This window comes from Triturus cristatus, chromosome 4_2, assembly GCF_964204655.1.
Source record: "Triturus cristatus chromosome 4_2, aTriCri1.1, whole genome shotgun sequence".
NCBI lineage: Eukaryota > Metazoa > Chordata > Amphibia > Caudata > Salamandridae > Triturus > Triturus cristatus.
In genome coordinates this window covers 464,600,385-464,672,473 of record NC_140586.1, presented here as the reverse complement: position 1 = coordinate 464,672,473, position 72,089 = coordinate 464,600,385, and positions in this window count along the sequence as shown.

Genomic DNA, 72,089 nt, shown 5'->3' with positions numbered 1-72,089 from the left:
TAAAGGTTCTGATACATGTTAGATCAGAAGCTACAGCAGTACTACCAACAACTTCTACAATGATAGCATTCCTCTTTTTTACATTGGAATTTGATGTTCACGACCCCCAAAAAATCCATGTACATATTTCTAGCTAATAATCTATAAGAAATTAAACATAGCATTGCAGAGATTAGGAATTAATCAGCCTCCGAAGGAGAACAAATTGGGATGATCTAATTGACAACAGCAGGGAATCCTCATTTCATTTAATCTCTTTTACACTGGAGATTAGTTCAGCAATTTTTCATGGGCCTTGAACTTGAATGAATTAAGATAGACAGGATGGAATATTAATTCAAGTATTCCATTCATTACTTTTTTGCATACTTTAGTGTATCACCCTAAGTGGGATGGGTATGCCGAGACATGGTTTCTGCGCAATCTGAGTCAATGAAACCAAGCTATCCCTTGCTGATGAGCCTCAACTAGGGAGAACCCGATCCTAGGTTGCTTGTGCTCTAAATCAAGGAGGTCCTGGCCTAGCAGTTTGGTTGGCGCTGTTCCCATTGGACCAGGCTAAAGACTGACTTGCACATGACTTGTCAAAACTGCGTTGGCATGGTGTGCAAATAATGGTGCATCAGGATGGGGCCCCAAGTAATGACCAGCAGCTGAGACCTATTAAACATTTCATCCACATTTTTTTGTATACTTTAGGTTGGGCATGTAGTGACAAAATGACCTTTCGTTCCACAAAAAATACAAATTCCAAACTTCTTCCTTCTAGTCTCATCTTTCGCAGCTAAGGGTCCTAATAGTATTCCTATTTTAATAGGCTATTCTTATAGCTTGAACTTTAATCACTAGTTTGAAAAATGGCTTGTGAGTAGGTATGAGAGTAACTTCTTTTGAACACTCTAATGTGATTTTCTGAAAATAAATGACCATGTATTTGATCGTGAACTTAGTGAGTTCCTGTAGTGATTCTGGTCTCACTACTCAGGCTAATTCATCCTTCAACTCCCCCTTCATACCTTCCTGAAATAATGCGAATCTTGTAGAGTCAGGGCAATCCACCTCTTTAGCAAGGTTCTGCACAAAGAAATATAGATGTGAAGGTAAAGAATACCTTACTGTAATTCCCGAATTTTCTCATGAGCAGAATACTTTTCATCTTGTTGATCAGACATATTTTTTAACTCCGAGAGAAAGGAAATACAATTATTAGGCAACAAACTTTCCTGGTTAACCACCAGTTTCTAGAAATTCTTTCAACTTGTTAAGGTTTTCATCAAATGTTTGTTCGGCAAAACCAGCTAAGGGTGGATCCAAGGTATCTTGCAGTAAATCTGCTGCGGACTGTGAAGGGCATTTGTAATGCTGTGTTCTGAATAGTTAAGGGCCTGATTACAATGCCAGTTGGACTCTCGTCTGTCCGGCACTGTAGCAGAAGCAGGACCGCCCGACTAGAAGTTGTCGGTCTTATTGCCCTGATTATGATGCTACTGCCTTCATGCCGGTTGCAATGTGCATATTTTCTACTGTGGCATGTGCTGTGGGCTGCAGCACACGCCCCAATAGAAAATAATCACAAAACATCCCTGCACTATGTGGCAGGCACCATGCACTGCCTGCCACATGGTGCAGGGATGTTTAGGGGGGTCATCATAGCCCCCAGGCCTCATAAGGGAGGGCCAGGGAAGAATGGGCCCTTCTAGGTGTCCACAAAGTCACTTTATGCATGCCTTTTCATGACGGGTGAACCGTCATGAAAGGTCAGTAGGAATAGGACATTGTAATCCCTACAGCAGTGCTTGATCAGGCACCGCCCACATTGTAGGGGTTACTGACCCTCTGATGCACTGAAGGGCTCCTTGAGTCTGACGGAAATGCAGCGGACGGTCCCTGCACCAGATGCCTCCACACACCGCATCGTAATGTGGTGGGTGGACCGCAGGACCAGATGTCGGTGGGTTCGACACAAACAAGCCGTTGGTGTTGGACCCACCGACATCATAATCAGACCCAAAATTCTGAACTTGGATAAAGACATTATTTAAGGCACTCAGCAATTACTGGACTCAATCCATCTTCTAAATCTTTTGGCATCACAATCTGTCAGGGGGATATATTCTTAGCCATTGATTCAAGACTTTCATGGTTAGGGGTTGTGTTCTTCAATCATCAACGCAAAAATAACAATTGATGGACAGAATGAAGAACAATGTCATACGTTCACCCCAGTACAGAGATCTGGGCCTAAATCAATCGTTATTTTGCTCACCATGCCATTCCAGTTTGGACCCAACCATATGCAAATCAGTCTTGACCCTGCGCCCAATGGGAACAGTCCAGCCCGAACTGCCCGGCCAGGTCCTCCCTGGACTAGAGCCAAGCATCTTAGGACCAGTTTCTGGGTTTTTAAGCCCTCATCAGCTAGGATAGTTTGACTCCAGTGGCATGGAGAGCATGGGACCCACGTCTGGGCATACCCGTCCCACTCGGGGTGACAAATGTTTGCGTAGCACTTCAATCAACAACAGCAACCTCAGGTGCCATGATTTCACAGACTGGCTTCCGACCTCTTCAAGGTACTGAAAAGGCCCTACTATCTGTTGTCCAAGAGTATAGACAAATCTTTGATGCTGAAGGTACTACAGTCATCATCCTTTTAGACCTCAGTGCCACCTTCGACACGGTCAATCATTAAATCTTGGTCCACAGAATCACAAGACTGGGGGTGACCAGGGTCGCGCTGACATGGCTGTAGACCTTCCTGGAGGGTAGACTCTTCCAGGTTTTCAAAGCAGATGTGATCTCAAAACAGTTGCCTCTCCGCTGCGAAGTGTCTCAGGGGTCTTCCCTGAGCCCCACCTTATTTAACATTTATTTGAGACCTTTAGCGGAAATCGTACTGCCTTTCAGGGTACACATAGTGACATATGCAGATGATACGCAACTGGTGGTGGGACTAACTTTTGAGGCTCAGGCTCATTACGTGGCGACCTCATGTCGTCATCCTAAAGATGCTCAGCAAAGTACTCCCACTCCTCCCCTTCCAGGCAAGGAAGATCATGGTTCAGGCACTCATTCTATCAGGCCTGGACTACGGGAATGCCCTTAATCTTGGGGCCCCAGGCACTACCCTCAAAGAGCTTCAGACAGTCCAAAATTGGGCAGCCAGAATCCTTTTGGATATCCCGAGGTGCCAATCGGCTAAATCTGCCCTGAAATCTCTCCACTGGCTACCTCTCACAGAGAGAGAGTTCATTGCAGGACTATGTGCATTGTACTCAAGTCGCTAGCCGGAAAGGGCCCTCCTATTAATCTTTCTATTATATGGCCGTACCGTGCAAACAGATGCCTGCGCTCAGATGATCTTCATCTTGTTGTAGTTCCTAGGATTCCGAAAACCAGAAGTGGGGCACAGTGGTTCTCATACAATGCCGCCAAATACTGGAACTCCCTCCCTCTCTACTTGTGCAAGGAACCCAACCATCTAGCCTTTTGAAAGTCGCTAAAACACGGCTATTCCCTAGTTGATGGCTCTGTTGCCTGCCGCTATCAGCGCTGGGATGCCCTCGGGTAGCCATGCGCTATATAAAGGTACTTTTCATTTCATTTCATTCATTTCAAAAGGAAGCCAGAAAGTTACTCAGCAACTTGATTTGAGTTGGAAGGTAAGACTCTGAAGGTCAGAAAATTTCTTCTAGGTGTCTCAGGCCAACAAACAATACAAAAGTCTATAAAAAAGAACAGGGGCAATTTTAGTGAGGATTTCAGACCTGTGCAGATAGTGAGCAATAAGCCAAACAAGTGAGATTGGGAACACTGTGACGCAGTTGATTCTCCTTATATACTATTCTTGAGTAAGTGAAATCTTGAAGGAAGCAAGAAGTAGTTTCCAATCATGATAAAATTGGAAATACTTAATTTAATCTAGAAAGGAAAATGTCTCTGTCAAAAAAGCGTAAAATCCCCACATATGACACAAAAATAATAAAATAACTGATAATAACAAGAAACAAGGCTTTGGCACCAGCAGGGTTATAGAAACACCACAGATACCTTATTCCCATGTCTTTATATGCACACAATGTTACATAGATGCCATGCACATGAAACTAGAATCGCTCCATAATGTTGTGAGTGGGTCTTTACAGAGGATGCAAGAGGTGCACTAGAAAGGAAATGTATGAACACTCCAAATGAACCCCGTACCCATCTGTTTGACATTCCTGAACCGGCAATTTAGACTGAATGCTTGCAGAGTCAGTCTGTGCCTTGCGTCAACACGGGCCAGTAAAACAAAAAAAAAAACAAGTATCACAGTTCTTCAGCAACAAAAGCACTGCCATTTAAAGCAACTTCAGACAGAAAACAGACCGTACAGACCTTGGCAAACACCTCCTGATCTTGTCCGAAAAAAACAATGTTAACCACATGCCCATCATCACCCCAGAAGAAACTGCTGCCACTATGAAATTCATCAACTCAAGGGCCTCTTCGGATCACTGCCACCACCGTGCCTACTCCAAAGACCACAACTTATCGCTGCAGTGCTCACACCCATTCTGAATGCCTCCACCTTTTCAATGACCTTCCCAGATGCTTGATAACATGCACCTTTCCTTCTATTGCTGAGGAAACTCTCTGTGGTCCCTGCAACACTCGCCAACTACAGACCAATCTCCCTACTAGCATTCCTGGCCATAGTCATAGGGAAAATCATTAACAGGCACCTTACTGAATACCTCAACAACCATCAACTCTTGTTCCTACTCATTCTGTTCTCAGAACCAACTACAGCACAGAAACTGCCCCCATTGCCACCACCGATGATATCCACATGACTCTGGATGGAGGAGACAATATGTTGTTATTCTCCTGGACATCTCCTCACTATTTGACACAGTCTCCCACCCCATCCTCATCTAATGCCTACATTACATTGGAAACCCGTTATAGGCATTCCATGGATCTGCTTGTTCCTGACTGAATAAGCCCAGTCAGTCAGCCTGGCACCGCACACCTCGAACGCCAGCAACCTCATCTGCTGAGTTCCTCCTTGAGTCCAACCCTCTTCCATACATACACAATCTCTCTAGCCAGCATCATCTGCCCTCACAACATCAACGTCCTCTCCTACACAGATGACATGCAACTCATTCTCTACATCACCAACAAGACCCAATAACCGGATCAAGCTCAATGCCTGCATTACTGAAATCATCCACTAGATGACATCCAACTGTCTAATGCTGAACACAGAGATTGGAGCTAAGACCAACACCTATCTACACCATCCTTTGCCAAGAACCTCAGGCTCAACATTAACAGTAAACTCAACATGAGTGCCCAAGTTTATGCTGTCTTTCGCCTCATGCTTTCATACCCGCAAGACGCTGAGGAAGATTTCCAAATGGCTCCCGATCAGCAACCTTAAAACCATCATGCACACACTCGCCACAATCCGGGATCAACAAAAAACTCACTAGAAGGCTGCAGACCATTCTGAACTCGGCAGCCAGAATCACGCTCAACATCGCTTCGCGCACTTGAAGTACTGGGAATTTTAAGCCCAGCGGTGCAGGGGAACACACCCTATGACTTCGGGTTCTTCCTGTTTCAGACCTACAGAAACACAGAGTCTTCTGGGTGAAGTCAAAGATCAGTTTATTGGCTGCAGACCAATTACAGGTATCCTAGAAGTACAACAGCGTGTATGTTCTCAGGAGACATCTAAAAGTTACAGAAACGGGCTTCTCCTTAAATACAAAATATCCTGCTTCAGGCACACATTCCTTGGTTTACGATATGGCCATATACATGTATACATTTCAAACGAAAAGGCAGAGTCATGATGACCATCCCACATTCCAGTTAAGCCAGCCCGCAATTATTTACCCAGCAAGGCTCAGATCCCACATCAGATATCGATAGGCCCCAATAAACATGAGCATCTCCTGTTTGGAAAACAAGCCATAAAGCAGGAACAGTCAGGTGCGAAAGAGATTAGCTGGAGGCCCGTGTTTAATGTAAAGGCTTTATGGTGTGTCAAGCCCTGATGCTAATCACAGGTGGCCAGAGGACAGGGAACTCGTAAGACCGGAATAACCTGGGGCAGCGGAGCCAAGCTGCCCAGGTCACAGAAAAGTCAAAGAAAAGCACATGTGCTCCAAAAGGCCCGTATTTGCTTCATGATATGTAGCCTATGTGAGGGCAACCATAAGATGGCCACTGCTCTAAGATGGAACCCACGTAGTGATGTATAATAACGTATACACAGTGCATTCATAGCTAAAACGTTACACAAAGCACTTGTACATACCGCATTGACCATTCGCGGTTCGCTAATACCGGGATAGACAGGGGTAGGGCCCTGCCTCCTACGTGGTCCCAAATTCTAAAGTACGACAGACCCTCCGTTTGCCCTTACATAGGCAATAACTATGCTCACATCAATCCGAGTCCAGGTCAATATTCACGAAGTCATGGAGATGTTGCTGTAGCATCATCCTATTACTTAGCTCGTCCCTCGATACAGGTTTCCTTACACATAATGTAGCACAGAGGCCACATATCACAGGAGCACACTGTATGCACAGACAGAACAGGAAAAGGATGGCTAAGATCATTCCAATGACCATCAGAACTTTCCAACCCCAGGCAGATATCAGTTCCCAGAACCACCCCACCAGTGTCCAATCTCCTTTATCCACGTGTATGGACTCAGATATTTTATGTAATTTGGAGATGGCTTGATAAACTGTTGGAGCGTTATCTGGTATGAAAATGCAACAACTAGATTGGATAACCTTACATACCCCACCGCGGTCTGCAAGTATGATGTCTAGAACCATGCGGTTCTGCAAAGTCATGAGGCGATCCGCTTGGAGCTCAGCTGTCAAATTACCAAGGGCACCAGCCGTAACATTAACACTGGATTCAACCACACGAGTCAGTTGTCTCAGGTTCCTACTATTGACCATAGGTCCCCAAAACGGCAGGAAACCCAAAAAGAAATCTCCCGCTTCCTGACCGGCAGTATCCTCCTTACTAATCACGCCTCTCACAACTCTGGTCTTGTGATAGTCAGAGGCGGCAGTAAATGTTGGCGGTAGCAGATTTGCAATATAACATGTGCCCGAAAAGTCAGGGGGCAACCATGTATATGCTCGGTCATTGCAGATAAAATATGTACCCTTGGCAGCCAAAAACGCAGGGGAAAACTGTGACGGAAAAGTGTACGTTTTAGTACAGTCACTTCTTCCCAGTTGAGCTCTAGGATTCTGACCATTACCTTGCAAACAGAACCGACCTATGTGGGGTACGACCCAGATTGGGGATGAGATTTTTTGCTGTTTTTTACCCAGACTAATACTATACCCCATCGCGTTCCACCCTACATAAGCTCTCAATTCTTCTTTGGGAATAGATGAGTATGCGTCGATATCTCTGTTCATATCGGCAACTCCTTTCATTAAAGCTTTGTTATTGGTGCTAGGTCTGATGGAACGCGGTTGTCGCGGGGAGTAGGCATCTAGAGCAAAGAGAAACATGGTCTGGAATGCCCATGATGATCCATTGTAACTAAACGGCAGCACTAGATAAGGAATACCCTTATTAATGGTATGTGGCATTAAACCACACACCCAGCAATTCGTTGTATTCATGACTAGTTGGTGCTGGTGCAGGAGCTGAATAAACGAGTTGTTTACAAACTCAGACCGTCTAGCTTGTTCATGTTCAGGCAGAGGGTGAAAAGAGTGTGAGGAGACAGTAGGAGGAGGTATAGGCTGTACAGTGGGTTCAATGGGCTCTTGAGAGGAGAAGAATACAAATCCTACAGTAAACACTACCATACTACATAATACAAACAGGCATAAAAATACAAAACCTTTGCTCTTCATTATTTTACACATTCGTGCTTTAAAGTTCATTTCCTCAGTGAGTCTCTCCATCTTGAAAACTCCATCCTCTAATCGTGCCGCTCGCGGCGGGTGAGTATCTTCTGCTAAGGAGTACGCCTGTCAGTCCAGGGAACGCCCTAGACCAACCAGAACCGTTGACCTAACGTCTTCGGCCTGTACCCCAAAGTCTTGGCACCGCGACCCTGCGGCTGAACCCGGATGGTGGTTCGAAAAACAAAAATCAAGAAAGTCCTTCAGATGGGAGAGCTCTGGTTATCAAAAAATAAAAAGGTAAAAGAAAAAGAATATTTATTTGTCCATAGGCCTTGGTCTTAGATTAGAATGAAAACGGCCAGGTACTGTCTGATCTTGAAACAAGAGTTCAGGCTCTGTGGTGTCCAATCGAATTGACGGTGGCACAGCTTCTTGCAAAATATCGTCACTCTGTTGTGCTGAAGTTGTGCCTTTTATGCGTGCATCACTGAATGGCACAAAACGAGGTACAGTGTCTGTTTCAGAGTCAGCGATACCCTCCTGGACCCACTGGTCATACGGCAGAGGCAAAGGGATCCTTTTAACATGGGCGCCGTGGATCCAGTTCTTCTTCCCCTTTACTCGAAAAGCTGATCTTGTAGACAGAAGTACGAGATGAGGGCCGATCCAACGAGGCTCATCGTTGCTCTTGCGCTGGAAATTTTTCACCAAAACCCACGTGCCAGGGTCGATAGGGTGTCCTGGAGCCTCAGAGGCCTGGGGGAGAGTATCGTGCACCTGTTGGTGTAAAACACGCAATTTTGCCGTCAATTCGTACAAGTAATCAAGCAGTACTGGATGTTCGATTTCGCTGAATTTTGTCGGTCTTGGCACACTTCATACATTGGCCGGGCGGCCAAAAACGACCTCATAGGGACTAAGTCCCACTCGTGAATGCACAGTCATTCTAGTGGACAGGAGTGCTAGAGGCAGAGCGTCAGGCCATTTAAGACCTGAGCTCGCCTGGATTTTGGCCAGCTTGAGTTTTAGAGCGCCATTGTAGCGCTCTACTAATCCAGCTGATTGGGGGTGATTTGCAGCGTGGAATTTCTGCTTTATCCCCAACCCCTCACACACATTCTTCATCACTTGACCCACAAACTCACTCCCATTATCACTCCACACCATTCTTGGCATTCCAAACCTAGGAAAAAATTCCTTCACAAGGGCTTTGGCTGTGGATAGAGCAGTGTTGTCTTTTAGGGGATACGCCTCTATCCATTTTGAAAAAGCGCAGACAACCACCAATACATATTTCAGGTTGTTGCACCTTTCCATGTGGAAAAAATCTAGCTGCAAAACTTCAAATGGATATGATGGAGGCGCAAAATGACCAGCTGGAGTTGGGGTTCCCCTACCAGGGTTGTACTTCAAGCATACCATACAATTCTTGACCACATTCTCTGCACACTTAGGAATTCCAGCATTCTGCCACACTGGAGCCAACAACTTACAGATTCCTTTCGTACTGATATGTGCCATTCCATGTGCCATAGTAACCACTGGAAGCACATATGCATCAGGTAACAACCATCGCCTATGTTCTGACAAATCAATCCAACAACCATTCTCATCCAACTTACCCATACTTTCTCTCCACTTGCTCAACTCTTTCTCTGTGGCTTCAGCTTGAAGGGACTTCACACTCTCTATTGTGTTTTCACACATTCCAACATCACCAACCCATCTTGCAGGGCCTGCAACATACATTCGAGTCTTTATATCTTTTGCTGTTTCTTTCGGGACTTCATCAGCAAACGCATTACCACGACCAACATCATCAGTGATTTTCTTGTGCGCACTGCATTTCATAATCGCAACTTGCAACGGTAGGGTCAGCGACTCAAGGAGATCATTCACCAACTTGCCATTCTGCTTTCCACAATCGCCCAAAACTATGAGCCACTCCAAAGGCGTATTGGCTATCCGTATATATGTTCACTCTCATTCCTTCAGACAGTACGCATGCTCTCGTAAGGGCAATCAATTCTGCTGCTTGAGCCGAATTTTGTGGCACACGCGCAGTTTCCACAATCGTGTGCAAAGTCGTGATAGCATATGCAGCAGTCGTATCACCATTTGGAAGCTTGAAACACGAACCATCCACCCATAAAGTACCATCACACTCAGTCAGGGGAGTATCTTTAAGATCTACTCTTCCTTTCGTCTCTTCTTCTGTTCTGAACAGGCAATCATGTTGCTCAATTCTCATCTAGGTCTGCTGGAATTGGTAATAGTGTAGCTGGATTCAATGTGTTGCATCTCTTTATGTGTATATGGTTTGCTAACAGTGTCAGCTCAGAACCAGATAATCGCGCACTAGTTAAGTGTTGTGTCTTGGTCCTGTTTAACAATGTGTCCACAGCATGTGGAACCATAACAATCAATGTATTATCCATTACTAGTCCAGCAGACTGTCGAATAGACATAGCTGCGGCGGCTGTGGCTCTCAGACAACTTGGCAATGCCCTCGCTACCGGGTCCAAGGTTGACGAAAAATATGCGCATGGACGCGGTCTATCGCCAAAAGGCTGTGTTAACACTGATAATGCGCAACCATCTTTTTCATGAACATACAATGTAAAAGGCTTGCTGTAGTCAAGGGTACCCAACACAGGAGCTGAACACAATGCATTACGCAATTCCAAAAAACTTTTCTGACACTCTTCAGACCATGGGATAGGATTTGGTGTGTCTTTGCATGTTAATGCTAACAAAGGTTTTGCCAACAAGGAAAAATTGGGAATCCAATGCCTACAGTATGAAGTAATGCCCAAGAAAGCACGCACTTCTCTCTGTGTTCTTGGCACACTCAACTGTGCAATGGCTTGAATTCGTTCTGGGGTCAGTTTCCTTCCCTCCTTCGATAAGAGATGACCTAAGTAGGTCACTTCTTGTCGACAATATTGCAGCTTTGAGAGAGACACTTTGTGATGAAAGGCAGACAAATGATGCAACAATGACAAGGTAGCATTTTTGCAAATCTTTTCAGTATCCGCGGCGATTAGTAAATCGTCAACATACTGAATAAGGATAGCGACACTGGGTAAAACCAGTGCATCAAGCTGCGCTTTTAAAGCCTGACTGTATATTGATGGACTCTCACAGTAGCCCTGGGGAGCGCGTTTAAAGCGGAAGCTGCGACCTCCTAAACTAAAGCCAAAAATGTCTCTGCTCTCCTCTGCAATTGGGATGCTAAAGAAAGCATTCTTTAGATCGATCACTGAGAACCATGCAGCGGAGGCTGGAATCATGGTTAACAAGGCAGTTATATCAGGGACAACTGGAAACTGTGGCAAAACAATCTTATTAACCTCTCTAAGATCAATCACAAATCTGTAAACAGGTGGCTGTGAAGGGTCCGTTCGTTTTAAGACAGGTAAAACAGGACTATTGCAAACGTTGCCTCTTGTCTCTTCAATTACACCCTTTTTAATCAAATCACTGACAATTGCTAACAATGCTTTCTGACCTTCATTGGAGATCTTGTACTGGGGAATACGTGGCAATCTGACATTGGCTTTTAAAGTGACCACATATGGCGGTATTTCCAAAAGACCCACATCATTGGGACCAGTAGCCCAAAGGACATCCGGAAGGGATGACAATTCAGGTGGCATTGCATTTTTAGACAAATACATCGGGGAAATCACTTTCTTGCCTAATGTAAGTTGTACTCCTGAGGGAGAACAATATAGCGTTGCATGCAATCTTTTTAGCAAATCTAATCCTAGCAGATTTTCACCACATCCTGTCGTTAGGATGAGGGGTGCTTTTAGCTTACAAGGTCCAACAGAAAGTGACATAGGACTAGAAATCGGGTTCCTAACTAGGGCGCCAGAAAAACCTACTGAAACATTCATTTCGCCAGACAAAGGCGCGCCAGGGAGTTTTGAATGCATGATTGAACTCTTTGCAGCACCAGTATCCAGCAAAAAGGGCTCCGTTACATTTGCTGTAGTTACTTTAACATAGGGTCCACTCTAATCCACTGGCACTGAAACAACTCCCTCTCTCTGTCTACGGCTGTCCTAGTAATCATTATCTTCTACATTGTCATCTTCTGCATAATAATCATTATTGTAGTACTGAGCTGTATTGCCAGTTGCATTGGCTTGCTGATCAAAGCTATTTATGGTATTTTGAGGCGGAAGAGGACGCGCGTTCTGGGGAACATTTCCATGCCCTCTGCCTCTAGGAGCTTGCTGACCACCTCTACCTCTTGCGCCATACGCATTACTGTTACGCTGCATTAATTTAGGGCAACTATATTTAAAATGACCTTCCTCTTTGCAATATGAACATTGGTTGGGACCTACAGGGATTCGTGGTTGATAATACCCATTTATTTGCTGATTACTCTGAAACTGTTGGGGCTGCTGATAGATACCTTGTGTTTGCCTATAATTACTCTGTCCTCCACATGGCGGATAGGCCTGCTGTAAAAGGACCTTTGTTTTCAGTTCTTTCGTTTTCTTATCTGTTCTATCCTTCTCATCTTTGTCTCTATTCTCATAATACTGTGCAGTAGCCAGTATTTGCGCTGAAGAGGAAACAGCCCAGGAACTTTCTGAGTCTTTTAATTTTTTACACAACTCGGGAAGTAGATTTTGCACAAATTTATCAACAAATAACCGTTGGCCACCTTCAGTGCTCATGTCTTGACCACTGTGATCGATAAACGTTTCTTCAAACCTGGTGAAGAAATCAGACACTGTCTCATCTTTCTTCTGCTTACATGCGGATAGTTTATCCCAATTTACGCGCATCGCAGGCATTATAGTTTTCATGTAGGTAATAATTCGACCAGGGAGTTCTGCTACCAAAGGATCAGGTTTCGCGCCACCAACTTGGCCAGCATCTGCAGCAATGATATTAGCCCATGTGTTACCCAATTCTGCAGCGTGATCTACATTACGAATGGATCCCCATAAAGGCTGTGGAACAACATTCCCAAACAACATATCTATGTCAGCCAAATTCATTACACATGATTCTGCAGTTTGTGATAACTCCTTATAATAACCGGTAGGGTTTTTACGGGGGTCAGGCAATGTCTGCTTAAGCGCTAAGACCTCAGAACGCTTCCAAGGGACATGCACCCAAACACGCTGAAAATATTCCTGAACAGGTGGGTTAGCAGCTAAATCACCAGGTCTCCAAACTGGAGGAACCTCAAGCATTGGATATTGGCGTGCTTTTACCTTCTTCCCCACAGGGAAATCCTGCTCAAACAACGATTGCTGACAATCACCATTTCTGAAGGACAGTAAAATTGCAACTGCTTTATCTACATTGGGGCCCACAATTATACCTGTTTCAAAATCAAATCGCACTCGACACAATTCCTGTGGGTTTGGGTTTGCACCATTATCCTCCAATTCCTCACAGAGGAATTCACACATTTTGTCAAAGACATACCTCTGTGTTGGGGCATCCCATTGGTGAAAAACGGTAACAACTGATTCCACATTACAGAGTAAAAGGAAACCAATCCACCTACGCGCCAGATGATCTAACACCTCCTTCTCGTCAGGACCAGGCAGCTGACTGCGCAATTGCTTACGCTGTAAGCCAGGAGTCGCACTCGATGACCCAAAGAGAGGCGACATTAAACTAGTAACTACATTAGCTAGTCGTTTTCGTGCCGAAGGAGAAGTTGAGGCGAGAACGGGGGGATAAACAGAGGGAAGAAAAGCGGAGTCAGATACAGGTACCTGGGTAGTGTAAGAAGGAGCGCCAGGGGAAGCCGCTGGCGTGCTAGGCAAAGTCGCAGGAGGCGCGGGGGTAACAGGTAACAAAGCTGGCGGCCCTTGAGAGGGCTGCACTGCAGGGATAGGAGCCAGCTGAAGAGGAGCTGGCGGCTGTGGGAAGGCTTGCGGCATATTTACTGGAGGCTGCGCATTTACAAGCTGTGGAGGCGCAGTGGCATTTTGCGCATACGGGGGTGGCGAACTTAGCAAATGGGACATTAGGGAATCTTTCTCTTTCTCTTTTGTCTCATCTTGCACAAGGGGTGACAAAACAGTGTAACATTTATCGATCCCTAGTTTGCGCTGTCTGTGCAATTGCTCATTCATTTGTTCCTCCTCATTATCTTTAAATTGCACAGCTGCTTGCATCACTGACATACCTCTTTCTCTCTTATTTCTTTTCGCTAGCTTATTTTCCTTCTGTTTGGCTTCCTTTCGCCATAGGCGGAAAGAATCAAACATCGTCGGCCGGGCTTTCTTTTTAAACAATTTAACTTCCAAATTATCTAAGATATCTGTATTCGAAACTACCATTTTGGGGCAATTTTAAAACACCGTCCTTTCTGGTGTATCGGATCCATACTTCATTATATGCAATGGGGCCCACGCCATGTTTTACATAAAGCTCATAAGTTGGAGTTCCAATTGGAGGAACCGGACATGAATCCTCTAACTGGAAATCCATTCCACAACTAAAACAAAATAATCTTCCAAATACACTAGCACCAGGCATCTTCGCTCACTAGTCTAGTTCCAAACTTCAAAGGATTATCGATTACGATAGTCTCGTGAATACACGAGTCCTCTGGCTTTGGGGTTTGCAAACTCCAAATCAAAATAATCCCGAAGGATACCAAATTCAAACTGGGAGACGCTCCACTTATACTTAACTGAATATCGATGATCAATGGCGTCACCAGAAGACTCTCTCGATTGTTTTGCTCTACCAAAATCGTCAAGGGTCCAAAACAGGGCGATTAATCAGGGTAGCAGTCCTTCGTAGCTGTTGGGACGCGGAGAACCTCGCAGAAAAGACTTTCGGACCACGTCGACATGCAGGGGTCGATGAAGTGGCGGCCTTCCTCCAGAATTTCCACACGAAGCTCCTCACGAACCTCTGGCTTGGACCGGTACCGCTGAAATCGCCCCACGTTGGGCGCCAAGTGAAGTACTGGGAATTTTAAGCCCAGCGGTGCAGGGGAACACACCCTATGACTTCGGGTTCTTCCTGTTTCAGACCTACAGAAACACAGAGTCTTCTGGGTGAAGTCAAAGATCAGTTTATTGGCTGCAGACCAATTACAGGTATCCTAGAAGTACAACAGCATGTATGTTCTCAGGAGACTGCTAAAAGTTACAGAAACGGGCTTCTCCTTAAATTCAAAATATCCTGCTTCAGGCACACATTCCTTGGGTAACGATATGGCCATATACATGTATACATTTCAAACGAAAAGGCAGAGTCATGATGACCATCCCACATTCCTGTTAAGCCAGCCCGCGATTATTTACCCAGCAAGGCTCAGATCCCACATCAGATATCGATAGGCCCCAATAAACATGAGCATCTCCTGTTTGGAAAACAAGCCATAAAGCAGGAACAGTCAGGTGCGAAAGAGATTAGCTGGAGGCCCGTGTTTAATGTAAAGGCTTTATGGTGTGTCAAGCCCTGATGCTAATCACAGGTGGCCAGAGGACGGGGAGCTCGTGAGACCGGAATGACCTGGGGCAGCGGAGCCAAGCTGCCCAGGTCACAGAAAAGTCAAAGGAAAGCACATGTGCTCCAAAAGGCCCGTATTTGCTTCATGATATGTAGCCTATGTGAGGGCAACCATAAGATGGCCACTGCTCTAAGATGGAACCCACGTAGTGATGTATAATAACGTAAACATAGTGCATTCATAGCTAAAACGTTACACAAAGCACTTGTACATACCGCATTGACCATTCGCGGTTCGCTAATACCGGGATAGACAGGGGTAGGGCCCTGCCTCCTACGTGGTCCCAAATTCTAAAGTACGACACACTCACATCACACCACACCTTAATGCCCTCCACTGGCTCTCCATTCACAAATAAGCACAATTCAAATACATCACCCACACTTTCAAGACACTGCAGTATACTGGCCCATCATTTCTTAAAACTTGCATCTGCTTTCACAAAACCTCCAGACAACCCTGGTTGTCTGGGCTTCTGCTTGCACAAATCCCATGTATATGATACCAGAACCAGAATTCAAGCCTTCTCCCACATTGCTCCTAAAGCATAGAATGACCTGCTGTTCCATATTAGAGCCCCCTCCTCACTTCTTGAATTCCACTAGAAGCTGAAAAATGTGCTTTTTGAGTAGTCTCACTAGGCCCTAGGTGTGGCTAGATACACACCTGCTCAGTGCCAGTATACCCCCTCCAGTCATAGTAAAATCTAAAAGTATGCATGATGTAACATAACATTTATAAGATTTGTTGATTGTCAATCAAACTGTCTAAGCATTTTGGGCCAAGAAGCCATTTCAAGTACAATAAATTCTTACTGTCCCTTACTCATGTTGTGCTCTATAATATTGAATATCAGAATATAGTGGCACTCTAATATCATGGACAAAATATCGAAGGACAAAATATTGAAAGGTTAGTAATACAGGGAAGTATATATTTATTATTCTTAAATCCATAAATATGTACTTTGGAGATATACATATATATGATCAAGATACATATATATAGAGAGAGAGTTGGATGTAGAAAATCTATAAATACTAGCCTTTTGCTATTTTGCCCCTCGGTATTCTGTTTACGATATTATTGTCCCATGATTTTCTGTGGTCGATGTTCAAGATCCCCACCTAAAATAAAAAAATATCAATAATTACAACTGAGGATTAGTAACTTCAGATGTTGTTTGCCATCAACAGTCAACACATTTTTCGTCCACATGTTGGCACTTTTTCAAGGCCGCAAACTCACATCAGTACAAATATTATGGCAATGTTTATGAAAATATAGTTGAATTGGTTCAATATAAATGAGAGTCAAAATTCCTCATTGACATTTAGGTGACTGACCAAATTAACATAAGCCATGGTGAGAGGCGCAACACATTTTCATTTCTCTGTCCGAATTCATCAAAGAAGTATGTAGGCATGCAACGTTAGAACAAATGAGAAATCAATACGGTTCTATTAATTCTAGTAAGTGGATGAGAGCCGGTTGAAGGCGTTTATGTACTCAATATCATGCAAAATGAGTAAAGGGTAAAAGTTAAAATTTTACATAATATAGCCTAAAGATAAAATATAGAGTACCAAACGTGACCACAACAAGCAGAAGAGAGTTGTAATGTTGTCTGTCTGCATGATCTGTGCCAGTAACAAGTGGCTGCGAAGCAGGGCAAGTCCAATGAGCACACATACTATAAACGTGTTTGCCAAATTAGTAGTGAAACACCTGAGTACTTGCTAAGTGGGTGATACAAGTAATATCAGTAGATATTTTGCTCCATGATAGATATCTGCCACTTGTAGTGGTGTTGCTTCTCCTAAGAGGAGGGGGATGCTCCTGAGTGAAGATTGTACAATCGTCAATATACTCTATGTCATAATAGGGAATATAGAACATCATGCCATTACCTAGATCAGGAGGCTGTACTAATGGTTCCCTGATATTAGCAAAAGCCTCAGCATGAAACTGGTTTTAAAGGCAATGCTTCCATTGAGCTTCACTACCCCTTTGGTTGCAATGGTTCTTGTTAGCATCTTTGATCAACAGGGTTCCTAAATAGGTTATATGTGAAATGGATAAGAGTGTTGGGGAGCATATAGGATCTCCAGTTATTTTTCCTACAGATACATTGATTTGCTGAAACTTGCAACAGAATTTGAATTTGCATTGTGTGCAACCTGGAAAGAACCCTTCTAAGTGAGTAAAAAAGATCCACAATGATTAGTTTTCATACAGAGTCATGTAATAGAAAGGAATGTGGGTCAGTCCCTCCGAAACTCTGTACCGATGTCCTGTAAAAGCCCACATTGTGTTTATTAAATATTAAAGAGAGCATAACTTCCATCAGCCCCAAGGCCATGTGGTGAACAATGTGCTAAACATCAGATCCAGGATGGGTAGTACATGGAAAAGTCTTACAAATGTCTTGAACCTGCTCTGGAACTGATTAAGCAGTTCGATGATCAGGGACCAGCCCTTTCTGAGTGCTGATTATGCAAGGAGGCTTTCAGTGTTCAGTCTATATAGTCCCAGACCCTTTCCCAGAAGTCAAATAGCCTTTAGAGGTAAAACAACACCTCTAGTGATACAAAAACCCATGGTCAGCCCAAAAGTATCTTACAAGTTGTTAGACCTAGCAGCCTTAGGGGGGCCTTCTTCCAAACTTTTTGCCTACCTCCTCGACTTTCTCTGTCTCATGTTTGATGATATTAGCACTCTGCTCAATTTGCCACTGCTAACCAGTGCTAAAGTACTTTTGCTCTCTCCTCTAAACATGGTAATTAATATTGGTTCATCCCCAACTGGCATATTTAGTTGACTTATAAGCCTCTAGTAATGTGCACTACATGTGCCCAGTGCAATGTAAATTTAATGTTACTAGTGTGCCAACAGCACTTATAGAGTCACCCCCTTATGTAGCCCTCAAGCCATGGCTCAGGCTTGTCATTTCAGAGCCTGTGTCTGCAGTTACACTGCCAGTTTGGCCTGTCAAAATAAACATTTTGCCAGGCCAAAACCGTCCCTTTTTAAACATATAAGTCACCCTAAGGTAGGCCCTGGACAAACCAGAGGGCAGGGTGCAATGTATTTAAAAGTCAGGACATGTACTTTTAAGTTTTACATGTCATAGTAGTGAACAACTCTCAAATTCGTTTTTCACTACTGCAAGGCCTATCTCTCCAATAGGACAGCATTGGGATTACTTTATTCTATTTTATAGGAAGAGATAAACCCTTCATGTATGGTTCCTTTGGATTCAAAACTTCAAGGTCAAGCTTATTTGGGAGTCTTATATTAAATTGCAACTCTGAAAATGCCATTTTTAGAAAGTTGATATGTTTCCACCTTAGCCATTTGGTGCCTGCTGCTAGTCTGGTCACATGTCTGTGGTGGGTGACAGCTGGGCTTTGGGTATTCCCCCAGACAGCTACACACAATGGGAAGTTAGTTGTGACCTGATGGGCCACCGCAGTAGAATGGGCGGGAGCTGGACATAGCCTCACTTATGCCTGAAAAGGCTGTGTCCTGCCCCCACACAAAGGACTGTATACTCCCTGTAGTGAGAGTAAACCCAGGGTTATAAGGGAGGACTTCTGTGCACTTTAAAGGACTCTGTTTGAAGTCTCTCTCACTTAAAAGGCACCACTGGATATAAGTACTGAGCCTCAGAGACCATATTTCAGTACACTTCTGGACCTGTGGATACTCTGCCAAGAAGGACTGCTGGGCTGCTGACTGACTGCTACTCTGATGGACTGCTGTTTTGTTAGACTTCTGCTTTGCTGTGTTAATCTGCTGGCCTGCTTCCCTCCTGCCTGGGTGAGATGGATGTGACCTGCATCACTTGTCCACAGAACCCAAAAGTGACTACCACCAGACCTAGCTGGCTGGCCTCCTGATCTGAAATCTCATGGTCTTGCAACAAATCTGATTCTGCACCTCCACTCTGCCATCTGTGAGTCTGGCCTGCCAAGTGGTGTCACCCCAGGCCTAGACCCTTGGAAGTGAGCCTGAGGTGTATCCCCAGCGGAACAGATGCATCCTCTGCTGAGCAACACAGCTCTGGGTAGAACCAATGCATCTCCTTTGCTGAGTGGCACATCCTTGAGCAGAACTGACGCATTGCTTGCTTTGCATGGATTAGACCCGCTGCAAATGACTTGCAAGACCGCATCCCCAGACATCTGGGACACATTGCTTTCGGGACCACAACTGAGAAACCCTCTACCCTGTGCAAGATCCCTGCATCCCTCACTGATGACAACCTCGACGACGCTGCCGGATCTCCGCATCACAGCTACATTGCTCATTGGAAAAGATGCCTCGCCTCTCCAGAGTTCGCATCGTAAGCACCGTCAATAGGATCCTTCATGGCAACACATCAGAACCTCACACCGCAGCCTCGCCGCATCTCGGAACTGATGCATCACTTCAACAACGGCCAACGCATCTTCGGTTCAGATCCACGTATGTGCTCCACAACCAGGATTCGGGTACTTTGGTTCAGTGGGCCTAACTGGGTCCCTGTATATGGCCAGTGCTCCATCACGGTCACCTGATCCTTTGACTTTCTGCCGGCTAGGCCCGATCAGATATCCCCAATAGCGCTTTTTGCTTCTAAGCACAATTTTTTTCTACAAATTTTGAAATTCAATCTCTCAAGTTCTACTTTTGTCATCTGGTCTTGATTTATTTATTAAATTAGGCTTGATTATTCTATCCCAGTGTGTAATCTTTTTGTGTTTTCACTGTTTAACTATTTGAAGTGTTGCACACATACTTCGCAGATTACCTCTAAATTAAGTCTGAGTGCTCTATGTCAAGTTACCGGAGGGTCAGCATGTGTTAATTTAGGGCCTGCCTTCTTCTTACCCTGTTTTGGATTGTGCTGGCTGCTTCACTTGGGCTCATACCCCAGTAAACCTACAACCCAATTTCTAAAACAAAACAACACTTACTAACGCTTCCCTTGCCAACATGCAATCGGTCCTTCGGAAAGCGAATGAATAATAAACATAAGGGGTAAGGGAAGCCTCTCCTATGATTTGTTGCATGGAAGAAAGAAGCAGGGTCGGACTGGCGTATAGGTCCATTAGACAGTGCCTGATGTGCTGCTGTGACAGGTTAGTGTGTGGGCTATTCTTTTTGGCTGGGAGTGGGCAAGTTTTATGGTCTGATGGGCCGTTTTTTTCTGTTTCCCTGATAGTAATACAAACATTGCCTACAGCAAGCTCAAATCCATTCCGTCTACCATATCTTGCAAAACACCTATACAGCGTGCATTTATAAGTTCAAAACTGCCTCCATTTGCAAACCTCACTTTTATAGCTTTCTAATTCACTAATGGGACCTCTTTCATTTTGGAACCCGGGCCTATTTTGTGTCCCAGTCCGATGCTAGACAGAAGACTGGCTTGAGGTAACAATATAGTTTAACCTAAATGATATTCAAAGAATAGTTTTCCTGCACATATTGCAACAGTTTACCCCTATTTACAGCAGGTGTAGACATTAGCTATTAAAAGTGGGTGGAAGTCATGGAATTTGACTGTGCGAAATTCACTGAAGTACCATGAATCTCTGTAAGATTCTGCGAAATTCTGCTAATGGGTTGAAATAGGCATGTTGCACTGCTTCCGCTCTGCACATTCCACTCTGAAAAATCAGTGCAAACTTCACCACACGGCATGCCAGAAGATGTAATTACTTGGGTTTATTTGCTGCCACTTGAGTAGATTTTGTAGTCGAATGGGAGCCTTCTGACCCTGAATGGTCGCAACCACCCACATTACTAAAATCTTTTGCAGGATGTCCTCCTAGCGACCCAAAATTGCACTAGGGGACACCAAATATCTCTCAGACTCACCAACTTACTGTTCTGGAGCCATGCAGCAGAACCAATTCTGCCACACAGAATTTGGCGGAATTTAGCTGGATACAATAGTAACGTGGATTTGCCAAAATTCGGCCAATTCAACCAATGGAATGAAATATTTTACCCATTCCTTTTAGCTATCAGAGCTGAGGAGAGCAAGAGAGACAGAAATAAAATATGACAAACAAAATACAATAAAAAGTCCTTGGTCCATCTTGGTGACCCACTAAATTTGGCAGGATTGAATTGACGATCCTGGTGTTCTATAAAGATTTTTATTCTATTCTTAAAATAGATACTAATTCCATAATTTGTTCAGATATTCCTTTCTAAGTGTAGCAATGGCCATTTACCTCCCTAATGATCTGAGTAGCAGGTACTGTCAGGTTTCCCTGCCTGATGATGGAAAAGAATGGTTAGCATTATGAAAACTCGAGGATCACTTTCTGTGGAAAATTATACAATTACACCTAAAAAATAAACCTCCTGCCATTTTTATGTTGGCTAACCAGGTTTTGCTTGATGCAAGAATTTTGATTGGTGTACTTGATTGATATTAGTGTCTTCACTAGCACCTCGGAAAGCCTTTGATACTCCTCAGGTCCAGATAAGCAATACTGTTGACCAGATTTTCACAAAACATCACACATAGCATGAGATGTCAACATTAATTTAATTCTGTGTTACAAGGAGACATGAGGTCATTGCAACTCAACCTGAATTCACAATGTATTGGATGTTAATAATACATTATACATTAAGGCTTTGATGAAGAGTGACATGAGGCCATTTAAACTCAGCTGCTGTTTTTTGGGCCTCATCTCTAAACATTGGTTGTGTTGGAGTGGGCAATAATAGTCTAACAGCCTGATCCTATTGGCCTTGAATCTAGGTAACAATATACACCTCCTCTTTCACAGGTGACATCTTGTTTCTTTACAATTCACACATTACTTTAATGATAAACTGTGCATTCAAATATGCTTGTAATTTAGCTGACCATAATGTGTACATAGGCCAGATTGGCCAACACTTTCCACGTGGTATCCCTAGGGAGGCCATGGTAATTAAGACTAGGTGGTGTAGTACATGTCTCCTGTCCTCCACCACTCTCTGCTTTTCCATGGAGGTTGCACAAAATTGTATAAAACCCTTCTCAAGCTGCAACCACAGTTCTCCTCAGGGTTAAGTCACAATCAAATCCTAAATTAACCCATGCTCAACCCTCGGCTAGCTTGGCACAGATCTGTCAGACTTAACTCAGAGGCAATGTGTAAAATATATATGCAATACTTCAAACAGTAACACAGTGAAAACACACCACAAAAGGAGCCACAACAGAGTTAGAAAACTAGAGTAATTTTTTAAAAATAAAACAAGACCAAAACAACAAAACTCCGATCATCAGGTCCAGAGATATTCAATGTTAAAAATGTTATTAGGAATAGCACCAAAAGGTGAGTGCAGATTCTCATTGTTCAGTGAACTTGCAATCTGGAAGAGTAAGCACTCAGTGAAATAAAAATACAAATTGCTACAATGTCTTTTGAAGAAAAAATAGGTATTTGTAGTGCAGATGTTTACCAGGGCTTATTTTCTGTTGCGTGTGTCCCAAGACTACACCACTTGTGATTGTGTCTGAGACCCTGAGCTGTTCTGCAAAGATACTCCAACAGCAAAGAAAGTTGGTGCAGTTGCATTAGTGTCTTTTTATAGTGGAGATTGTTGTCAAATTGTTTTATGGAGTTTGGATCTCTAGAGTCACAGAAGCAGCAACAGCATTTGTGCACTTATGTTGCAGATACTTGGGTATCATACAGTGACCCCTAGGCCTTAATCCTGGACTTGCAACACTTTCTGACACTAGGATAGTCACCTTTATAACCGGTGTAAATTAGTTATTGCATGATGGGGGGATGAGCACACCCAGAAGACTGTGCTTAAGCCAAGGCATTACAAAAACTCAGCAATATGTCAAAACCTGAAAGTGGGTGCTTGGTGTTGAGGTGCTGAGCAATCTGGACAATGGGTGCAAACAGAATTATAACAACAGTTCTGTATGTGCTTGGGACATTGTTTAAACTGGAAAACATGTGCTTGGAAGCAAACCAAGAACGATATGCTTATGGCATTATTCATAATTCTGGTTTAAAAGTGCAAAGAGCATAATGCAACATGTATAATCATTTTCAAGTTTTAGTGTAAACTAAGCTGTCTGTGCTTGTGACATGTGCACACTTGGAAATGGATTTTCTTAATGCATTTTATATTCTAGATAGCGGAAGTGTGGGGCAGTCTGCAAACTGGGACATGCTTATAAGTGGTAGTGTTCAAATTGGGCATTACGTGAGTGGGCCATTTTCAAAACTGAACAGTATGTACTTGGAGGTTGTAGAAATTGAGCTTTATACAGAATGAGTTAGGAGTACCCGAAATATGAAATCTTTCTTAGGTTTTCTGTGTATACCATTATGCTGCACAAGCAGTATAGGTAGTTTATTCTCTGAATATACATGGAGCATGACTGTTTATTACAACATCTTCAGGAAGACAAAATTTTCATTTTGTGGATAATCAGTAAATGAAGAGAGATTGATCAGACACGGACAAGAATTTCAGTTTTATGTGAAGCGAGTGCCCATCAATGACCAGCCAGAGGTAAACGGTATAAATTGATATTAGAACAAGGAATGTGGACCCTAATAGATTTTTACATTTTATCTATTACCTCTAGTTACACCTTTTGGCTGTATGTTCTTGGAATGTGGAATATGCTTTTGTCAGATGTTAGAAATGGGGTCTCTAGTTGTTAGTTGTACACACCCTGTCTAAGTAGGGACCATCACTATAGTCAGGATAAGTTAGATACAGACTAAAAGATAATCTGTGCCTACCTTCTTGTAGGTTGGCACAGAGCAGTCAGGCTTATCCAAAGAGTCAAATTGTGATGCATTTTTGCAACACACACTCACACAGTAACACAATGAAAACATCACAAAAATACTCCACACATGGTAAGAAAAATCAATAACGAGTAAATCAAGACCAACATGATAAAAAACTATAAAGTAGAACCGGAGTTATGAATTTGTAACGATTATTTGAAAATATAGTGCTTAGTGTCTTAAAGTGCCAACCTGGGATATCTGGTCATGTTCCACCGGAATAAATCCAAAGTTCAGACAGACCATGCTGGAGCACAGGCCAGCTACAGGGCTTACAAAGACCATGCTGAAAAAGTACCTTGGATGGAGGAAGCATGACGTTTAAGAACTGATGCGAGGAGCAGAGGAGGCGATGCACCATTGTCAATCCTCTGGATGGAGGTGATGCGCCAGTTCCAGTACATGCTCTCAAAGAGACTTCGTTGACAAGCCCCTTTGTGATCAATGCGATGTATCATTTTCAAGCTGCCTGTTGATACAATGCAGATGAGCAGCAGCTACATCGGCATCGGCATCGAAAGGAGATGCTTTGGTTCTGATCCGCCCAAAGACGTCGATGCATGGATTCTGCTGGGTCAGCACAGAAACATCACTTCCAAGGGCCCAGGACTCGGTTGGCACCCCTTGGCAAGACAATCCTCACTATTGACATAGTTGAAGTGCTGTTGCATGGTTGAAGGAAGTCTTTGATGGCCCTGAGACTTCAGAACAGGTGACAAGCCAGCAAGCCCTTGGAGTCACTCTGGGTTCAAGTGAGATGGGTCCATTCCGTTTCCTCAGCAGGGTAGAGGGCAGCAAGAAGCAGGCAACAGGCAGCACAGGAGGGCAGAAAAACAGTTCTTCCAATGCAGTAGTCCAGCAGAGTGGCAGTCCTTGTAGCAGTACAGCAGTCCTTCTTCCAGGCAGAGTTCTTCACAGTTGTGCACTCATTTGGTGGGGTCTGAGACCCAGTACCTTTTGAGGTTCAAGAGTCAGGAAAAGCCATCAGAATGTAGATGAGTACTCAGGCTCACCTTCCTTCCAGTGTTTGTGGCTGTCTAGAGGGGATGCACAAAGTGAAGCTGTCACCTACCCCTGGTGTGTATTAAAGACAGGCTACAGGCACACAGAGCAGTTAGAGCAGATAATTGCCCACTTTCTAAAAGTGGTATTACTAGTAAAGAGGATTTATGATTACCATTCCAGTGATATAAAACATTACCTGATGCAGCTATTCCTTTCTAATCAGGAATTACAGCTTCAACGTGTATTAAGGAATTCCCAAGGATACCCTATGAGAGTAATAGGCCACACAATAGTGAAAAAATTATGTGGGTGTTTGTCAATCCCAGACATGTAAAACATAAAAGTACATGTCCTTTCTTCTACTTACACATCAACCTGCCCTGTGGGCTACCTAGGGCTTACTTTAGGGGTGACTTATGTGTAATAAAAGGGGAGTTTAAGGCTTGTCAAAGAGTTTTAAACACCAGGTAGGTATGGCAGAAACACTGCACGTACAGGCTCTGCACTGGCAGACATGCAACATGTTTAAAGAACAAAATACGTGGGTGGCACAACCTGTGCTGCAGGCCCACTAGTAGCATTTAATGTACAGGCCCTGGGCACAGGTAGTGCACTTTACTAGAGACATATAAGTACATTTAATATGCCAGCACTAGTTAGTAGTGGTAAAGTGCCTAGAGTCCTCAAGCCAACAAAAACTAGGTCAGAAAAAGATGAGGAGGAAGGCAAAATATTGAGGCTACCCTTAATTGAGGGCCATTTTCCAACTGCAGGTGTCTGTGAAAATCCTGTACTTTATAAGAATCACCTTCTGGTATCAGATGAAACTGCTACTCTTCCAAACTGGCCCATAATAGTGAATATCAGACTTGCTGTAGTGAGCCCAGACTCCCTGGGTTTCCCAAAGATATGAATATCTGCTATATAATTTAGGGGGATATTAATATCATAAACAGAATATTGAGGAACCAAATATCAAAAGGTGTTGGACTTGACTCTCTCTGCAGGGTGACCCCCAAACTTATTTTCTTCTCCACCCTGCTTTGCTTAAATCATATTTGTTGGCCTAAGGACTCTGTGAACCAAGGCTAAAGTGCTTGTGCTAACTCTCTAAGACATGGTAAAATTGGATTACATCTTATTGACATATTTAATTTATTCCAAAACAAAAGCACAGGTGCACCACTCAGAAAAACTTTATCAAAAAGGACAATTTTAACGTCCATATCTAATAAAGAAAGTTCTTGAATGTATTCTTTTTTCTTTCTCTTTTATTGTTTCATTTTTATTTCACGTAGATGAAACACAGCGTTCAACACACAGAACAGCCGACGCGTTTCGTCCCATTGTAGGACTTCTTCAGGGCAATAGAAATAGATGGAGTCAAAACCTCAACATAAAGTTTATTTTGGTTCTAGGATTCCCTTAAGGAGAGCTGTTCCCTGTCCAGTAAAATATTGTGTCAGGTAGTTGCGCCGTTTATATTGAGGTAATGATCATTTAATAAATAGACCAAGCACGTCCCACATTAATGAAGTCCAGCTCCGCCAATAGTTATAGTATACAGGCTCAGTGTGACTCCTACGCGAAGTTGACTTTCAAATTGTCACACCTAGGCCTAATGGGAAGACGAGTGACACCCCCTGATAAGGGATAGACCCGGTGTAGTAAATAAGACCACTACACCTATAATGTATCTGGACCGAGCATGCGTCCCATTGCGGACACCATAATAGTTGCAACCCAATGAGGCAGGAAAACAACAGCCAAAGTAAATCTGTGGCAATTGACACAGGCACTGTGGGACGTAACAGCAGCACGGACGGGCAGGGAACGTAGCCTAGAGTCCTCAAGCCAACAAAAACTAGGTCAGAAAAAGATGAGGAGGAAGGCAAAATATTGCAGCTACCCTTAATTGAGGGCCATTTTCCAACATCAGGTGTCTGTGAAAATCTTGTACTTTACAAGAATCACCTACTGGTATCAGATGAAACTGCTACTCTTCCAAACTGGCCCATAATAGTGAATATCAGACTTGCTGTAGTGAGCCCAGACTCCCTGGGTTTCCCAAAGATATGAATATCTGCTATATAATTTAGGGGGATATTAATATCATAAACAGAATATTGAGGAACCAACTACCAAAGGTGTTAGACTTGACTCTCTCTGCAGGGTGACCCCCAAAATTATTTTCTTCTCCCCCCTGCTTTGCTTAATTCATTTTTGTTGGCCTAAGGACTCTGTGAACCAAGGCTAAAGTGCTTGTGCTCACTATCTAAGACATGGTAAAATTGGATTACATCTTATTGACATATTTAATTTACTTATCTATGGTAAAGTGGTATACCATATGCACATATGAGGACACTGCATGGTACTAGGGTCCCTGCAGTACTTATTGTGCCACCCACTTAAGAGGCCCCTTACAACAAGTCCCTGGCCTGCCATTGCAACCTGTGAGAAGTGTTAAACAGCCAAATTAAATTTGGCAAAATGAAGTATGGGTAGGCGTTAAAGGCTTGTAACTGCAAAACTCCTCCAACCACCACATGGCTGAGTTTTTTTTTAGTGTAGCTCACCAACATTAGGTTGGCCAGCACGAGCGAGAATTTATATCCTATAGGCCAATATCCAAGTGCAAAAACACCACCCAGTGAGATTTTCTCAACAGAATGTCACAACCATCCGCATTGAGAAAGCTATCGCTTGAGTAGAAAATCTACTTGAATGCCAGAAGGAAGCAGTGCCCTCTGTTGCGCCGTGTAGTGCAGTACATGCTGATTTTATAGGGAGGAATAAGTCCCCAGCACTAAAAATCATGCCGAATTCTGCCAACTCACAGAGTTTTTATGGAACTACCCAGAATTCACTGGCGTGAAATTATGCCAGTTCTGCCCACCCCTAAAATAAACCCCTTGCAAGGCCTAAAACTCCCTTTTTAATGCATATAAGTCACCCCTAAGGGAGACCCTAAACAGCCAATAGGGCAGAGTGCATTGTATTTAAAATGCGTACATGTACGAATTTGTTTTTCAACTCTGTGAGGCCTACCTCTTCAATATGATAACATTAGGTCACATCATTATGTTTACAACGTGATGACTTGTGTGGGAAAAGGTAGAAGTGTCATGTTTGGTGCCTAAGGAATTGTAATTTAGAATCCACTTTAATGGTCAAAGTCAAAGTAGGTCCTTCCACCTCTGCCCTCCCATGGAGCGAGTAGGTTAGACTATAGGGTAAGTTTCTCAATCAGTGTTTTCTTTGGTTGCAAGGATACATGTGTACGTGTCACGTGTCTCATAAACACCAAACCACACGCGCAATAGGTATGGCGCTGCATGGATGGTACAATGTACTAGTCTTCTACATACTCACACGTTGGTGTGTATTTTTTGTTCCTTTTTGTTTCCTTTTCTACAGAGTCGCTTACTAGGGTACTACACCAAGAAGGGTAATTGTAATCACAGCCCCTTCATACACTATAGGCAGGTCCATTCACTCTGACACCAGGTGCCAGTAGGTGGACCGAAAGGTAACAACCTCCCCTTTGGTCCTGGAGAATGCTACGTACCCTTTGAGGACACAGAAGCAGAAACATGTCGACCCTATATAACACGGTGAAGGGAGAATAACGTCCCATACCACCAATCACTTCTTTTAAACACCATACTTTTGATCCCTGAATAAACTTTAGATATGGACAAGGGTAATGGTTTTTAATACACTTTTTTACTCCCCCACGGCCATCACTTAGATTTAGAAGTGCATTCGTGTCTCCAGGTGTATACCCGCCCTCTATCAAACCAAGTTTTTAGAGGGCGAGGACAGCCGATGATGAAGCATGACATTGGGCGGTGTGTGAGGCGAGTCCATAACTTTTTATGAGATGCCCCCAATGGTAACGCATCTCCCCCTAACTCTGTAGACACCCTTAGGAACACATTTTAGGGGCAGCCCTCTTTTGTGGATTCATAGTAGAGTGGAGGCTGGCTTGCCCCTAAGCCTCATGCCTCTGGTTCCCAACCTTGGCGAACGCTAAGGTTAGCGTGTGTGGATCCTTCTTTGGTGATCCCAGCCTCGGGCATTCAACTCGAGCAGCGGTGGTGAAAAGCAGGCATGCAGCACTCTTGGAGATCGGGGGCCGGTGGCGGTAAAATACAGGCCCTCAGCACTTCCATCCGGTCACGGGCCAGCGGCGGTGAAACACACAGCGCTTTCGGTGATCCTGGGAGCAGAAAGCCGTGCAGGCAAGGCGTGCTTCCCAGCAGGCACCAGCGGCGTCCTGGGGCACACAGCTATACTGAGAGGCAGTATAGAAAGCTGAGTCCTGTTCAGAAAGAGCGAGCCTCAAGATCTTTAGAAAAATTTGCATCCCTGAGTTTCTATAACAAGAGGTCAGCTCTTCTCAGGCCCTTGGAGACGTTTTCACTTCAGAGGTACAAAGAACACAGCACAGTTCCTCTTCAAGCAGGGGCATAGCCCACAGCAGAAAAGTCTCTTAGTCCTCTCCTTAGCAGAAACAGCAAACTGCAGGTCAACCCCAGACACACAGCAAGTGCAGCAATATTCATCTGCAGTCTTCTTCAGCTGTTCTCTTTGGCAGGGATTCCTTCTTGATCACGAAGTATCTTAGTCTAACTTTCAGGGGTTTCAGCTCTCATACTTATACACCAAAAGTCTTTGTTCTCTATGTGTGAGGGGTCATGGACCCAGTCCAAACCAGTTCTGGGCGCACTCTGCCAGTCCACATCTTCTTTCTTTGTGAGTGTGGGCCAGGGCCATCAGACACACCACAGGAGGTGGAGTCAGCATTGTGGCATGCAGGCACAACCCTATTCAGACCCAGGTGCTACTCCTCCCACCACTCTAAATGCAGATAGGTCTATTCAGCCTAGTGCTGACTCCCCAGACTCCTGGAGCCACCCCGGCCCCTGTCACTCACAAACCAAACAGTCAATACACAAACAGGCAGAAGCACACAGAAAGGTTGAGCAAGAACATAGCCACTTTCTAAAAGTGCTATTTTCAAACACAGAATTTAAAAACCACCTTTACTAAAAGATGTGTTATTAAATTCTGAGTTCAGGATACCAGACTCCAATGGGCATTCTCACTCCTATGGGAAGATATGCAGGTACACATGTTACACAGCACCCCCCATTCTGTCCTATGGGCAAGATGGCTTCTCAAGAGTGAAAAACGAAATTGGCAGTATTTTACTATCAGGACATGGTACACACATCAGTACATGTCCTATCGTCCACATACACTGCACCCTGCCCAGGGGGGTACCTTGGGCCTGCTGTAGGGGTGTCCTATGTGCACAGAAAGGGCGAGGAAGGGCCATGGCAAGTGGGTGCACTTGTCAGGTCAAGATGGCAGTTAGCAATTGCGCGCAGGCGCTGCGGTGGCAGGCCTGAGACATCTCTTTTGGGGCTACTTATGTGGGTGGCACAATCAGTGCTACAGGCCCACTAGTAGCATTTGACTTACCAGCCCTGCCACACTTAGTGCACTTTAATAGGGACCTACTGGTAAGACAACTACGCCAATTATGGATAACCAATCACCATAATAATTTATACAGGGAGCACTTGCACTTTGACACTGATAAGCAGTGGCAAAGTGCCCAAAGCATCTAAACCAGCAAACACGAGATCCAGCATAGCATAAAAAATATAGGCGGTAGAGGCAAAAAAAGTAAGGGAAAATCACGCCGAGGATGCCAGGTCTAACAATGTCACATTACTATCACAACTGCAGCACAACAAATATGTTCAAATATTCTTGTCACACATTAGCACCTCCAGAAACTTGATATAAAACACTGAGAATAAAGGTGCTTGCACTAAGCATTGCATTACTTACCACAAAGGAAATGTACTAAAAATCTCCAGTCAAAAAAGTTTTATCTGACTCTTTTTTTCTACACAACAAATATGTACTATTATTCTTGTCACACATTAGCACCTCCAGAAAGTTCATATATAATATAGAGAATAAAGGTGATTGCACCAAGCATTGCGTTACTTACCAAGAAAGAAATGTAATAAAATAGGGGCAGTCAAAAACGTTTTATCTCACTCATATTTTCAAAATCAAAAGGAAACTTTGCAACACAGACAAACAAACCATTCACCAACCAAAGGCCCAACAATATTTATGGACCTTTAGGCAATATTCTTCTCTCAACTCTCTGTCTCGGGGCCTCTCACAGTCAGTCTAGATATCCACCTAGCCTATGTTTTATGTACTGTCTTTAATTGTTGTAGTTGTGACTGATTGTTTTGTGGAGCCATGGACTACATCTGTCAAATTAACCTCTGGGCATATTTATGAGGACTTTCTGGTACATTCAGGATGCAAACCTCTTGGGCGTGGCTGAGAACAGCTTCACAAATATGGAGTAATGCAACACAGCACAAATCATTGTGTTTCCTTACTCTGCACAAGCGTGGCGTTCCATGGGTGTTGCATTGGATGTTCCAACGCAACTTTCATGGTTTTGGATGCAAATGTAGATTTACAAGGACAAAATCTAACGCCTTCATAGGCGAGGCACAATGAAGACAAATATGTTTATTTCACCTTGTTTTTCTTCTTTCTTTGTGTATGCAGAAAGAGAAAAACACCTCATAGGTTGCTTTGTGCAGGAAGGTGCTCTTCCTGCACAAAAACAATCCTGCCTATAATGCAGGCACGTTTTCACCATATGCAACAGTGCGTTTGTTGGTGCTAGGCTGCTGAAATAGCATCAGCACATGGGGAATGGACAGGAATACACTGTATTTGGTAAATATGGTGCATTTCTGTCCTTTCCCTGTGACCCAGGGCAGCTCAGCAAGGCAACTTGCTGCACTGCCCTGCACCAACATTCTGGTAAATATGCCCCCACGACTCTAGTGGTAGAAAGGAAAATAATGGAACACTCCTGCAGAATGTGATTAAGGATTTCAAAACTCCCCATTCTACAAATTGTGGTTGGCCTTTGGCTGAAGGAGGACTTCTAAAGGGTTGGAGTTTCCCTCAAAAACAATGAGCATGAAGCTAAACATTATGCTTTTAAATGATAGCATGTTCTAACAAAAAAACGAGCTAGAAAATTCTTATTTTCCACCTGAAATTAGTTAAGAAATTTTCCATGTAGAAACAATAGCCATATATATTTGTTTTCATTCCATTTCATTCTATATATCTTAGAGCAACAATCACCAGCATAAATCACAGCAACATTCTCCCCAATTTTGCAGCAGAGGGGCATGCAGACACCATTATATAAGGGATGCAATGGAGGTGGGGTGTTGTAGCTTAGTTATATGGTGCACTCCAGGACAGTTCATCTAGATGTAGTGGCAGAGATATCAATATTCCTGCAAGCATATCTTTTAAAATATCTGCCTAGAGACAAGCTGACCTGCACAATAGTGCACTTTTAACCTCTGGGGGAAAGAAACATGCCTTTGGTCTGTCAACATCTATTAGCCACCAAGAGACAAGAGCAATAACACTATTGAACACAAAAATGGGCAATTGGGAACATCAGTGTTAAATTGCTATGTTGTGTCCACTGTGCTCAGTTCAGTTCAACAAAATAGTGTATATCTTTAGTGCTGCATTAACTTTGTTAGTTAACTTTCTGATTACATAAAGGAAGAAAACTGAGTTACATTGAACACAAGTCCAGTTTCACCATACTGCATACAGCAGACATTATTGCTGTAGCTATTGTTGGACTCATTATAATTAGTACCCTAATGACCGTCATCAGGGGATGATGCAAAATTAGTTAGTTGTTCACTATTTTGCAAAATCAACAAAATTTACTTCCGTCAGAGGATTTCACCACATTCCCTTGAAAACTAAGAACAATTTAAAATGAAATACTGAATATATTGTGCTGAAAATAAACAAAATTGCAGTGTTTTTAATTAACATACTCAGTATTTTACACCGTGTGGTTTCTCATTCTAAAATCCTATAGGAATGTGAACCGCGTGCACACTAAACTGCAAAACATACAATTTGAACATAACCTAATAATGCTGGAAACAAGCGCTTGCATATTAAATTACTGGTCAGAGAAGCCTTAAAAAGCAATTGCAAGTAAATCATTCACCAAAAAAAGATAATTATGCAGTTAACATGGCTGAAAGAGGAAATAAAATACATTACATTAAAATTGTGTCCCCAGTGATGTCACAGACCATGTCATGAGTGATGTAATATGTGACGTCTTCAGCAGTGCATTGCGAGGGCGCAAGTTATCATTAGCTCAGCTAGCTATAACGGCCGAATTTCTCTGTTTTTGTACAAGTGAAATGTCAGCCTAACTATAATGTCCCTGAAACCTGTGTTTTTTTCAATGAATTTCTAATGTTAGAGCGCCATCTACTACAAGTCGATGTAATGACTTGCGTAATAATGCATTGTGTTGTAACAACGCGGTCGTTGTAACAACCGCGCTGTAAAGGCATCGTGGTCTAATGACCGCGAAGTAAAGGTTGTTTCCCGTCAGCCCCCTTTTCTCCATCCCAGCCGGCACCAGCAGCAAGCACATAGTAGAGCGAAGGCTCAGCGTGCACATGCTTCACATGTGGCCAAGTCTACTCTGCTTTTATTTCCTGTTTAAAATAAACATTCAATCTGGTAGAGCAAAAGCGCTACAAATTTGACTGCCCTAGTGTGGATTGGTCTGCCTTGTCCCCAAGCCTCTGCCCTCGCCATCACCATGATACGCATTTGCATATTATTTAATGCTTATGCTCCGTGCCACACGGAGCATTAGCTTTAAATAATATGCAAATTCATACCTGGACTCCCCAGTAGTTCCTCTCTGTAATATGCAGGAGCCCCTCCCTTCCTATATGTAATCCCTCCCTGGTTACCCCTTGCCTTGCACACATGCACAGGGCTCTCTGGTTTCTTCTGTTGTGAGGCAGAGTGACCGCAAGTTTTGGACTGTGTGGGGCTTTCTCCAGTGTCGTCGAGCCACAAGGGTAGAGCTCGGCATACACAGAACAAACTGGTGGCTATGAGTATAACCTGCTAAGTTTGCATTTTCTGAATTTAGTGTGTGCCATTGTCATCCTTTCTGGCCTGGGCCACAGGTGCTGGAAATGTGGGTGTGGATGCTGCAGCAGCACCCCCAAATTAATGAGGGTAGAGTTCAAATGGAGAATGGCCAATATAATGCCTTTACTTTTTTTCTTTTCATCTCGTCACATTTGCTGTGTGTTCAAAAGGCAGGTCCAATGGCAGGCTATCTCGTCTGACAAAGTGCTTTTTATTCATTTTAAATAGTGTTTACTTTTATTTCTGTGACTGTAAAGTTAGTGGCTTTTGTAAAACAAACTATCTGTAAAGGATCTGCACAAATATTTCAAAAGTATATCAGCATTTAGAAAAGTGAAGCACATGCATTTGTAATTCTGAAGAGTAATGAAAACAATGATTTTATTTGGAGCAAAATTAATCAAGAAACCTTACTTGGTAATGTGCAAATTGTAAATATTTTCTTAACCGCAATTTCTACTCATTATCGTTTGAATGGCACAACTTTTTATCAGTAAAACTGGATGTCAGTGGGATTTCTTTGCAATTTCACTGGAAAATGTGCTGTCAGTAACTGACAGAGCTTTACCACAGCATGCTGTAATAATATGTTTGCAACAGTGGTTTTCAAAATGCTCTACTACTTACATAACACACCCTCACCACCACCGCCGGAACGGGCAAAGATAATTTGCTATGCTTGTTCTTTGTGTGATGCTTGGATTTTTCACAATCCTATCACTTCAGTGATGTCATTGTCACTTTAGCCAATTTGTTCCAAAATTGTGCTTGAAACACACTTTTGATTTCATATTTTTCAAAATGTTCATTGTGTAGAGGAACCTCCTATCAAAACCTTATTTGAGGAAGGTTCCCTTGCTGAAATTCAGATTAGGTATTACATCCGGCTTTCAGCATTGTCAGATGAGGAGGTGGGTGGATCCAATAGAGTAAGAGGGTGGATCCAGTGGAGGAAGTGGGCGTAGCCAAAGAAATTGGGAGAGGCCTTCTACAATAAGTTGAGCACCTGGACTTAATATTTTACAAATTAAGCACTGGATATGGCAGGATATTCTTCGAAATGTTTTGTTGGTAAAAAACTGTTAAAGATCAGCATATTTGTTTGTTTTACAAAGGTGAGTTTAGAATCAAAGATTATCCCAGCATATTTTACTTTAGGGACTGGGGTGGGAAGAGGACCCAGGGTCTGAGGCCTCAAGGAATCATTCCAGAAGAAAGTGTCCCTTGTCAAATAGGAGAATCTCAATTTTTTCAGAGTTTAATTCAAGGCAGTGGCTGCTTATACAGCTAACCACTGCTTGCATACAATTATTAAACTGATATGCCACCTCCTCAATGTTACTGAAAACAGACACTCCAATTTGCATCTTATCAGTATAGGAGATGCTTGAGAAGCCAAAAGATCTAATGAGTTTTGTAAGGGGTGCCATGTAAATATTAAAAAGAGTTGGACTAAGTGATGACCCTTGTGGAACACCAAACGGCATGGAGAAAGGATTGAAAGCTCCTAGCTAGACTGATTGTTCTCTTTCCAAAAGAAAGGAGCCGAAGAGTACATATGCCAGCCCAACAGTTTCTATCTCAGTTAATCTCTTCTTCAGGACAGCGTGGCGCACCGTGTCAAAGGCTGTGGATAGGTCATCTAAGATCACTGCAGCCTTACCACCATTGTCCATGATGTTCCAAATCTCCTCTTTGACTGCTACCAGTGCTGCCTCAGCGTTGTGAGCCTTTCTGAACCCAAACTGGGCGCCATACAGAATCTCATCGTGATCAAGCTATTCTGAGACAGCAAGGTTCATGATAGTTTTTCTCCAGTCCTTATGCAATGGAAATGGACCCCTAGTCCAGCGCAGCACTATCCTATGCCTTGCCCCTAGTCCAATGGCCACAAGCTACCTGATTGTTTTTTGTACGTCTCTATCATACACTAGTACCACCAACAAGGGAGAAGCTCTATGTGTTCACCAGTAATCTTCGTAAACTCAACCAAAACCGCTGCACCCCCTGCAAAACGAAGCTATCAATCAATCAATCAATCAATCAGGGTACTTGTAAAGCGCGCTACTTACCCGTGAGGGACTCAAGGTGATGAGGGGTGGGGGGGGTGCCGCTACTGCTTGAAGAGCCAGGTCTTGAGGAGTCTTCTGAAGGCGAGTAGGTCTTGGGTCTGTCGTAGGTGGGTAGGGAGGGTGTTCCAGGTCTTGGCGGCAAGGTAAGAGAAGGATATGCCTCCGGCGGTCGTACGTTGGATGCGGGGGACATCTGCGAGGGCGAGGCTGGCGGAGCGGAGCTGGCGGGTGGGGGTGTAGAAGCTGAGTCTGCTGTTCAGGTAGGCTGGTCCGGCATTGTGTAGTGCTTTGTGTGTGTGGGTTAGGAGCTTGAAGGTGATCCTCTTGTTGATGGGGAGCCAGTGCAGGTCTCTCAGGAGGGGGGTGATGTGGCTGCGGCGGGGGCATTGGCGATCAGTCGGGCGGAGGCGTTTTGGATGCGTTGTAGCCGCCGTTGGTGTTTGGCTGGGATTCCTGCATAGAGTGTGTTGCCGTAGTCCAGTCTGCTGCTGACGAGGGCCTGTGTCACTGTTCTTCTTGTTTTGGTCGGGATCCATTTGTAGATCCGGCGGAGCAAGCGTAGGGTGTTGTAGCAGGAGGAGGATACAACGTTTACTTGCTTGGACATGGAGAGGGAAGAGTTGAGGATGAATCCTAGGTTGCGTGCGTGGTCGGATGGTGTCGGTGCTGTCCCTAGCGCGGTCGGCCACCAGGAGTCGTCCCAGGCTGAGGGGGTGGGTCCGAGGATGAGGACCTCCATCTTGTCAGTTTCAGACGGCTGCTCCTCATCCAGTCAGCGATGGTCTTCATGCCCTCGTGAATGTTGGTTTTGGCGGTGTGGGGGTCCTTGGTGAGGGAGAGGATGAGCTGGGTGTCGTCGGCGTAGGAGATGATGTTGAGGTTATGGTGGCGGGCCACTTGTGCGTGGGGGCCATGTAGATGTTGAACAGCGTCGGGCTGAGGGATGAGCCCGAGTGGACGCCGCAGATGATGTAGGTGGCTTCTGACCGGAAAGGTGAGAGGCGGACGCTCTGGGTTCTGCCGGAGAGGAAGGAAGTGGTCCAGTCAAGGGCCTTCTCTTGGATTCCGGCTTCTTGGAGGCGTGTCTTTAGGGTGCGGTGGCAGACTGTGTCGAATGCGGCTGACAGGTCCAGGAGGATGAGGGCTGATGTTTTGCCATTGTCCAATTGGCGTCTGATGTCGTCTGTGGCGGCGATCAGGGATGTCTCGGTGCTGTGGTTTCGTCTGAATCCGGATTGGGACAGGTCCAGGATGTTGTTCGCTTCAAGGTGGTGGGTCAGTTGAATGTTGACAATTTTCTCAATGACCTTTGCCGAGAACAGGAGCAGGGAGATGGGTCGGAAGTTCTTGAGGTCCTTGGGGTCCGCCTTGGGCTTTTTGAGGAGGGCGTTGATTTCGTCATGCTTCCAGCTTTCCGGAAATGTCGCTTTTTCGAAGGAGATGTTGATGACCTTCCATAGTTGGGGTGTGATGGCCGCGTCTGTTTTGTTGAATACTTGGTGTGGGCAAGGGTCTGACGGAGATCCTGAGTGGATGTAGTTCATGATCTTGTGTGTCTCGTCGTCGTTGGTGTCGGTCCAGGAGGTCAGGCGGTTGGCGCAGTTGGTGATTGCGGGGGGGGTGGAGTCGTGCATCGTAGGAGCGGTTGTGGAGTTGAAGCTGTCGTGGATGTCAGCGATCTTGCGGTGGAAGAAGATGGCCAGTGAGTCGCACAGTTCTTGTGAGGGCGGGATGTCGTTGGCGCTGGCGTCGGGATTGGAGAGTTCTTTCACGATGCGGGAGAGCTCTCTGCAGGCGTGTACGTTGTTATCCAGGCAGTCTTTGAAGGAGGATCTCTTGGCTAGTCTGATGAGGTGGTGATGTCTGGGGGTGGTGTCCTTGTGGGCTGCGTGGTTTTCTGGCGTTCGTTTGTGGTGCCATTTCTTCTTCAGCTTACAGCAGGCGCGTTTGGAGGTCAAGAGCTCGTCGGTGAACCAGGTGGCTCTCCTGCTGGTGTGGCTGTTGGATGGTCTCTTGAGTGGGGCGTGGGTGTTGGCGCAGTCGTCGATCCACTGTCTGAGGTTGCGGGCTGTGGCGTCAGGGCAGGTGGGGTTGATAGGTGGGTTCTGGGCGAGGGTGGTGGTCAGCTGGTCTTCGGTGACTTTGTTCCAGCAGCGGCACGGCAGCTGTTGGGTTCGATGGTGCGTGGTTGGTTTTTTGAAGGTGAAGTGGATGCAGCGGTGGTCGGTCCAGTGGGGTTCGGAGGTGTGGTCGAAGGTGATGTGGGTGCTTGCGGAGAAGACGGCGTCCAGCGTGTGGCCTGTGGCATGGGTGGGTGCGGTGACGAGTTGTCTGAGGCCGAGGTTGGCAAGGTTTTCGATCAGAGTGGCGGAGTGGCGGAGTTATTCGTCCAGAGCTATCTGGACAAATTCCGCCTCCTAGGCACCGCATGGTGACTCAAAAGAGTAATCTTGTAAACCATAGCAGAATAGACGAGCCAGCGTATAAAAGGTATTTGAAGTGCAGCAACCTGTGCCTGCTATTCAGAGATATGGACTTCATGAGGAAGCAACAGTAGGTCCACTGCTTATCACGGATGACTATACCCAGATCCCTCTGCCAACCCAATCTGACTTTCATGATTACTGGCCATCGTGCCTCCTGCACGAATGTGTAAATCTTTGCAATATTTTGTTTTGGCATATCCATATGTAAAAGGTGTTTCAGAGGAATATATACCTTAAAAACGTGGATTTTACTCCACAATACAAAGCGTCCGTTACAACGACTGCGTTGTTGGATGTATGACGTTACAACGCATGCTGTTACAACGCATGCTGTTACAACGAAAGTTTTACAACGCGAGTGCATTGACAACGCAGGACATTACAACGCAAGTCTTTACATCGACTTGCACTAGATGGCGTGCTAACATTAAAAAAGTGTAATTTACTATTCCAACTCCAGTCCAGTAGGGAAGGTGTTGGGATAGTAAACTACACTATTTTTAATGTTAGCACGCCATCTAGTGCAAGTCGATGTAAAGACTTGCGTTGTAATGTCCTGCGTTGTCAATGCACTCGCGTTGTAACAGTTTCGTTGTAATGGTAGTGCGTTGTAAAAGTTGCGTTGGAAAGGTTGTTCCCCGCGTTGTTACCATGCAATGCCATTACTAGGCAAGTCATTACATTGACTTGCAGTAGATGGCGCCATAACATTAGAAATGTATAATTTACTATTCCAACTAAAGCCTACGTAACAGTAGGGAAGGTCTTGGAATAGTAAACTATACTATTCCTTATGTTAGAGCTCCATCTACTGCAACTCGATGTAATGACTTGTGTAGTAATGGCACTGCGTGGTTACAACACAGTTGTTGTGATTGTATTGCAGAGTAAAATCCGCAATGTAAAGGTTGTTTCCCATGTCAGAGCTGACAGCTCAGGGGGTTCCTGTAGATACTTACCCAGAAGTTCGTACATCGTATGGCTCGCTCTGCAATAATGAAACTGGGCCAAAACAGTGGGCCTACCACTGTGTGTGCAAAAATGTTCCCAACTGCATATAGCCCCATCCTGAAAAAAATCTCCCATATTCTTCAGGTCCAGCTCCCGTAATGCACCCGCTGCCCCCTACGCCTGTCCTAGAGGGAACCACATGCACCAGTCCATCGGCACATGAGTGGAGTATAGCAGTGATTGAGTGGAGTGGAGCCTGCTGCTCAATAAGCTGCTGCAAGAGCATGCCATCATGTTTAAGAAAGACATGATTGTGTTGCACCAGTTTCATAAACAGTGTCCAGAACGGCGACAGGGGCGATGTAGCTTCACACTTGAGAAACAAATTCAGCAGGTCCTTCTGGCCATGCAGCCAATAGTGTGCATACATACACTGCGCTTCCCTATAGTATTCCTCCAGATCTGGAGCATTTAACCCTCCCATGTCATAAGGTAGAGTCAGCATGTCCCAGTGGACCCACGGCTGCTTTCCCGCCCAGGCCAGGCAAACAAGAAGAGCCCTCAGGCTGTTGAACAACATAGAAGCCAATCAAACAGGAATGTTCACAAAACACTAGAAAATGGGGCAGTACCACCATTTTCATTATGTCAGTGTGCCCACTGAGTAATAAAGACAACCTTATCAAGAGGTCAGTCGCCTCTGTGAGTTTCTTCACCAATTTGCCACAGTTTTTTAACATCACTGACGGGTCCATTTGGACCTGTATCCCTAAATATCTCACTGAGTCCGTCACCCACTATAGAGGGTATCTAGTTGTATTGGTGTTGTGGCCACAGTAAGTGGGAATTCCACTGACTTTTCCCAGTTAATGCACAAACCAGAATGCCTACCAAAGAGTATGACATCCCGAAGTACCAGGGTTAGATTATGCTTTGGGCTACGTGCATAGAGAAGATTTTTGTCTGCGTATGCAGAAGATCAAGTTATAGTGTGGGGAACCAGAGCCCCCTGTGAGCTTGGTATTCTTGAAGGGCACAGGCCTATGGTTCAGCCACCAAAGCATATAGCAATGGTGATATGGGGCACCCTTGCCTAGTACCTCTCGCTATGTCGATGGGGCTCTGAAGTATACCATTAACCTGGATACGTGCCTTCGGCTGTGTGTAGAGCATATGGACCAGCTGCAAAATGACACCTCCAACTCTGATGAAGCACAACACTGCCATCATGAACCCCCAATGCACAGAGTTGAATGCTTTTACACCATCAAAAGATACCGCCATGGTGCGCATGTCTGAGTTGATGGGGGAGATTGTGCCAAATAGTGTTTTAAGGTTGGACGTTAGGGATCTTTCACAGATGAAACCAGACTGCTCTGAGCCTACCACACCCATAAGTAGCGGTGCCAATCAATTTGCTAGAATTTTCAAAAATATTTTTGTGTCTATATTTAGTAGGGACAGCGGTCTATAACATGAACAACAATCCAACGGCTTACCTTTAATGGGGTAACCAACAGAACCTCATGAATCATTGGGGGATATATCCCTCTTTCACCATCTCTTCAAGCAAAGTGACCAAATAGGGGACAGGTTTGTCATGATAAGCTTGATAAAAGTCCACTGTTCATCTGTACTGAGCATCTTTCCACTTGGCATGTCCTTCAAAGCTGACATCATGTCAGTGGGACTCAGTGGAGCCATAAGGGTGTTCCCTATTCGCTGTCGTTAATCATTTTAAGGTGATATACTTAAATAGTCTGACATGGGGTAGTCGTTATGTGTGAGGCGTGACATGTAAAGCTATGCATAATAATGACAGAAGCTCTCTAAAACCTGTTCTGCTGTGTTCAGAGTCGACCCCTGGTCATCCCACAATGCCAAGATTGTGCCATATTTGTGTCTAGGTAGAAACCGACCCAGCTGTATCTGAAAATCACCTCGCCAGAAGACTTCATTGCCCTCAACACTACTCTACTGAACATGCAAAGCTGGCTCACTAACAACCACCTCATGCTGAATACTAAAAAATGGAATTAAGTCTCATCTCGCCACCGAGACACACACCAAATATAGACCTATGGTTAAAACACCTAACCTCCTTTGATTGTGTCCCCCTCATCAGTGACTCAGCAAAATCACTAGGAATCACTATATACAAATATCTGAATATGCAGTCGCACATCTCTATTGCCACCAAGGGTGCTAATCACAAGTTGAGTATATTAAGGAAACTCAAACCCTTCCTCCATCAGGCTGACCTAAAAATGGCAGTACAAGCCCTAGTGTTACCAAGATTAGACTACGGAAGCACCACCCTCTGTGGTGTCCCTAAATACAAGCTGGCTCCGCTGAGAGCAGTACTGAATGCTGCGGCTAGACTGGTATCAGGAACAAAAAGAAATAGTCGCATCTCTTCAAACTTGAAAGCCATGAATTGGTTGCCTTACAAGACAAGAATACACCTTAAAGGGGCCTGCATGACACACAAAGCAATTCACAACAATACACCCAGCTACTTGGCCCTAAAGTTAGAACTGGTTGTAGAGCTTTCTGAGTGATTGCACCAAAGATTTGGAACTCCTTACCTCCAGTAGTGTGTGGAAACACTTCCCTTACCGCATTCAAAAAAGAAGTAAAAATACTTCTAATGAACACATTCATGCCTTAAGTTTCAATTCTAGGATGTCACTGACTCATCTTTATGATCCGAATGCCATTACCTATCTCAGGTGGAAGGAACGAGATTATTTTTTGTAAGATTATTATCACAGCTCATATTGCTCAATAACTGTATGTAATGTAACGCTCAGCCAGCTGTGGGTCCCCCTTGGTTTTTCTACACACTTTATATCCATTGTGAATCGATTGAGGTCATAATATGAATGTTTGCTAGCACAATCACCTAATGTTCACTAAATGTCTATTGTACATTGTCCTGCAGTTTCACGGTCCTCTATGTTTGTTATTCATATATTTTATATTTCTTATGTACGAATTGACACTTTTGAATGTGTTTATACCACCTCAACCATTTATGTTCTTATACTTTAAAGCTCTCTGATACGCTTGTGGGTCACGTTCGCGCTATATAAATCTTTATAAATAAATAAATAAATAGCGCTGAAAGCCTCCAAGGGTTAGTTTGCTGGCCTCCCTTCAGAGCCACAAGGATATAACAGGCTTCCACCATCTTGAACACGCACCTGTACCCAGTCAGTGTGAGTCCTGAGCACCCGTGTGGTGTCCCTTCACTCTAGGAATCTTTGTTGTGATGCTATGTTGCCCAGATCACCAAAACCCAAATCTTGGGACTTATAACATTGTTGGCTAAAAACTGATTTGAGAACAGAGGGAAGGCCGAGACCAACCTGCTTTTCGATCCACCCAAGGTGCATCGCCAATCAGCCGTACTTTGTTGTAGCTCCCACTACATTCTTCTCACAAAATCAAATCTTTTCAGTGGTCCCTCGGCAAAGGGGTGTCCAGACTCCTGGAACTCTCATTGGCTACAACCTTCAGATTTGTCTTACTAAAGATTTTTGACTTCCAAATAAGGGACTAAGTTCAAACATTGATATCTTCACCTCAACTTCCTAAAGAGACTCCCCGGCGACGATGCTCTGTCCATAGACACCACCTGCAGCTTTGCCATGTTCAACTTTACCTTCTCAGAACATTTCCTTCAAAATTTCTTCTAAGTCCAAAGGCAAGCACTGACTGGACCCCAATCCACTCCTGCATGCGACCTGCGTTCCATTGCGGTCAGCCATATTTTTCAATTCCAACCCTCTCTTGCGCAACTAGTTTTTACTAGAAAATTAAAAAATTCATAACTCTGGTTCTACTGATTGTATGTTTGTGATTGTGGTGTCAAATTATTTAATAAAATGCACTCTATTTTTCCACATTGCTCTGGGATATTTCTTATGTTGTATTTTCACTTTATTACAATTTGTGTGGTGCATAAATATTTTACACATTGCCCCTAAATTAAGGCTAACAGCTTTTGTGCTAAGGTACCAGAGGGTGTGATTCACCCTGGCAGGGATTGTGGCTGTCGCTTGAACAGAGGTCACCCCCCATTCAACCAACAACCCAATTTCTCACTATGGCCCAGATTGGGACTAATCTGCTCAGAAGACACTAGCTGACTTCTGAAATTAGTCATCCTGGCTCCAGTATAACTCAGATCCTCTACCCTCTTCACAGTGATGGTTGGCAACTGACTGTCCATCTGGGCTTTAGCAGGAATGTAAGCCATGGGTTCCACCTCCTCTTCACCCAATAAAACTAAGCTAACTTCTTTCCACCCATGTATCTCCATTTGGTCAATGAGTTCACCCAGCCCTAAATGTGACTGCTCATCACTGTGGGGGATTCTTAGGTCAAGCTAAGTCCACTCTCTTGCACCTTGTCAGTAGTCAATCATAGCCCTGATTGTTATTAAAGGGGGCAATTGTTTTCCTCCACTTATTCCTGCCCTTCATCTGATCATATGTGGACTGAGACTCATCATAATGTTCAGTCTGTTGGAGACCTTTAAAGAACTCTGTCTTGTTATTATCCTTGCTCGTGCATCATCCTGCTGTTGAGGGTGCCAACCACCCTTCTTGTGGCCCCCCCATGTACTCCTTTGTATACTCTGGTGGTAAGCCAGAGGTCAGCTTCTATACCTAGGATCAGTGAGATTGAAATCAATTTGGCACAACTCTAAAAAACTTACTCAAAATGTGCTCCCAGCTAATAAAATGATTACCCCGCTACGGTAGCCACATAATTTTGTCTCCTTAGTTATCATTGTTTCCTTTCACTATAGTGCTTTTTGTACCATTTTTCCAGAATAGGGTTTGTGTGGTAAGGGATGCATTCAATCGAGTGTGATATGATTTTCAAATTGCCCTCCCGGTTATGCCACATGATCTGTGGGCTGTTGTTTTTGTAGTGTCGATTGACAAATGTGAAAGGCAATTGTCCTCTCACATTCATTATCATCAGTCAGGTCTTTTATTTATCCAACATTCCAGAATGTAGCACTGAAACTCCACTAAAACCAATCAAATTAGATTCTGGATGAATTGCTGTCTCAGGTAGACTGAGAACATAAATATATAAGTACCAAAACATGTATTCAGAGTTTAAAGGGCTTACATTTCTTATTGTATGAAGTTCACATTTACATCTTCTCAGAAATTAATATTTCTACTAAATTCAAAAATTCTACAATAATAAACATGCTTGCTCAAAGGGCTGGACAATAGGCTTAGGTCACTGTGCTGGGGCCACTGGTGCCAAATCAAAAGGATAAAGAATGTGTTTTATTCTATCAAGTTGTCATTTGCAAAATGTATTATTCTCATATTTTTATTTCCTTCATTAAATCCCTTTTCCACCCCTAGATATTACTGTTTTTTAAATTATTCTTTTGTTTCCTTTTGAGTTTTTTGACTTTTTGAATGCCACATATCTTAATCCTGTACATCCCTTTGAAACAACATGTTGAATTTTTCAATAGAAATCTTGGGGGTATTATGCATTTTTCATGGTCTTGAATAGAGTTTGGAGTAGATACTACGATATTATCCTCAAATGCTTTATTTTCTAAAATGCTAAGATTTAATCTCTAGATAAATTAAGCTGCCTCTTAGCATCAATTGATTACGAAAACGGGCATCAATTATGTTATTGCTGTGTTACGCTTGTGAAAATAAACAGAATCTCAGGCTGTTTAAATATAATTCGATTTTTAATTTAATTGCTTTAATATGGAAATGTTTTTTAATATGAGCTTCTATGGACCATGCTGATTTACCTATTTATATGTTGAGTTTTTTATTTTTCTTAATTTGGAAAAGATTTTTTTTTTTTCAGTGTGTCACAGTATGTGTATTTTTGGGGAAGGTTTGCAAGCAATATGTTGCTTGCAATTATTTTGGTCCTCAATATTATTTTTACTTTACATTCTTATGGGTCCCATTACGATGTCATTTAGAAACTGCCTTGAACAAATCGGTTCTGGACTAGTTTCCAAACAAATTGGGTGCTGTGATTTTGGACGACAGATTATGATGCCTTCCAAAACCGTTTGTTCGGACTCACATTGACTTCAATAGGAGCCTGTGTTCCGAAAGTTAACACAGGCTCCCATTGAAAAAAGGGGTGTTTGGGGAAAACCTTGCACCGTGGCAGACACCCCATGGTGCCTACCACATTGTGCATGGTTGGGAATAGGAGTCCCTTGGGTACCCCAAATGGCCCCATTTGGATGCCTCTGGGTGAAGGGGAACCCACAATGGACTCAAACACCGATTCCAAAAGCGGTTATGTCTCAGGCAAGCCGAATCGGAACGGCTGTCTGAATCGCTCATTGTAATCGCTCATCCTGAAACCGTGTCCATAGAGCTGTACGAATCAGCTCTGAAACACTTGGGTTGTCCGGATGCCTTTCGGAACCGATTCAGTCTGCTCAAAAGGTTTCTGGGCATCGTAATCGGTTGTTGGGAAAACTGTATGATTTCGAAGGAAACAAGAGTTCTGAACAGGATCCAAATTCAAATCCCATCCGGAGCACATCCTAACAACATTGTAATCGGCCCCTAAGTTTTCTTGACATTTAGGCTTCCGAGTCTTCCTATATTTTTTTATAATCAATATTGTTATTTTAAGGATATTATTGTTGACAATGTTTTTGGCGTCAATTCATTTGTTATTGTCACAGAGATTCAGGTAAATCAGGATTTTGGTAATCAGTGTTTTTGCAATTATATTTTTACAGTACAATGATTGTGTAGTCGATGGTTAACATATACCCTTCTGGTGATCAACTCTTAATTCATGGAAGGATGTATAATAGTCAGAGAATGGACACAATCAGGGAGTAATAATACATCCATAATGTAGTTACTGAAACATTACATTTAGGGATTGTTTAATAACTTCTAGTATACAAATGCGTGGACATTGTTTAAGGTTGACTTAACCTCGGTATCAGTGATTATGAAATTTCTATTATCAATTCAAGAGGCATTCTTGCTTAATTCAGTGTATTATATCTTCTTTAATCTTCAACAAAAGAAAGGCACCCCCTAGAGTACACTATTGTAGTTCTAGGACAAAGAGAGAACAAAGCAATAAATATTAATGAAATATCCTATTCGACCTATATTACTTCCTTAAGAGATAGATATAGCTCCAAATCTGACCATGTGTGAGGTACTCTTAATAAATTCAACCTGGTACCAAACTCATACTTCTTAAATTAATGTATTATTTTGTGCTTTTTCTTTAATTACTCAATTCTTTGATTTGTAACCTCTTTGATATTTTACTTTTTTCATTTGAATTGTACACAAAACAATATGTGAATACATACAATATATCAAATACAGTTGGTCGCACTCTGCTCGTCACACCAGCAAGTTGCCCCAAGGAACTGTGGTCAATGTAGTGGCGACGGCGAGTACACCTATGCCACGGTGTGTATAGAAAAGTATGTGTCGCATTAGCCATCCCTGGACACGTGTTTCGAGGTAGTTGCCTCTCGTCAGCAGGGAGCAGGTAAGTGTATAGGGGTGCCGCGTGGACTGCCAAAAAGTAATTAAAACAGGTAGAGTACCTCTCATGGCGCGCAGGTGCAGGTCCAAGGCTCGTCAGCCCGTTGGCTCAAGGGAGCTGTAAATACATCAAATACAGTTGGTCGCACTCTGCTCGTCACACCAGCAAGTTGCCCCAAGGAACTGTGGTCAATGTAGTGGCGACGGCGAGTACACCTATGCCACGGTGTGTATAGAAAAGTATGTGTCGCATTAGCCATCCCTGGACACGTGTTTCGAGGTAGTTGCCTCTCGTCAGCAGGGAGCAGGTAAGTGTATAGGGGTGCCGCGTGGACTGCCAAAAAGTAATTAAAACAGGTAGAGGACCTCTCATGGCGCGCAGGTGCAGGTCCAAGGCTCGTCAGCCCGTTGGCTCAAGGGAGCTGTAAATACATCAAATACAGTTGGTCGCACTCTGCTCGTCACACCAGCAAGTTGCCCCAAGGAACTGTGGTCAATGTAGTGGCGACGGCGAGTACACCTATGCCACGGTGTGTATAGAAAAGTATGTGTCGCATTAGCCATCCCTGGACACGTGTTTCGAGGTAGTTGCCTCTCGTCAGCAGGGAGCAGGTAAGTGTATAGGGGTGCCGCGTGGACTGCCAAAAAGTAATTAAAACAGGTAGAGTACCTCTCATGGCGCGCAGGTGCAGGTCCAAGGCTCGTCAGCCCGTTGGCTCAAGGGAGCTGTAAATACATCAAATACAGTTGGTCGCACTCTGCTCGTCACACCAGCAAGTTGCCCCAAGGAACTGTGGTCAATGTAGTGGCGACGGCGAGTACACCTATGCCACGGTGTGTATAGAAAAGTATGTGTCGCATTAGCCATCCCTGGACACGTGTTTCGAGGTAGTTGCCTCTCGTCAGCAGGGAGCAGGTAAGTGTATAGGGGTGCCGCGTGGACTGCCAAAAAGTAATTAAAACAGGTAGAGTACCTCTCATGGCGCGCAGGTGCGGGTCCAAGGCTCGTCAGCCCGTTGGCTCAAGGGAGCTGTAAATACATCAAATACAGTTGGTCGCACTCTGCTCGTCACACCAGCAAGTTGCCCCAAGGAACTGTGGTCAATGTAGTGGCGACGGCGAGTACACCTATGCCACGGTGTGTATAGAAAAGTATGTGTCGCATTAGCCATCCCTGGACACGTGTTTCGAGGTAGTTGCCTCTCGTCAGCAGGGAGCAGGTAAGTGTATAGGGGTGCAGCGTGGACTGCCAAAAAGTAATTAAAACAGGTAGAGTACCTCTCATGGCGCGCAGGTGCAGGTCCAAGGCTCGTCAGCCCGTTGGCTCAAGGGAGCTGTAAATACATCAAATACAGTTGGTCGCACTCTGCTCGTCACACCAGCAAGTTGCCCCAAGGAACTGTGGTCAATGTAGTGGCGACGGCGAGTACACCTATGCCACGGTGTGTATAGAAAAGTATGTGTCGCATTAGCCATCCCTGGACACGTGTTTCGAGGTAGTTGCCTCTCGTCAGCAGGGAGCAGGTAAGTGTATAGGGGTGCCGCGTGGACTGCCAAAAAGTAATTAAAACAGGTAGAGTACCTCTCATGGCGCGCAGGTGCAGGTCCAAGGCTCGTCAGCCCGTTGGCTCAAGGGAGCTGTAAATACATCAAATATAGTTGGTCGCACTCTGCTCGTCACACCAGCAAGTTGCCCCAAGGAACTGTGGTCAATGTAGTGGCGACGGCGAGTACACCTATGCCACGGTGTGTATAGAAAAGTATGTGTCGCATTAGCCATCCCTGGACACGTGTTTCGAGGTAGTTGCCTCTCGTCAGCAGGGAGCAGGTAAGTGTATAGGGGTGCCGCGTGGACTGCCAAAAAGTAATTAAAACAGGTAGAGTACCTCTCATGGCGCGCAGGTGCAGGTCCAAGGCTCGTCAGCCCGTTGGCTCAAGGGAGCTGTAAATACATCAAATACAGTTGGTCGCACTCTGCTCGTCACACCAGCAAGTTGCCCCAAGGAACTGTGGTCAATGTAGTGGCGACGGCGAGTACACCTATGCCACGGTGTGTATAGAAAAGTATGTGTCGCATTAGCCATCCCTGGACACGTGTTTCGAGGTAGTTGCCTCTCGTCAGCAGGTAGCAGGTAAGTGTATAGGGGTGCCGCGTGGACTGCCAAAAAGTAATTAAAACAGGTAGAGTACCTCTCATGGCGCGCAGGTGCAGGTCCAAGGCTCGTCAGCCCGTTGGCTCAAGGGAGCTGTAAATACATCAAATACAGTTGGTCGCACTCTGCTCGTCACACCAGCAAGTTGCCCCAAGGAACTGTGGTCAATGTAGTGGCGACGGCGAGTACACCTATGCCATGGTGTGTATAGAAAAGTATGTGTCGCATTAGCCATCCCTGGACACGTGTTTCGAGGTAGTTGCCTCTCGTCAGCAGGGAGCAGGTAAGTGTATAGGGGTGCCGCGTGGACTGCCAAAAAGTAATTAAAACAGGTAGAGTACCTCTCATGGCGCGCAGGTGCAGGTCCAAGGCTCGTCAGCCCGTTGGCTCAAGGGAGCTGTAAATACATCAAATACAGTTGGTCACACTCTGCTCGTCACACCAGCAAGTTGCCCCAAGGAACTGTGGTCAATGTAGTGGCGACGGCGAGTACACCTATGCCACGGTGTGTATAGAAAAGTATGTGTCGCATTAGCCATCCCTGGACACGTGTGAATACATACAATATATACAATTTTATACAATATGCTCCAATGTGTAATGCCTGTTCTTTGATTATTCAATTGGATTGTACATAGAATATAACTTGAATACATCCAATATGTACATAGCTGTACAATTGCATCCAGTGTATAATGACAGTTCTTTAATTAATCATTGTCATTTTCTATTCGGAATCAATCATACAAAGATTTCTGACTGAAGACCACAAGGCAACTAATCTCTATATGTGAGCAATATGTACAAAAAAGCAATAGCTCCTATTGATTTCATACCCCATGCATTCAACTCCACTCTCCTCTACACACATACCACTCATATACTCATATTCATCATTCACAGCTGCCCCAATCAGTAGAAACAATCACTGTCCAAGGACAACAAGGAAAATAACTATTTTTCCAGCTTTTGTTGTCTTGTAGCTTGGGATCTTAGTGCTCCAGTCTATGTACGTTTCGGTGTGACATATGTATGAAGTCCACCTTTTTCATGACCACCAAGGGTAACAACTCAGGGATGGGGGAGCAACTAAAGGGCGTATCTGAAATAACATATATATTCAATTTAAACCAATCTCTAACTAGAACCATTTTTCACATAAGACTCCAATGCATGGGTACTCACAAACTTTCTCTCGGGGGCCAAATTTACAGTGTGGTTTGTGGACGATGGCCGTACCGGTGGGGGCGGGGTCAGAGGGGGAGGGGCAGGGCTAAAGCCACCAGACCCGGCATACACACATCTCTCTCTCTCCCTCCCCCTCCCCCTCTCCCTCACCTTCTCCCCCTCCCCCTCTCCTTCTCCCTGTCTCTCTCCCTCTCCCTGTCTCTCTCACTCTCCCTCTCCCTCCCTCTCTCCCTCTCCCTTTCCCAATCTCTCTCCCTCTCCCTGTCTCTCTCCCTGTCTCTCTCCTCTCTCTCCCCCTGTCTCTCTCCCCCTGTCTCTTTCCCCCAGTCTCTCTCTCCCTGTCTCCCTCCCTCCGTCGCCCTCCTCCCTTCATCGCCCTCCTCCCTCCGTCTCCCTCCTCCCTCCTCCCTCCTCTGTCTCCCACTCTGTCTCCCACTCTGTCTCCCACTCTCCCTCCCTCCATCTCCCTCCATCTCCCTCCCTCTATCTCCCTCCCTCTGTCTCTCTCCCTCTGGCTCCCTCTCCCTCCCTGTCTCCCTCCCTCCCTGTCACCCTCTGTCTCCCTCCCTGTCTTCCTCCCTCTCCCTCTGTCTCTCTCCGTCTGTCTCCCTCCCTCTTCCTCCCTCTCCCTCCCTCTGTCCCCCTCCGTCTCCCTTCCTCCCTCCGTCTCCCTCCCTCCATCTCCTTCCTTCCATCTCCCTCCCTCCGTCTCCCTCCATCTCCCTCCCTCCATCTCCCTCCCTCCATCTCCCTCCCTCCGTCTCCCTCCCTCTGTCTCCCTCCCTCTGTCTCCCTCCCTCCGTATCCCTTCCTCCGTCTCTCTCTCTCCCCCTGTCTCTCTCTCTCCCTCCCTGTCTCCCTCTGTCTCTCTCCCTCTGTCTCTCTCCCTCTGTCTCCCTCCCTGTCTCCCTCTGTCTCCCTCATCTCCCTCCCTCCCTCCCTCTTTCTATTTCAGTATCCCTCCATCTCCCTCCCTCTGTCTCCCTCCCTCCGTCTCCTTCCCTCCATCTCCCTCCCTCTGTCTCTCTCCCTGTCTCCCTCAGTCTCTCTCCCTCTGTCTCCCTCCCTGTCTCCCTCTCCCTCCCTGTCTCCCTCTCCCTCCCTCTGTCTCCCTCCCTCTGTCACCCTCCCTATCTCCCTCCCTCTACCTCTGTCTCTCTCCCTCCCTCTCCCTCCGTCTCCCTCCCTCCGTCTCTCTCTCTGTCTCCCTCCCTCTATCTCTCCCTGTCTCTCACTCCCTCTGTCTCCCTCCCTCTCCCTCTGTCTCTCTCCCTCTGTCTCTCTTCCTCTGTCTCCCTCTGTCTCCCTCCCTCCCTCCATCACCCTCCGTATCCCTCCCTGTCTCCCTCCGTCTCCCTCCCTCTCCCTCCGTCTCCCTCCCTCTCCCTCTGTCTCCCTCTGTCTCCCTCCGTCTTCCTCCCTCTGTCTCTCTCCCTGTCTCTCTCCCTCTCTCTTCCTCCCTCTGTCTCCCTTTCCCTCCCTCTGTCTCCCTCCCTCCCTCTGTCACCCTCCGTCTCCCTCCCTGTCTCCCTCCCTGTCTCTCTCCTCTCTCTCCCCCTGTCTCTCTCCCCCTGTCTCTCTCCCCCTGTCTCTCTCTCCCTGTCTCCCTCCCTCCATCGCCCTCCTCCCTTCATCGCCCTCCTCCCTCCGTCTCCCTCCTCCCTCCTCTGTCTCCCACTCTGTCTCCCACTCTGTCTCCTTCTCTGTCTCCCACTCTGTCTCCCACTCTCCTCCCTCCGTCTCCCTACGTCTCCCTCCCTCTATCTCCCTCCCTCTGTCTCTCTCCCTCTGGCTCCCTCTCCCTCCCTGTCTCCCTCCCTCCCTGTCACCCTCTATCTCCCTCCCTGTCTTCCTCCCTCTCCCTCTGTCTCTCTCCGTCTGTCTCCCTCCCTCTTCCTCCGTCTCCCTCCCTCTGTCCCCCTCCGTCTCCCTTCCTCCCTCCGTCACCCTCCCTCCATCTCCTTCCTTCCGTCTCCCTCCCTCCATCTCCCTCCTTCTGTCTCCATCTCCCTCCCTCCATCTCCCTCCCTCCGTCTCCCTCCCTCTGTCTCCCTCCCTCTGTCTCCCTCCCTCCGTATCCCTTCCTCCGTCTCTCTCTCTCCGTCTCTCTCCCTGTCTCTCTCCCTCCCTCTCTCCCTCTGTCTCTCTCCCTCTGTCTCTCTCCCTCTGTCTCCCTCCCTGTCTCCCTCTGTCTCCCTCGTCTCCCTCCCTCCCTCCCTCTTTCTCTTTCAGTCTCCCTCCATCTCCCTCCCTCCGTCTCCCTCCCTCCGTCTCCTTCCCTCCGTCTCCTTCCCTCCGTCTCCCTCCCTCCGTCTCTCTCCCTGTCTCCCTCAGTCTCTCTCCCTCTGTCTCCCTCCCTGTCTCCCTCTCCCTCCCTCTGTCTCCCTCCCTGTCTCCCTCTCCCTCCCTCTGTCACCCTCCCTATCTCCCTCCTTCTCCCTCTGTCTCTCTCCCTCCCTCTACCTCTGTCTCTCTCCCTCCCTCTCCCTCCGTCTCCCTCCCTCCGTCTCTCTCTCTGTCTCCCTCCCTCTATCTCTCCATGTCTCTCTCCCTCCCTCTGTCTCCCTCCCTCTCCCTCTGTCTCTCTCCCTCTGTCTCTCTTCCTCTGTCTCCCTCTGTCTCCCTCCCTCCCTCCATCACCCTCCGTATCCCTCCCTGTCTCCCTCCGTCTCCCTCCCTCTCCCTCCGTCTTCCTCCCTCTGTCTCTCTCCCTGTCTCTCTCCCTCTCTCTTCCTCCCTCTGTCTCCCTTTCCCTCCCTCTGTCTCCGTCCCTCCCTCTGTCACCCTCCGTCTCCCTCCCTGTCTCCCTCCCTGTCTCTCTCCTCTCTCTCCCCCTGTCTCTCTCCCCCTGTCTCTCTCCCCCTGTCTCTCTCTCCCTGTCTCCCTCCCTCCATCGCCCTCCTCCCTTCATCGCCCTCCTCCCTCCGTCTCCCTCCTCCCTCCTCCCTCCTCCCTCCTCCCTCCTCTGTCTCCCACTCTGTCTCCCACTCTCCTCCCTCCGTCTCCCTACGTCTCCCTCCCTCTATCTCCCTCCCTCTGTCTCTCTCCCTCTGGCTCCCTCTCCCTCCCTGTCTCCCTCCCTCCCTGTCACCCTCTATCTCCCTCCCTGTCTTCCTCCCTCTCCCTCTGTCTCTCTCCGTCTGTCTCCCTCCCTCTTCCTCCGTCTCCCTCCCTCTGTCCCCCTCCGTCTCCCTTCCTCCCTCCGTCTCCCTCCCTCCATCTCCTTCCTTCCGTCTCCCTCCCTCCATCTCCCTCCTTCTGTCTCCATCTCCCTCCCTCCATCTCCCTCCCTCCGTCTCCCTCCCTCTGTCTCCCTCCCTCTGTCTCCCTCCCTCCGTATCCCTTCCTCCGTCTCTCTCTCTCTGTCTCTCTCCCTGTCTCTCTCCCTCCCTCTCTCCCTCTGTCTCTCTCCCTCTGTCTCTCTCCCTCTGTCTCCCTCCCTGTCTCCCTCTGTCTCCCTCGTCTCCCTCCCTCCCTCCCTCTTTCTCTTTCAGTCTCCCTCCATCTCCCTCCCTCTGTCTCCCTCCCTCCGTCTCCTTCCCTCCGTCTCCTTCCCTCCGTCTCCCTCCCTCCGTCTCTCTCCCTGTCTCCCTCGGTCTCTCTCCCTCTGTCTCCCTCCCTGTCTCCCTCTCCCTCCCTCTGTCTCCCTCCCTGTCTCCCTCTCCCTCCCTCTGTCACCCTCCCTATCTCCCTCCTTCTCCCTCTGTCTCTCTCCCTCCCTCTACCTCTGTCTCTCTCCCTCCCTCTCCCTCCGTCTCCCTCCCTCTCCCTCCGTCTCCCTCCCTCCGTCTCTCTCTCTGTCTCCCTCCCTCTATCTCTCCATGTCTCTCTCCCTCCCTCTGTCTCCCTCCCTCTTCCTCTGTCTCTCTCCCTCTGTCACTCTTCCTCTGTCTCCCTCTGTCTCCCTCCCTCCCCCCATCACCCTCCGTCTCCCTCCCTGTCTCCCTCCATCTCCCTCCCTCTCCCTCCATCTCCCTCCCTCTCCCTCCATCTCCCTCTGTCTCCCTCCGTCTCCCTCCCTCTGTCTTTCTCCCTGTCTCTCTCCCTCTCTCTTCCTCCCTTTGTCTCCCTTTCCCTCCCTCTGTCTCCCTCCCTCCCTCTGTCACCCTCCGTCTCCCTCCCTGTCTCCCTCCCTCCCTCTCCCTCTCTCTCTCCCTCCATCTCCCTCCCTCTCCCTCCCTCTCCCTCTGTCTCCCTCCATCTCTCTCCGTCTCCCTCCTTCCCTCTCCCTCCATCTCCCTCCCTCCCTGTCTCCCTCCCTCCATCTCTCTCTCTGTCTCCCTCCCTCTATCTCTCCCTGTCTCTCTCCCTCCCTCTGTCTCTCTTCCTCTGTCTCTCTCCCTCTGTCTCTCTCTGTCTGTCTCCCTCTCCCTCCCTCCCTCCCTCCCTGTCACCCTCCGTCTCCCTCCCTCTGTCTCCCTTCCTCTCCCTCCCTCTGCCTCCCTCCCTCTCCCACTGTCTCCCTCCCTCTGTCTCCCCCAGACAGCACTTCTCTGTCTCCCTCTCTCTGTCACCCTCTGTTTCCCTGCCTCTCCCTCTGTCTCCCTCTCCCTCCCTCCGTCACCCTCTGTCATCTCACCCCTTGTGTTTGTGTGTCAGTCTTCAGCCCGGGCTGAGACAGCTTCCCAGGGGGAACACACAGTCGCACTGAGACAGCTTCCAGGCGCGCAGACACAGCCCCACCCCAGTACTTCACAGGTCTTTAAAAGACCAGTTACATTCTAATAAGCTTTGTTGTATTTCCCCTCTTACTATGAGCAACCGTGCTCCAATGTTTTACTCCAGGAGAAAGCAAACCCTTCACCTATAGACAAAAGAAGAAACAATCGAGAAACCATTGTCATGCTTAAAAAAGTTACTTGAGATTCGACCCTTATAACCCCTGTGTGGCTAAGTATCCCATAGTTCATGACCATTTGTTACCCCATATGCATACTAGGGCTACATATGGAGATGAGGCCACAGATGTTTGATATTTTATGTGAAGAAGAAGTTACAAGGGTGTTTCCCAACCTTCTTAAATGAGGTGTCTATCTAAACATTACCAAGACAATCTTAGATGTTCCTACTGGAACTCTCAAAAATGTCCACTATCAAAAGCGGATTTTTTTAATATTATTTCAATAAGCTATAAATAAAAGGAGGATGCACGAAAATAGTGTTTTAGTTGTATAATACCAACTAGGGGATAATCCCACCCTGTGCCAGCTAACTTTTCATGCAAGAGAACATCTCCATATGTACAATACCTTAAGTGTAGTATATATGTAGGTGTGAGAAGAATAACTCCATATGTACTATACCTTAAGTGTAGTATATATGTATTTTTTTTATGTAGGTCAAGTATTTATAGTACAGGTAGTATTTTTCTCTGCTGCAGGAATGGCTTTACTCTGTTTGTACGAGACTCCAAAATGGCCCTGTATTAAATTCCTGAAGGGATAAAAGGTCCATATTGAAAAAACATTTTATTGTCCTATACTATGTTTTAAAAATACTTTGCTATATCTTATACTTTGTTCAGTCTTGTGAACCAATGAGGATTAAAACATAATATAGGATCTATTTTGCTGCAGGTGTACTAACAGAGTTCCAACATGGACAAAGACAGAAAAGATTCCACCCACCACCTCAATGGACCAAGTGGGAAGACGTTAACTCTATTGCCATTTAACCCTTCATTTGAGAAATGTATCAAAAGATGGAGTAATGAATATCACTATTTCAGGACATGTTATCTCTGTGGCCCTCATATACCCATAGCTGTCTGGCTCTAAAAGACGTTCTAGGAAAAGAAAAGACTACATTTCGTTTACTCCTGAAACTTAGAACACCTTACCTCATAGCGAATATAATAAATTATCAAGTGTCCCAGCATCACAAGGGTATCCTATTAGAGTGGGGACTGGCGCCCTCAAAGCGCTGCTGTGGTTTAAATCGTCGGCATACATATGAAATCACCTGATGTAACAGTAGATCATACAAGAACAGTGAAGGGCTTAGGATATATTAGATCAGCCTGCGGTAATCCTACCTATAATGTCATTGCCCCACCATGAGAAGAGGAACCACAGATGTTAAATGTGGTGAGGAATAGAGGAATAACATGCCTAATGCTCTTACTAAATAAATCATGTTACTCACCATATTATTTCCTCATTCATTCCTTCCTTAACCATACTAAGAAGGAAAATCCAATATGTCTCCCTATCTGGACAGGTATCTGTGATGTGAAAGGAGTCCCATGCTCAGTTTATGGTAAAATACCTAAGAACAGGAGTTATCCCTTCTGGACTCAGGGTGAGAAATGTCCCTGCTCTATTTTCAGAGATACATCCGTTTTTGGAAAAGTGGTACCATATAGCAAACAGACAGCCAGGAAAGTGGTTGTTATTCTCAATCAGGAGATTCTAGAGCTGGAAGACAAACTGAAGGCATGGCAGCCCTAGAGGAAGAAAAAACTAAATTGGAAAACATTGCTAGAGTGTTATATGATTTTGATGAATATCTCATAAAAAAAAGACAGGACAGTTGAAAAAGGATATTAGTTGGTATACTGATGAAAAGGCCTACCCATATACCACAGGAAAAATTACCAACAACGGGGTCAAGTCACAGGACCTCACCATCAAACCAGAGCACCTTGAAGAAAGCTCATTACCTTTTCAGACACATACTCTACAGACTCTGAAGGAGAGAGTTCTGGGGTGTCAAACGAGGTATATCCAGATCATACACCATTCAGGGAAAGACAGGGGGATAATTATTGCTAGCTGTCAGCATGTCCTTTTTTATCCAGGGGTCGCAACAGGGGCTGCAACAGATACCTGAGACAAAACAGGGGGGAATATTTCCAGCAAGACCCTCAATCTCCAAATCAATACCTTTTAAGACACATACTCTACAGACTCTGAGGGAGAGAGTTCTGGGGTGACAGACAGTGCAAATCCAGATCATATACCATTCAGGGGAAGACAGAGGGAGAATTATCGATAGTCGTCAGAGTCTCCTTTTTTATCCAGGTGTCGCAACAGGGGCCAAAACATATACTGAGACAAAACAGGGGCAAATATTTCCAGCAAGACCCTCAAACTCAATATCAATACCTGAAAAACAGACATCAACAATATTGGAGGTCATGAAAGACAAAGTGAGTAGTGAAGAAGGCAATATTTCTATCTTCAATCTATCCACCACAACATTGACGCAAGAAGAAAGTTCTCTTTTAACTAAAGGCTTCTCCTTTGTACCTAGTACCACAAGTAATCTATTCAAACTTAACCAAGATATTTTTGAATTTTTTATAAAGATCAGACTGAAAAAATACTTCTCAAAGAATATCTCCAATGAGCAGGAAAACAACCTGCCAGGTTGTAAACCTACTTCTAATTTCATGCCCACTATTGACATGGTGGGACCAGAGGGGGCTGTTTTAAAAAAAAACAGTTCCCAAAGATCTAAATACCATCACCAAATATATTCACAGGGTCTTACCAATCCTTACCAAGGGTAAAACAACAGCCTTAAAAACACTACAGAACAATACTAACATCACCATAAAGCCTTGTGACAAAGGGGGAGGTATTGTAATATTGGATACCCAGTAATATATGGGCAAAATTCAGACCATGTTACAGGTGCCTGAGCACTAATAAAATCAAATTTGTGGATGCTCGACTAATTGAAAAATCAGATTGAAAGACTAACTCATACAGCATTACATAATGGTGACATGTGCAAGAAAGAATGTGATCTTCGAAACAAATTGAATCCAGTAACCCCGCTATATCTGGCATTAAAAAAAGCACACAACGACACACAAGATCCTTACTGCATCCCATTATTTTGTCTATAAACTCCTTGATGGAACCATTTTCTAAATATCTGAATGCATACATTTGCCCTGTGACAATCAGCTATAAATCCTATGTGAGAGTGACTGGGGATATGAAAGCTAAGATGCACCCTATAACTCAGAGTTAGAAATTCTGGTCAAATTAGACATCGAGGTGCTTCACACAAATATCCTTGTGCAAGAAGCCATCGAAGCAGTAGAAGCACTACTAGGAGGAACTCTAGGTGAGCGACCAGACACGTGTATTCTGGAATGTCTAAAAATAGTACTTTTTCAAAACTACTTTGAATTCAGTGGTAGCAGGTATCAACAAACCAAAGGGACCAGCATGGGAGCATCGTGCGCTCCCAGCATAGCGGATATTTACATGGGTGAATTTGAACGCAAACACATTTTCAATGAAGCTGCCCCTTTTTTAAAAAAAGTAAAGCATTGACTTCGCCTCATTGAGGACATCTTCTTCTCTTTGTCCGGACAAGAGGAATGCCTTCTAGAATTTATACAATGGTTCAATCTCAGCAATAAATCCATACATTCACAGCAAAATATAATTCTGAGAGGATAGAGTTTTTGGACATTTTGATATCAAGGAACCTGGGAAACCTACAAGTTAGCATTTACAGAAAACCAACAGCCAGGAATGCAGAGCTACACCACTCGAGTTATCCCCCAAATTGTCAGAAGGATTCCCTTTGGGCAATTCTTAAGGATTAGAAGGAACTGCTCTACTATCAAAGAAAATGTGACACATGGAGAAGAACTCGAGCAGAGACTCCGTCACTGGGGTTAACCTAAATGCTTGGTCAGACAAGCTTTCAAGAGAGCAAAGTACTACAATTAATTTGCTCTCCTACAGGGACCTATAAAAAAAAGGAAGACAAACTGGTTAGTGTCATAAACCGTTCCAAATTGAATCACAAAGTCAAAAGGATTTTTGACGAAAACTGCAAATTTCTCAACCTTAATGAAGAGGGAAACACATTGGCTAGACCTATCCTCTCATACAGAAAATAATTCGAATATAAGAGACAAATTAATCCATAGTAAATTAAAATCAAAAAAGGAACAAATACAAAGCTTCATCATGGGAACTACCTTGGTGAAAGGAATCATAGATGTGGCACTTGACACGCATGTGACACCACGTTGACAATGGAGAGATGGAAATATGGAGGACGTACGAGCTCCTTAAGAGTCATGTCAAACTGTAGGAGTTCCAATGTAATTTATCTTATCTGTACATAAATCAGCTATCAGGACAAAACAACCTAGTTCAGCTTTGCTGTGAAAAAGGATACACAGCAAGTTAACTAAAGTGGCTCATCCTGGGAAAATGTCAAGGCTACACCAGGACAAGCCATTACAGACTCACGTACAGATAGAGAGACAAATTGGATTTTCCTTCTTAATACGGTTAAGGAAGGGCTGAATGAGGAAATAATATGGCCACCTGAACTGAGGTGGCGAAGTGAGCTTAAGAACGTTGATGGATTCAACCCAGATCTGTGACTGGTGGTGAGTGTCTGAAAAGTTACAGCACTGTGTCCATCATCTCCTTGTGTTTGCTTTGATTGCCCAAGGTTAGCAGGGTATGCCCAGACATGGGTCCCTTGCTCACTTTGCCACTGTATTCAAGCTAGCCTGGCAGATGAGGGGTGTTACTCCAAAACCGGTTCCAGGATGCTAGTTTCAGGTTCAGGGAAGAGCTAGCCTGGCAGTTCGGGCTGGACTGTTCTCACGAGGCACAAGGTCAAGACTTATTTGCATATAGCTGGGTCTGAACGGAGGTGGCAAAATGAGCTTAAGAACAATGATGGATTCAACCCAGATCTGTTACTGGGGGTGAGTGTCTGAAAGGTTTCAGCGCTCTGTCCATCATCTCGTTGTGTTTGCCATAATCGGTGAAGGCTTTCCTTTGTGCTGGAAATTGTTCTTTTTAGAAGCTGTTTTTTTTGGACTTGCCCATTTTTTGCAGGGTCATCCCTTACCTTTTTGCCTTTCTCCTCTATTTGTTCAGAACAGTTTTTGTTGGTTTTATGATTCTGAGCACTTTACCACTGCTGATCATTGCTGAAGTGCATGTTCTCTCTCTTGTAAACATGGTAAGATTGGACTACACATGTTTGACATATTCAATTTACCTTCAAGTCCCTTGTACAGTGGTATCCCCTATATCCAGGGCCTGTAAATTAAATGCTACTAGTGGACTTGCAGTGCTGCTTGCACCACCCACCGAAGTAGCCTTTCAAACCTGTAACAGGCTTCTGCAGGGCCAGCGCGTGCAGACTTTCAAAGTCTTTTTTGACGAAATGCTTATTACCTTAAAGTCAAAGAGAAGAATATTTGATTAGATTATGGATGACATAACTGTGAGGTCATTGATTTCCTCACTGAAGATTTTTCCAGTATCAGGTCTTAAAATTAGGTGAATGATGTTGCTTCAAATGCCAAGAAATGGAAGTGACCTGTGATTATTTTCACATAGGTAATAACTGTGGGTTGCTATAGTGTAAATGATAAGGACAAAGTGTAGGTAACTGACGTTATAGCAATGGCTAATTTGTAACATTAATTGCATCTAAATTGACCACAAAATGCCCTGAAAATATGCTCCATGCTTGAGACCCAAAAACCTTAGAATGTCTCTGCTCATATCTGAGTCTGCTGAATAGGTGCCACATTAAATACCTCCAAATCTAAAGTCAATCCATAGCTTCTTTCAGAAAAAATGTTGCTTTCCTTTGAATGCTTTTGCAGTTGCTGTTAGCAACCAACAAAGTTCACATGCTCCATTAACTGCTGAACATTTCTGAGCCACATTTTCATCACCATGGCTCCCATCCACCATACATTGCCAAGCTGCTAAATATTTTAGAAGTAGCCTCTACTCTATTTTGACAAAGTTCAGCAAAGGGTGGCTTAATGTTGTCTTAAACGCCAACAAACTGTTCTAGTAAGTTTTTTCCTTCAGCTACTAAAATACAGCAAATCATATAGGTATTGTGCAATTGGTTCCAAGAAAACAACATAACAATCAAATAAAGCACACACCACTGTAACCCCCATGGTTATGGCACTGTCAGTGAAAAGATGTTCAACAAACTGCACATCTAGACAAAGAAGGTAATTAAGCAGCATCGATAGAAGTTAGAATGCATACTCAAGATCAGATTTCACCTAGTATGCCATTGTCCTGTAATTCAATATAAAGATCAGTGGTGCTATTAGTGTTGGGATGCATTATTCTGCAATTTTTGGTTCACTTATTCACTCATTATGGTCTGGCTTGACAGCACAGCTATCGCCATACAATTTTGTGAGCATCACTAGAGGGCCGTTGTCTCTGTCCTCATGTTGGGATCCAGCGGTACATGTTCTGATTCGGCAGAAAGTGTGTGCTTCCACACAAAAAGTGGAAAGTGTTTGCCTTACTCACAGCTGTAATCATTTTGTTTATTCATCCAGAAGCCTGAGCTTAAACTTTGAGGGGCATACACATGGTATTGTAATGCTCCTAAAGTGTCTTTAGATAACCAGATAATTTATGGTGTTTGTCTTTCTCTGGCAGCAGCACAGATGGGAGGAGGGCAGTCATTAACCTACATGGATTTGTAGTTCTGGCTTGACAGTGCAACTGTTGCCTGACCGTTTCACCTACATCAATAGTATTTGCTTTTTAGGTCTCGTCTGAGACAGCGCTTTAGCGCTGCTCTGGCGAGACTTATAGTAAGCGAGTTTTTGAAGTGCAAACAGTGGCTTTTCAGGCCTCCAAATACAGTGCATGTGCGTCGGCCGGGCGCGCGCACCATTTGGAGGCCTGAAAGCACTCGTTTGCTTTCACTTTCGCGGGCCCCGGCCGCTTTGATGTGATCGCGATCGCGGGCTTGGCTTTTTTTCCGTTTTTTTTTTAAACTTTAATTGTGAGGCGCGCGTGCGGCCAATGCTTGTTTGACTTTGTCTCTTCCTATACTTTTCATTCTCTGGCTGTTTCTCTAACTCGCTCTCTCTCACCATCGCTCCATGTCTTTCTTTGACTTTGCCTCTTTCTATACTTTTCCCCACTCTTGCTGTCTCTCTCAGTCGTTCTCGTTCCCCATTGCTTTTTCTGACTTTGTCTATCTCTTCCTGTATTTTTCCTTCTCTTGCTGTCTATCTCACTCGCTGTCTCTCACCATCGCTCCATGTCCCTCTTTGACTTTGTGTTTTAGTATATTTTTCCTTCTCTTGCTGTCTCTCACACGCTTTCTCTCCCCATCGCTTTATGTTTCCTTCTCTGGCTGTTTATCAGCCGGTTGCTTCTAATTTCTTGGGCAGACTACAAATGTCGGGGTGCTCCGGCGCGCGCAGACTGAACCCCTTCATCTCTGGGGGGCTGTGAATGCCCTGGTCCATGGAACTGCAAAGCGTCAGCACCAGAGCCTTACGTTGTTGTTAACTGCAGAATGCAATTGGAAAAGTTTCGGCCGTGAAATGCAGTCAGTAGCGTTAACCGTCCTGGGTGTTTGTTTGTTTTCGATGCCCTCTTTCCCCACACCTGCGAGGAAAGTGTAATTTTTGAGCATATATCATTCTTTAACATCACATCTTCAATGAAGTGCCTGGTTCGACATTTTCTTGTACGTTCAGGAGAAATGCGTGCCTTCTAGACATCGCAAGTGAAAAGGTCTGCCGCCCAGTAGAATTAGTTCCTTTAACATATGATGACGATTTACAAAACATAAAGAGAACAGAGTGTGTAAGAGGGGCAGATATTTAAGATGCATTATTCATTTAGGTATTGCAATTCACACCGTTGAGCAAAGTGTTCTGGGCTCCAGTCACATGCTGTGACTGTTTGCCACCTTCACACAGTTCCAGGCAAAGCCCTTCTTATTAACGGTGCCATCGATTTCCCACTCACTTAATATGCGCTTTCAAACCACAGTTAGGCGCACCCTTTCACCATTGCTACACGTATTCTTACAAACCCCTTCCATTTACTAACACCACGTTGGATTTAACTTCACTTACATTTTTTTTAAAAACAACTGCGGCATATTACTTGAAGTTCATGTATTTCTTTTACTAAACACAATGTCTATACTTCTGTAATTACAAATATAGGTACGGTAGGTAGCCTTTGTTGATCAGAACCAGTAAATACCTTGGCTCAACACTTCTAACGCGCCACCAGATGCAGCTCACGTCTGCAAAAGGTTTCTAAGCAGACGGACGGAGGGGTCATAAAACACCCGCCCCCCACTCCACTTCAAAAGCAAACCCAAGGAATTCTTCTGGTCGAGCAAAGGGAGCCCCATAACACTTGTGCTTATCTCAAGCAAGCACATTCCTCAAACGCTCGCAAAAAACAGGCAGAAAGAATAGTAAGGCCCCAGCAACAACACAGGTCATTCGTTAGCTATTACTAGGGCTCTCATACATATTAAAACATGCACTACAAGGGGGAAACATGCAACAGTTTGCATTCTCTATAGCCGTCCAAACATTCAATTTAAATGCACAGCATTTAATGTTTATAAAGCAACAGTTCACAACTACCCTATCGAGGTGCCTCAAACACGCACTAACACGTGGAACAATGCTACATTTACCATTTCTCATTGGTAGCGTCACCTCAGCACTTTTTACCACAGTGACACAGCCTCGTCTTTTTGACAACTTTCATTAGCCCTGCAATGAGCTCTCTGCTCGCTCCGCTCCGAATTGCCAGCACTGGCGCAGAACCTGCAAAAACAGCAATGCAGCGCGGCAAGCGAGAACCAGGAAATGGTGGTTTGCAAACGAAAATAGAACGTTCGTGCAGCTTGTTCGTCTGGCATCGAAATAACAGGAAACAATGGCTGTGATGTTAGAATAGCATCCAGTATGCATGTCCTCATATCTTAACAAGCATTTGCAATGCAATAGGTCTCGCATTTACTCGAGTTTAAGCTATTGGCATTATAAATGACAATGTGTTTTATTTATGTTCCAAAACCAAAACATAAATAAAAGGCATTGTCATTTACAATGCCAACAGCTCAAACTCACGTAAATGCGAGACCTGTTGCATTGCAAATGCTTGTTTTTATTCCCATGCTATTTAATCGTAATGCTTCATAAAGTCAGACGTATTGGCATCGAAATTTCTCTCATCTGCTTTCACATCATGAGGAGACCAATGTGAAATATATATTACACCAGTATAATTTGCATGTACTCGGGAATTTTGCCTTATTCTTGGTATCAAATTCCCAAAATTATATAATTATGCCATGTTGTGTAATTACATGCCGTTCTCAGAAACCTTTTACAGTGAGTGCACAGGAATAACATGAACAGCCAGAATGTGAGTGCCTCCTGCTCGCACCACTTGTGTTTTTAATGCTATGTTTTTTTACTGCAAAGTTTGCCCTAAAATTCCAAATTGATGTGAGGACACATTTCATGGTAAAATATATTACTAAATTATGGATTTCCATTTAATGTAATTATATGTAATTTAATTTAGTTTTTCCCACATTTTGAATAATTACATGAATATCAGATTACGAACATTTCTCACACCCGTAATCATGACAGAAATTCAATCGAAAAGATCCAAACATAAGGTAAGAGACTACAATTATATCAATCTGAACAGTTGTTGATCTAAAAATTTCCCCAACCAACAAGGCTTCACCAGACTGGTTTTTGAAACATTGTATTCAGACCTCACACGATTTATCAATGAGGTAGCACCAAGGAAACTGAAACGACAGTGGTTTGAAGAATGTTTTGAATTCATCAGGCATCAACACCTCTCCATGGAGAAATTTGAAAAACTATGCATTGAGCAGGAAAAGTACAAAAATATAACTTTGAGGCTGTAGCAACATTTGAACACCTGTTTGAGGCTATGAAAAAGACTACAAAACTCCTTCCAAGTATCAATGGCACCAGTACTTCAGAATACTGTAAAAGCCCATGACATTCTTCAGAGAGAAACTGTAAAACATAGAATTGTCACATGCACCGAGGAAAAGATTAAGCTTGCTTTGAGCAAACTTGGAAATCTTTCTCAAGCTGAAATGTTCAATGCTGTAAACAAAGCTACACCCTTTTGCTATGTCAATAAAAAACAATCCTGCTACCCTGCTTAAATACATCAGAAGCTAGATCACACCCTAATGGGTCAAATCAATAAATATGGCTCTGAAAGAAGGGGTAGTTCCTGATGATCTGAAAATAGGCCAAGTCATTTCGCTTTTTAAAAAGAACTAGGTTCAAACTAAGCATGATATAATACCATTTGTGCTTTTTCAGCTTTGCCTTTATTGCCCATATTCTTGGAAAGATGTGTTTTGTATAAATTCATTCACTGCTGACAACGGCATTTTAAGCACCTTCCAATGTGGCTTTAAGTCAGGCCACAGCACTAAAGTGGAAGTTCTGCAATATAGTATATGATGCTCTCTATGTTCTAAACACAGGTACCGCTGGTCTCCTTATGCTTCTGGGCCTGTCAATTGCACGTGACAAGGTTAATCATTGCTTGCCTCAAAAAGATATTTAAGAAAGAATGAGAATTAGTGGCATGGTTCTCAAGTGGTTGTTGAAATACCCTGAAAAACAACATCTCTTTTAAAGAACTCTAGAATCTTGTACCATTTTATGCTGATGATACTAATCTCTACATCAAGGTCCCTGCTCTGAATAACGTTGCCTGTCTGGCGCAGGTCTTTGAAGACATTCAGTCTTGGTCATACCACTAGCATCTTAATCTGAACCCCCTTAAAATGAGTTCCTGCTGATTGACCCACCTCATAAACCCATCCTGGAAGATCGTGATTACATTATCTAAAATGTCAGACTCCAGTTCTTCATTAGTTGACTCTGTTAAGTGCTTGAGTTTCAATTTGATACAATTCTTAATCTATAAACCCATGTAATTCCACATCTAAAAGGTGATGATGTGCCTGCTATTCAAATTATAATTCCACTTGTGACTCACCTCTGAGAAATTGGCTTCCTTGTAAAGGTGAAACACCTGCTCTGATTTGAACACTTGTTACAGACTTCATATTCTACATTAAGTATAGTATTCATCTCAGTTTAAGTGTAATCACTCTAGTAAATTTGAATTGTTTCTTACGATTTTTTTTAGTATTGTTTACTGTGTAAACTGATGTGTGTTCTTGTACGTTTCTTACCTCTCTCAGCTGCATATAGAATATCCTGCATCTATTGTTGACTGTCTTGTATCTTGATGTAAATTACATATATGCTGGTTTACATAAAGCATTTTGCTACCAAATTAATCTGGTTTGCACAATGTAAAACCACAAACAAAAAAATAAATAAAACGATCTCCATGCTGTTGTGCATTATACTTGGGATGACATTGTCAAGTCAGTTTGAGGGCATTGGATGGCCTAAAAAGATGGAGAACCTGCAATCTAACAATTATTTGAACACCTACATTTTCCATCTATCTGAATGTTTCTGTAAAGATAAGAAGCACTCCATACATATCCCCTCTGGCTATCTGTTAATCTTTAGGATCTACTAACATTCAGAAAAGCTAGTGTTTGTTATTGGTGAATCATTTCTATTCTGGAAACCACATCATCCAGATTAGCTCGAATAAGATCATTCTATCTACCTTGCTTTTATGCACTACATTTCATCTCTTACACCTGACCACAGAACTGTAGGAATGGGTGCTTGACCCACATTTTAAACATCTGTATAATGGCTTTGATATTGGTCTTGTGTTGAATTCCTTGTCAGATCTTTTTTCGTGTAGGCCCCTCTGTCCTAAATCATTGGTCATCACTCTCTGGGTTTTGTAAAGAATTAGCAATCCATGAATGCTGTTTACAATTGTTTTAGGCCTAGTCAGGACCAGTCAGTGCAGCTAAAAATCCATGATCAATACATCCCATGCCACTTAGTGATACTTCCGCAGGAAAGACTGGAATTCTCTGTTAAAGTGAAGTTAGGCCACTCCACCAAAATAAATATGTGAATCTCTGATGATATGTAAATCTTTAATGATTTTTGACACTGCACTTTTTTAATTTTCATACTATAGACTGGCACATATCATGAATGAAGATATCAAATTATTTATCAATTTATGGACATGGATATTCTTAGCTAATTTTGTTTGAATTTATCCACACCCCTAATTCCATTGAACTTCATAGTGCATGTAAGGAAATTGTATTCTCCAGATACCACAGTGTTTTAATTCATGTGCTTTGCGCCTGTGTAGACACTGCAATATTTCAGATAAAAGGACATTGAGGAGTCTGTAAGTTAAGTAGAGTGTGTTCTCAAATATTTTCCCTTTGTTCTCACTCGAGGGATTCCTTAGTCCACACTCAGACACATCATTTTTTTCAGAGCCCAAACACCTCTGAAGGGGGTGAGATTTAGATCTGTATAGGTTTGAAAACCCAATTATGAGTAGTTTTGCCAAAACAGTTACACTCTTTCTTAGGCACATTTGCGCTGTTCATACCAACTTCACATTTTAAAAGAACGCACACAGTCAGAGAAGAAAGTATCCCTGACTAAACCTCCTTTAACTTTGTTTTATTAGGCTACAAGCAGCACTTTTCAAAACAGTGATTCCTCTTTCCAGGATTTATGCACCAGAACATTACAGCCTTGCAATACCTGAGCCAGTTGATGGATTTATGTGTTCAGTTGTTCACCAAAATGAATGCTAGTATTTGTATTTCTGAGATGTAGATGTATGCAAGTTTATTCTACTTTAGTGTTCAAAGGTCCACAATAAAGCAACAATGATATTTGGTCACCTGGGCAGAATGAATAGTGATACAAAGGACTTTATTTAAATATAACTATGATCTCCTACATCTGCATTTTTATACTCTGTATCCTTCACCGAAGAACAAAGCAGTCTCACTATCTTGGACACTAACATCTGTTATCCCAACATTCATTTTCTTAAAATACCCCGCACATCCATTCAAATGCCACACTCATAATTCATAACTATCCTCTGGAAGACAAAGGAAAGCTCTGCAGTCTCTCTTCAAGACTAGTTATTGCTTTTGGTATTTCTCACCACATATGTGGAAATTCACAATGCTATGGGTTTTGAGAATGTGTGATGCAATCTAAAGCAAAATGTAAATAACTCAGAAGACCCTGTTTTAAAGACTCCTCCCAATGTCTACCCCATTGTCATTTATCCCTCTCTGTTTATTCATGTGAACAATTTTGTCATCTTTGTGTTGCATAGAGGGTGCACGGTGGAATTCCTCTCTGGCTGCCAATCTTAAGCTCCTCACCCTAGCAGCTACAGAGGCCAACAACCATGACCTACCCATTATTGCCCAATTACCCGCAAGTTTGCTATATCAAAAAAGAGAACCCCTAGCCACCAAGGGTGCTTTGTCTCAGAAATCCATCTTGGGGTCTTTCCCAGGGTTCCAGACCAGTGTAAAATATACCCCTCATATTTCATTAGAAGGGCTCATTGCGCTATGTGGAATTCAGAAGAGTTGCATAAAAACAGTGCAATTCCGCTGAGTACTGTTCCACCCTAGTGGGAAGGTCAGGTCAGGTTAAAACGACAGGAGCATTGGACCAGTAAGTGTCAATAGCCATTCATAGTGATGCATGGTGGGAAGATGTAGGCTCTTACCTCTTTCCCGGGACTCCTAAGAAGCCCCTCATAGGTCATAGAAACTCATGGCTAAAGCAGCGCCCCTCATGAGGTGAAAAAGGTATGGTTTAAGGCTTCCTGGAACACAGAAACTAATAGCGTGTCAGCTGAGCCTGCAAGGACTCTCACACTGCTGAAAGACAAGCAGAGCCAGACCAAGTAGTAAACTGCCACACTGCCAGTTAAAGAGAGGTAAAGATTGTCATAAAGTCTCACCCTTTCTCAATTAATGATAAATGACACAACTACTTAGAGGTCTATTAGGATGCCGGTCGGAAAATCTCCCAGACCGCCATGGTAGCGGGAAAAGACCGCCCGCAAGGACCGCGGCACAACCACTGGTCCAATTAGGATGCTCCGCAGTCGAAATCTGACCATGGCGGTCGGATTCTGGCAATTAACATTGCGGCGGTTGCTGCTGTTAGCAGCACCGCCGCGGTGTGAAAAGGAGCTTGTCATGCATGTCACTGCACTGCGTGGCAGGCACTGCACAGTGCCTGCCACCTAGCACAGGGACATGTAGGGGGGTACCATGGGGACCCCCAGTGCACCCACCCCCTCAACACATTGGGGGCCCGATATGGGACCCTGGAACATGTCTCCGCATGCCTTTCCATGGCAGATTCACCACAGCGGAAAGGCTGGCTACCGCTGGCATCATTTTTTTTTTTATTTTAAAACATGTTTTTAATGCAGAATTATGAACAAGGCATCCATTAATTCAACCTGTACACGCATGTTATCTCAGAGCACACCCATCGTTATAGCAATGCACACTGCCATTCAGCCCACATCCCGGGGGCCGGGCGGCGTACTAGTACAGAGACTCAGAGTATCATGGCGATCACCTCACAGAGATGTCAGGTCAACAGCCTAATATAGTATCTGCGTTTATACCCATCAAACTCCCTCCCCAAAAACACCGCCAGCTACAATCAATCACTCAGAGTGGTTGGCACCAGTATTGTCCGTGTCCACAGCTTCAGTCCACACCAGTGCCCTCCCGTGATAGCAGTGCCTAAGGCCTATCAGTACGCACATCCCAGGTGCCCAAGGAGAGCTGCCCTGGAGCCCCGGTCCCCTATGGTCAGCAATCATAGATCCTTCCTGTCGGCGCTCTTCTAAACACTACAACAACACCCCAACAACTCCCCTCCACCCTACCCACCCCCCAACTGCTGCTGATGTGGGCCATGATTGTGGGTTCTAACGCTAATGTTTGCCATTCCTCGGATTTTGCATGTAGTCTCCCAAGCCTCATGGAACCCCGCCCTCCGAACGTTCGTGCTCTGTACGCTCCAGCCGGTAATCTTGCAGAGCTTGTACTATCATCTCCCAGGCCCTCGCTCACTCCAAGCCCTTCTCGTCACCCGCCTTGGCAGCCTGTCGCCTTCTAAGCACACTCTCACATCTAGACCATTTCAACAGCTCAGCCATCCATCTCCCAACTGATGGGCCCTCCCGGGATTTCCAGTGCCATGTAATTTCTCTCTGGGCCAACATGAGACCTAGGTCAATGAATTTGCTTGTCACTTTCGTCTTTGCCATGTGAGGGAACCAGAGCAGTAGACATGCCGCCATGTCGAACTCCACCTCCCGGTCAGTGACTGCATTCAAAAGCTCTCCCACCTCGGCCCAATACGTCCCTAGCTTCGGGCACCCCCACAGAAGGTGGTCCAGCTCGGCCCCAAGCGCTAAGCATCTCGGGCACGCCGCATCCTGCACCTTAAAGTATCGTCTAATCTTTCCCGGGGTCAGGTAGGCCCTATGGAGTACGAAGAAATGTACCTGCTGAAAACGGGCATTCCTACTACCCTTCCACGTCCTCCGCATAATGTGGCTCCAGACCGTGTCCGGAATGGGTTTGCCTATGCTGTCCTCCCATCTCTCCTTCAATGATGTAAGCGGTTCCAGTCCCTCATGTAACAGTCTAGAGTGAAGGCAGGTCACCGCCTTAATCGTTCCCGCCGCCATCACCACGTATTGGCAGGTCAGGGTTGCGGTAGGTTCCACCAGCCCTTCCCTCCAATGCTTTTGTATCGCCGCACTCACCGCCGCATGCAGGAGGTAACTCCCATCCGGGAGGCCAAACTGTTCCTGCAACACCCCGAAGGGGGCAAGCGCCCCGTTGACATAGAGGTCCCCCACCATCTGCAGCCCCAGCTCCTCCCACTCCGCCAACGGGGACCAGTCGCCGCCATGCGGCAACGCTGTCAGCATCCCCAGAGGGATCTCCGGTGCATAGGGTCGCGCTGCTTTCGCTCTCTTCATACTCCTGTGCCAGCACAGCTGAAGAGTTCTCTCCTCTATGGATAGGCCTCTCAGGTCTAGTTTCTGTTGCATAACAATGTAAGATAAAATGTGTCTTTGGATGCCGGTCCCCCTCTCTTGTTCCGGGCCTCTAAACACTTTAGCAACGTTCTGCGTCAAAACTTGTAGCTGTGCCGCCAGGTAATATAATTCGAAATCAGTGACCGCCAGCCCTCCCTCGATTTTGGGCCGCATAAGAGTAGTCAAGGCCACCCTCCGCCGTCCGGTCCCCCACAGGAAGCCAATAACCAACGTCTTCAAATCTTTGAAGATCCGCAGCGGGATCCAGATTGGCAGGGTACGGAAGTAATAGAGCAGCCGAGGCAGAGCCACCATCTTTAATAGTGCAACCCGGCCCTGCACCGACAACGGTAGGGAGGCCCAGAAGGTCATACACCCCTTCAGGGCCCTTATACAACACCCTATATTACCGTCTAACAGGTTCGCGATGTCGTGGTATATTCGGACCCCCAGATAGGTGAAGCTCGTGGCCTCCCAGACCACATCCACAGTGGGAGGGGGATACGGCGTATCCGCCCGCAGCGGGAAAATACAAG